The sequence below is a fragment of the Schistocerca piceifrons genome, chromosome 8 (genome assembly GCF_021461385.2).
Source record: "Schistocerca piceifrons isolate TAMUIC-IGC-003096 chromosome 8, iqSchPice1.1, whole genome shotgun sequence".
Taxonomy (NCBI): domain Eukaryota; kingdom Metazoa; phylum Arthropoda; class Insecta; order Orthoptera; family Acrididae; genus Schistocerca; species Schistocerca piceifrons.
In genome coordinates this window covers 12,488,553-12,560,641 of record NC_060145.1, presented here as the reverse complement: position 1 = coordinate 12,560,641, position 72,089 = coordinate 12,488,553, and the positions used below count along the sequence as shown (strand labels likewise).

The 72,089-nt window shown below is 42.5% G+C and overlaps 2 protein-coding genes across 4 annotated transcripts; one reads left to right on the top strand and one right to left on the bottom strand.

Moving 5' to 3' along the window:
* Nucleotides 1-20,873: 20,873 nt before the first annotated feature.
* LOC124711706 (protein GUCD1) lies at nt 20,874-68,569 on the bottom strand. Of its 3 annotated transcripts, none has more exons than XM_047241908.1 (6): nt 57,869-58,017; nt 47,671-47,830; nt 47,429-47,555; nt 47,108-47,327; nt 39,173-39,247; nt 20,883-21,204 (listed from the first exon to the last, which is right to left on the bottom strand). In XM_047241908.1, exons 1-6 carry the CDS (start codon nt 57,945-57,947, stop codon nt 21,110-21,112), a joined length of 756 nt encoding a protein of 251 aa, XP_047097864.1. In that variant the 5' UTR covers nt 57,948-58,017; the 3' UTR covers nt 20,883-21,109. The 3 variants fall into 3 exon arrangements, with proteins under 3 accessions (XP_047097866.1, XP_047097864.1, XP_047097865.1); XM_047241909.1 differs by lacking the exon at nt 57,869-58,017 and adding an exon at nt 68,233-68,569 and having other exon boundaries at nt 20,885-21,204; XM_047241910.1 differs by lacking the exon at nt 39,173-39,247 and having other exon boundaries at nt 20,874-21,204; nt 57,869-58,024.
* A 358-nt stretch (nt 68,570-68,927) lies between these two features.
* LOC124711565 (small nuclear ribonucleoprotein Sm D3) lies at nt 68,928-70,368 on the top strand. The gene is made up of 2 exons (XM_047241707.1): nt 68,928-69,372; nt 69,452-70,368. Exons 1-2 carry the CDS (start codon nt 69,057-69,059, stop codon nt 69,556-69,558), a joined length of 423 nt encoding a protein of 140 aa, XP_047097663.1. The 5' UTR covers nt 68,928-69,056; the 3' UTR covers nt 69,559-70,368.
* Nucleotides 70,369-72,089: the final 1,721 nt, after the last annotated feature.

The window sequence follows — 72,089 nt, the reverse complement described above, 5'->3', positions numbered from 1 at the left end:
TGAGCCACAGCGATACTGAGGAGGGTCCTCACGACAAAGGAGGTAAACATGCGTCAGCCATGTAAGGCCAATGCGGAGTCGGCAGAGGACAAGTGATTCCCTGCGACAGGACTGCGTGGAAGACTTCCACACATTCTTAGTCTCCTTAATGACGCACAGTTTGTTGTACGTACTGTTATGCCATTCCATCTCCCAAAGCCGAAAAACCCCGTGGCGTAAGATAGAATGCAGGTCAGTTTCGGAGATTCCCATCTCCAGAAGCAGTTTCCGCGCAGCCTGTTTGGCCAGCCTGTCGGCAAGCTCGTTGCATGGGATTCCGACATGTCCTGGGGTCCACACAAACACCACTGAATGACGGGATCATTGCAGGGCATAGATGGACTCCTGAGTAGACGCTACCAGAGGATGACGAGGATAGCACTAGTCGATAGCTTGTAGGCTGCTCAAGGAGTCAGTACATAGGAGAAAAGACATGGCCCTGGTACATGACGAGAATCGAGAGGAAGTGATAGCAGAGAGCCGCAGGATTAGCGGAGTCCTTAGGGCCATGCGAAACATTCAGAAGAATCTATGGCCTAGGTGTACACCATGGAGGTATACATGTACGGACCGCAAGGAGAGGTGGTAATGGGAAGGACTCCAGTTCAAACAGAAGGGACCGGAAGCGAACTGCAATCGTAAGCCCTGACCGGGACCATCGTTGGGAAAAGGAGATGTTAATTTGGATGTGCAGGAGAACTATGAACGTGTGCAACATAACTGGCAGGCAGTTGTGCACACCTAACCTTCAATGGAGGGACTCCAGCCTCCACCAGGACACTGGTTACCGGACTCATTCTAAAAGCTCCCATCGTTAGGCGAACACCACAGTTGTGCACTGGGTCGAGTAAACACAACACTGAGAGCCCTGCCAAACTGTAAACCAGACTCCCATAGTCAAGGTGGGATTGAACAAGGGCTCTGTAGAGTTGCAGCAGCGTAGAGTGATCTGCACCCCAGTTGGTGTTGCTCAGGCAGCGGAGGGCATTGAGGAGCTGCTAGCACTTCCGCTTAAGCTGGCAAAGGTTAGGTAGCCAAGCCAATCAGGCGTCGAAAAGCAGTCCTAAGAATCGACATGTCTCCACTACAGTGAGTGGATCGCCATTAAGGTAAAATTCTGGCTCTGGATGAATGGTGCAACGTCGACAGAAACGCACGACTTTGCAGCTGAAAACTACAAATCGTGGGCTAGAGCCCATGACTGCGCCTTGTGAATGGCTCCCTGTAGGCGACACTCAGCAACACCGTTACTGGAGGAGCAGTACAAAATGTAGAAGTCATCCGAAGAGAAAGAAGGTGAGACTGACAGGCCTACAGCTGCTGCTATACCTTTAATAGCCACAAAAATAGACACACACTCACAATATGGAGCCCTGGGGAACGCCATTCACCTGAATACGGGGGGGGGGGGGGGGGGGGGGGGGGGGGCTATGGGAGGCACTGACTTGGACATGGAAAGTATAGGACGACAGGAAGTTCTGGATAAAAATTAGGAGCGTGCCCCAGAGATCCCACTCATAAAATGTGGCACGGATATTATGTCGCCAGGTCATGTCTTATGCTGCACGTATGTCAAAAAAGATGGGAACCAGATGTTGACGTCTGGAAAAGACTGTTCGGATGGCAGACTCGAGAGACACAAGATTATCAGTGGTAGAGCGACTCTGGCAGAAGCCGCCCTGACATAGAGCCAGTAGGCCACGTGACTCCAGGACCCAACCCAACTAACGACACACTATATGTTCCAGCAGCTTACAAAGAAAGTTGGTGAGGTTGGTGGGCTTGTAGCTATCCGCGTCAAGCGAGTTTTGACCAGGTTTGAGCACCGGAATGATGGTGCTCTCCCACTGCGATGGAAAGACGCCGTCACACCAGATCCGGTTGAAGATGACGAGGAGACGTCACTCGCAGTCAGACGAGAGATGTTTAATCATCTGACTGTGGGTCCGATAGAGCCAAGGAGCTGTGTTGGGGCAATGTGCAAGGGCACTGAGGAGCTCCTTCTCTGTAAATGGGGCGTTATAGGGTTCACTGTGACGTGTAGTGAACGAGAGGACTTTCCTTCCCATCCACCGTTTGAGGGTACGAAAGGCTGCGGGGCAGTTCTCCGATGCACAGGCTCGAGCATAGTGCTCGGCAATCGCATTTGCATCGGTAGATAACACGCCATTGATGTTAATATCAGGGGCACCTGTTGTGGCCTGGTAGCCAAAAAGACATCTGATCTTCATCTAGACTTGGGAAGGTGACGAATGGCACCCAATGGTAGACACATACCTCTCCCAACACTCCTGTTTCCACCGTTTTATAAGCTGGCGAACGCGGGCGCGGAGCCGCTTAAAGGATATTAGGTGAGGGAAAGGTGCCGTCTATGTCGCTGTAGAGCTCGCCGACGCTCTTTAACTGCCTCAGCGACTTCCGGCGACCACCAAGGGGCTCTTTCTCTGGGGGCACCATAAAGAACGAGGGATCGCGTCTCCTGCCGCAGAACGTTCAAATGGCTCTGAGCACTATGGGACTTAACTTCTGTTAGACTTAGAACTACTTAAACCTAACTAACCTAAGGACATCACACACATCCAAGCCCGAGGCAGGATTCGAACCTGCAACTGTAGCAGTCCCGTGGATAGATGGGAGAAGGCCAGGACTGCAAACTCAGAGATCAATGACCGAATATGTGCCATGTGCCACACTGAAATGTGTGGGTGCACCTGTATTTAAGAGGCAGAGTTCGAGCTGAGATAGTAAATTTTCGACCTCCCTACCTTGGCCAGTAAGCATGGTGCCACCCCACAAGCGGTTATGCACGTTAAATTCTCCCAAAAGTAGGAAAGGTTTAGGGAGTTGATCAATCAGTGCAGCCAATACATTCAGGGGTACTGCACCATCTGGAGGAAGATATACGTTGCAGACAGTTATTATTGAATTGAAATGTTAGCAAACTGAACTGAATTTACGTTCCATTGTCAGGTTTTCTCTCAATGCTTTCCGGCAGATGCCGAGGAAGTAGACAGGCAAAGAGTCCGGGGTCAATGGCCGGCGTAGCGAAGACTTGGCACTTGCACGTTCTGGCCGCATCGAAGTATCTTCGGGGCAGCAGTCCACGGTGGATTGAAAGACACCTGTTTCCCTTTCTTTCGGCTATTTAACATGGCGGCTCCAATCTTCCTCTGCTGATTCCGGAGTGATGATTGGCAGCCATTGGCGATCCCTGACTGGTGAATGGTGATGTCATAGTGTGACCATCCGCACCAGAAAAAGGCTTGTGCACTTGTGTAGTTGGCGGCTGATTGAATGTTTGGCGGGAACGCCTCTACCACCAGCTGGCGGAACGTGCCGGCCCTAAGTTGCAGGCGCCGCTTAACTCTGCCGTGGTAGCCGACCATTGCATCTGTGTGGCTGTGCGCACCACAGCACCCTCCACCTCCCCAAACTTGTCCTCTAAAGGCTCCACAAAAAACTGAGTTTTCACTGACAAGAAAGATTCCCCATCAACTCTCGTACATAGGATGTACCGGGGTACATAAGCTTCGCTGCCATCCTTTGCGTGGCATTCCTCCCATGATGTGAGTGGGGAGAGGGAGGGGGGGATGATGTGGAGTTGTATTTCTTAGCATTGAAGATAGGCCTTGACCACTTAGAGACTGGTGGTGTATCAACTCCTTGGCATACATGGGGAGTTTACGGTGCAGGCATCAGCAGAGCGATCCCTGTGGTCAGGGGGCTAGAACCAACAGGGTACATAGCGGCCCCACCACAACGGACTGGCTACTGTGCTGGATATCAGGTGCAAATAAGTTAAGAAGTCCATTATTGTTGACAGGGCAGAAAGTGATACTGCACAAAGGATGGAGGAAAATGCACCCAGCAGGGTGACCTTGCCCAACAGCTGGAGAATGAGCACAAGTGCAGATCCACGTTGACGAAGGATGCGAGAGGCCTCAGCACATGATGGACACTACGCACCATGTAAGGCGCCCTTCCCGAGCTGGCTTGCTCTTTGGGAAAATTTTGAAAAATGGAGGTCAAACTGCACAGGGGATGATCACATAAAGGCCAAAATGTGTGAGACTCCTTTTAGTCACCTCATAGGACAGGCAGGAATACCTCGGGCCTATTCTAACCCCCAGACCCGCAGCGGGGGTTCCGTTTTGAACCATGAGCGCAACAGCCTCTGTTTCCTCAGAATCTTACGAATATCATTATTAAACCATAATGGGTCTTTTCCATCCCTTTTAAACTTCCTAGGCACATAATGCTCCAGACCAGAATCTTACAAATATCATTATTAAACCATAATGGGTCTTTTCCATCCCTTTTAAACTTCCTAGGCACATAATGCTCCAGACCACGATTTACAATCTGGTTAAATTTGCCCATTATTCCTCTGCGTCCAACTTACTGCAACGAAATGATGTCAATTCACTGTCTGAGATGCTAACAACTGCTTATCTGGTCTATCTAGCACAAACGCACTCATAGCCTTTTGACTGATTTATTAACTTCCGTAACCATAATTGCTATAATGACATCATCATCGCATTGATTTAGAATCTTAACTTTTTTACACCGCCAAGGGACGGTAGATCTTAGTATGTGACATACATCTGAATTTGATATGTCAACCTGTTCAAGAGAAAAAGGGGTCATAAAAGACAGACAGAAAAACAGACAAACAGAAATATGGCAAAAAATATTTTTTCATGTTAGACAATTACAAATTACCGATTTTCAGAAGTTTTCCTTTACCTTTACCGTGAAACCAGCTTCTTGCCGAATTTCATGATTCAAGGTCATATACCAGTTGATAAGTAAACACTGTTTGACCTTTTACAGCTGGCTGACTACCACCCAGTTATTAGTCAGGATGAATGGGCATAAGCAGAGGGTGTATACAAGCAACACACAATGTCCTGTTGCAGAGCATGCTTTATGACATGACAGTCAAGACCTCAGTGACTGTTTCACTACACGCGCCACCTGGACTCTTCCCCTAGACACCAGTTTCTCAGAACTCCACAGGTGGGAACTAGCACTACGAAATGTTCTTCGTTCTCGCCACCCCCTGGCCTTGATTTCCATCAATTCCTTCCGCCTCAGCATTTCTTCACAGTAACTACACCTTTCTTCATTCCACTTTAGTTTTCTACATCTTTCATTTTCTGACTTATCTATTTTTCGCCGTCCCCCCTCCCACCTTTGTTGCCTACAATGAAGTTAGCTTTTCACTCTTATTAACTTGTGTACGATGTTTTAGTAGCAATCTCTGTCTTATTACCCTGTCTTCCACCTTTAGGGTCTGAGATTTTCAAGTCTCGTCTGGTGCAGTCCTCAACAATCAGTCTTTCCTTCTCATCCCATCCAGTAAGTCTCCTCTGACTCGGGGTTCTGGGTGACTTTTCTAAACTGTTCCCCTTTCCCTAAACCTCTCCAGCCCTTTTCCCTCACCCCTCTTCCTTTCTCTTCAACTCTTCTGCCAGAGGGAGGCACTGGCTCCAAAAGTTTGTAAAAGTTAAATTCTTTTGTGTGGGTGATCCCTTGCCTCCACTTGGTGAGTAGACTTCTTTATCTACCCATTTCTATTACACCATCTGTAATTTAATAATTTTCTAACAAATTTAACACACTGACTGCCATGTGGGCACTGGCAGCCAAGTCAGAGTCTCACCCGTAAATGCCGTGTGCTGGTACAGCCTTGAGGTGAAACATTAATCACTGAGCATGTGACAGTCAATGTGTTAAATGAAAGAGAGAAACATAAGCAGCTGTGAATACTATGTTTTATATACAACTGCATAAAATAGACCACTTCTCAGTTTCCCAAACTGCAGCTGCCAGACTGTAGTCACATGGTGGCAATCAATGACTGGAAGACGCTAGTGATGACACAGGGTTGAAATAAATGTAACTTAGTGGCACACCAGCAGCTGATCCTACAGAAATGCGGTGATTTCTGTAAGCACCTTGGTGTCAACAATACTGTAGTTGCAGGTGGAAACCCAGCTTATATACCACTTGCCTCAATTCCCAGAGAAAGGATGGAATACAAATCCCAATAAATTGTATGTCTGTAAAGCTGTATTGTATCAGAATAGATTACACGTTCCATTGCTTAATTCCATGACATTTTTCAATGTAGCTGTAAATTTCAGCTTGGTACAACACTTTATTATGTAAGCTGTGAAACTTGATAAGCCACTCTGAAGTCCTGGTCAAAATGGTAGCACTGCTGGATTTGTACCCAAGAAAGAGTGGTGCATATACAGCAATGGCATACACGTCGATACTCATACAAGTGGAGAATAATCACACACCAGACAACTAGCAGCAATTAATACTAGCTGAAATTTGGGTCCACGTGACTTATTATCCACTGCCAAATTTTAAATATTACTCCCTATACAATTGCTTTGTACACGGCACCCCATACACAAACTTGCTTTGTGAGCACATTAAAAAAGCTCCAGTTTTTTCTGTTCCATTTACAAGTATGGTAACTAATCATCTTCCGGCCAGCAACCTCACAACAGCACTCACAGAGACTGCTGTACACTGCAAGTAGAATACATCATCCTCAAATAGCTGGTGGTTGTTGGGATGTTTAAGGGGGACTAAACAGCGAAGGTCATCAGTCCCCCATTCCAAAATCAGGCGAGCCCAAAATCGACGGAGCAGGTAAAAACCAAAGGGGGAGGAGACGTCCCCCCAGGCGCTAAAAGAACACAAATGCAGCAACAAACACTACAAACAAGAACAGGACAGAGGCACACCAGACAGAAAGAAACAGAAGAAAGGAAGATGGCCAGAGACTGGTTGACTGACCACGAGAACAAAAATGGGAAAGAGTCAACCATCTCACGGCACACCAGAACAGCAACAGACACAAGGACAAAAGACACAGAAAGGGAAAGGTGCAGGACCTCCCTAAATCGAACCATAAAACGGACTACCACGGATAAAATTTAAAACGTCATCAGCCATGGAGGCATCGTCAGATAAAACCAAAGCCAAAGTGCCCGGGAGATTAAAAGATTGCCGGAGTGTGTGCAGTCGAGGACACTCCAGCAAAATGTGGCCGACCGTCAGCCGGGACCCACACTGACACAAGGGGGGATCCTCCTGACGCAACAGATGGCCGTGCGTCAGGTAGGTATGGCCGATGCGCAGCCGACACAGGACTACCGAGTCCCTGCGAGAAGCCCGCAGGGAGGAACGCCACACATCGGTCGTCTCCTTGACAGCCCGCAGTTTATTCGGGGCTGTCATGCCACGCCACTCAGCAGCCCACATCCCACTCAGCTTACGGCGCAACACCAGCTGCTGGTCGCGAGCCGTAAGGCCGATCTCCAAAGCTGGGGCGTCTATCGCCCCTTTGGCCAGCCTGTCAACACGTTCGTTCCCCGGGATGCCAACGTGACCCGGCGTCCAAACAAAAACCACCGAACGACCAGAGTGGGTAATGGTGGAAACAGACTCCCGAATAGAGGACACCAGAGGAGAAGAGGGATAGCAGCGGTCGATGGCTTGGAGGCTGCTCAGGGAGTCACTGCAGATGACGACGGACGCATCTGAGCAGGAACGCATATGCTCAAGAGCTCGCAAGATGGCCACCAGCTCTGCAGTAAAAATACTGCTGCCAGCCGGCAAGGAGCGTTGCTCAACATGGGCAGCGTGAGCAAAAGCGTAGGCAGTGCGACCATCAACCAGGGAACCATCCGTGTAGACAGGCTCACAGCCCGGAAATGATTCGAGGAGCGCAAGAAAACGGCGACGGAGGGCCACAGGCGGAACCGAGTCCTTGGGTCCCTGTGCCAAGTCCAGACGGACGGACGGCCGGGACAAACACCAGGGAGGCGCAGGTGTACGGACCCGGAAGGGAGGCAGAAGAGGGAATGACCCCAGTTCTGACAGCAGGGACTGGACACGGACAGCTATGGAAAGCCCAGACCTAGGGCGCCGTTCGGGCAGATGGAGGACCATAGCAGGGAAAAGCAGGCGACGATTGGGATGATCTGGCGAGCAATGAACGTGGACAGCATAGTCGACAAGCAGACGATGGCGGCGAATCCGCAGTGGGGGAACCCCGGCCTCCACCAGTAGACTATCCACGGGGCTGGTGCGAAAAGCGCCAGTGGCAAGCCTAACCCCACAGTGGTGTATGGGGTCTAACAACTTTAACACCGAGGGGGACGCAGACCCATAGGCCAGGCTCCCATAATCAAGCCGGGACTGCACAAGGGCTCTGTACAACCGCAGCAGCGTGCAGCGATCTGCACCCCAAGACGTGTGGCTAAGGCAGCGGAGGGCGTTGAGGTGCCGCCAGCATTTTTGCTTCAGCTGAGTAACATGAGGAACCCATGTGAGCCGGGCATCAAACACGAGTCCCAAGAAGCGGCAAGTGTCCACCACTTCAAGCAGGTGGCCGTCGAGGTAAAGTGCAGGATGAGGGTGGACCGTCCGACGCCTGCAGAAGTGCATTACTCGAGTCTTGGCAGCAGAGAACTGAAAGCCATGAGTCAGTGCCCATGATGCTGCCTTGCGAACGGCGACTTGCAGCCTGCGTTCGGCGACTCCCGTAGTCGTGGAGCTAAATGAGATGCAGAAGTCGTTGGCATACAAAGAAGGAGACACCGACGACCCCACTGCTGCTGCCAGACCATTAATGGCCACTAAAAATAAGGAGACGCTCAACACCGAGCCCTGCGGGACCCCATTTTCCTGTATATAAGAGGAACTAGAGGTGGCACCGACTTGCACCCGGAAAGAGCGGCGCAATAAAAAGTTTTGAAGAAAAGCCGGGAGCCGACCACGAAGACCCCACCCATGCAACGTGGCGAGGATGTGATGCCTCCATGTGGTGTCATACGCCTTCCGCAGATCGAAAAATACAGCAACAAGATGCTGACGTCGGGCAAAAGCCGTACGGACAGCAGATTCCAGCCGCACCAAATTGTCCACTGCAGACCGGCCCCGACGGAAGCCACCCTGGGATGGAGCGAGGAGACCGCGCGACTCAAGGACCCAACACAAACGCCGCCCCACCATACGTTCGAGCAATTTGCACAAAACGTTGGTGAGGGTAATGGGACGATAGCTGTCCACCGCCAGTGGGTCCGCACCGGGTTTCAAGATGGGGACAATAACGCCCTCCCGCCATTGCGACGGGAACACGCCTTCGCTCCAAATGCGATTAAATATCGCGAGAATGTGTCTCTGGCAGTCCCTTGAGAGATGCTTCAGCATCTGCGCGTGGATGCAGTCTGGGCCTGGTGCTGTATCAGGGCAATCGGCGAGGGCAGCGAGGAATTCCCTCTCGCTGAAAGGAGCATTGTATGTTTCAGAACGACGCGTGTGGAAGGAGAACGGCGTCCGCTCGGCTCGCTCCTTTAGAGAGCGAAAGGCGAGGGGATAGGATGCAGTCGCAGAGCTCTGAGCAAAGTGCGCGGCTAGCCGTTCAGCAATGGCGGCAGCGTCCGTGCAGACAGCGCCGTCCAAGGAGAGCCCAGGGACACCCATTGGGGTCTGGGAGCCATAAATCCGCCGGATCCGGGACCACACATGCGAGGACGAGACACGGGAGCCCAGGGAGGAGACGTACCTCGCCCAGCACTCCTGCTTACGCCGTGCAATAAGACGACGGGCGAAGGCACGGAGCCTCTTAAAGGCGATGAGGGTCTCCAGAGACGGGTGCCGCCTATGACGCTGGAGAGCCCGCCTACGGTCGCGAATAGCCTCAGCAATCTCCGGCGACCACCAGGGGACAGCCTTCCGCCGAGGGAGGCCAGAGGAACGGGGGATGGCAGCCTCGGCCGCCGAAATGATGGACGTGGTGAAAACACGGACCACCTCGTCAATGTCACCCTGTGGGGGAGACGCAATGGTTACAGCGGAAGTAAAAGCTGGCCAGTCAGCCCTATGGAGAGCCCAGCGGGGCAAGCGCCCAGAAGAATGACACTGTGGCAGTGACAAATAGATGGGAAAATGGTCACTGCCACACAGGTCAGGATGCACCCTCCAGTGGAGGGATGGGATAAGTCCAGGGCTGCAAATAGAGAGATCGATGGCCGAGAACGAGCCATGGGCCACACTGAAATGCGTGGGAGCACCGGTGTTCAAGAGGCTAAGGTCGAGCTGAGCCAACACATGCTCCACGGCCCGACCACGATCGTCGGAGACAGTCCCACCCCATAGAGGATTGTGGGCATTGAAATCGCCCAGAAGCAGCAATGGTGGCGGGAGTTGAGCCAGCAGCGCAGCCAAGGCATGGCGGGGGAGCTCCCCATCCGGAGGAATGTAAACAGAGCAAACAGTAATAGCCGGCGAGAGCTCAACCCTGGCAGCAACTGCCTCTAAAGGCGTCTGAAGGGGTACTGGCGAGCTACAGACAGAGTGGTGAACAAAGAGGCAAACCCCACCTGACGCTCGTTGACAGGCAGCATGGTTCTTATAGTATCCCCGATAACCGCGAAGGGCGGGGGTCCGCAGTGCAGGAAACCAAGTTTCCTGCAGAGCAATGCAGAGAACAGGGGAATCACTCAGAAGCATCCGGAGCTCTGGCAGGTGGCGGAAATAACCGCCGCAGTTCCATTGGAGAATGGAAGCAGGAAGGGACTGGGAGGGCGTGAATGCGACTAAGAGGCAGACAGCGCTTCAGAGCCAACCGCCACCACTGGGGGAGAGTCAGCTGAGTCCATAGGAGAGGCCCCCAAGGGTTCCGTGAGGGCGAGATCTGCGGCAGAGGCGAGGATCTCCACCTCATCCCCGGAGCCAGGACTATGTACAGCAGGCGGTGCTGAAACCGCCGGAACGTCCTTCTTCTTGGACACATTCCGTTCCTTCTTCTCGCGTCTGCCCTTAGGGTGAGAGGGCTGGGAGAGCTTCTCTGAAGGAGCGTCGGAGGCTGACGACGACGCAGAAGCCCTACGACCAGCAGGTGGCGGAACCTTCAGCCACTGGCTGACATCTGGCTGGGAAGGAGAAGAAACGGAGGAAGGGAGAGCCCCGAGGGACCCCTTCCGCGAGAGAGGAACCGGCGGAGGCAACGCCGCCGGAGAAGGAGGGGGAGGAATCGAGCCTCCCGGTTGTGGAGCAGATGTCACTTCCGAAGTAAGCTTGGGGGGAGCGACAGAAGAGGGTTTGCCCCCAACTGCTAAGGGGGCAAGAGAGGAAGGCTTGCCCCCAGGCACGAGGGGGGCAGACAGAGATACATGGCCCCGAGGGCCCACTGAAGGCGGCACAGATGAAGCGACAACCGTCGCTCGTGCGGGCGACGATAACGTGGCTGCAGCATAAGATGTTCGAAGGGAAGCAGGATACAACCTTTCATATTTCTGTTTAGCCTCTCGATAAGTAAGCCGGTCCAGGGTCTTAAATTCCATGATCTTCCGCTCCTTATGAAGAACGGGGCAATCCGGCGAGCATGGAGAGTGGTGCTCCCCACAGTTAACACATACAGGCGGAGGTGCACATGGAGAATCAGGATGAGAGGGGCGTCCGCAATCTCGACATGTAGCGCTGGATGGGCAACGGGAGGACATATGCCCAAACTTCCAGCACTGGAAGCACCGCATCGGGGGAGGCACGTATGGCTTCACGTCGCAACGGTAAACCATCACCTTGACCTTCTCGGGCAAGACATCACCCTCAAAGGCCAAGATAAAGGCACCGGTGGCCACCCTGTTTGTCTTGGGTCCTCGATGGACACGACGGACAAAATGCACACCACGTCGTTCCAAGTCGGCTCTCAGCTCGTCATCGGATTGCAACAAGAGGTCACGATGGTAAATAATCCCCTGGACCATATTTAAGCTACTGTGGGGAGTGACGGTAACAGGGACGTCACCCAGCTTATCACACAAGAGCAACGCTCGTGACTGGGCTGGGGAGGACGTCTTGAGGAGGATGGACCCATTCCTCATTTTTGACAACCCCGCCACTTCCCCAAACTTATCCTCCAGATGTTCCACAAAAAACATAGGCTTCGTCGGAAGAAAGGAGTCACCATCAGTCCTGCTGCAGACAAGGTATTGCGGTACGTAAGGCTCCCGCTTGGCACTAGATCGGTGTCCCTCCCATGGCGCAGCCAACGAGGGGAACGTCTGAGGGTCATACTGCGCAGCATCGAAGTCGACTCTACCTCGCTTAGAGACGCTGGTGGCCGTGCGACCACCAGCTTGATGGGATTTATTGCGCTTCATTGCGCCACATCCGCCCAGATGCCACCTACTCCGAACGAGGGCTCTCCCCAAGGGCGCCACCCAGCCAAAGCAACGGGTACCTGGCCGATATCCCGTTGCCCGGAGTCCCCGTGCCCCAGACAAGATGGGCACATACTCCTTGGCATGCATGGGGAGGAAACAGCTCAGGCATCTGTAGTGCGATCCCTGCGTGGTCAGGGGGCTACCACCAAGAGGGTACATGACGACCCCACCACAACGGACTGGCTACCGTGCTGGATTTTAGGTGTTTAAAGGGTCCACAGTTGTCGTAGGCGCTAAGAAGAAGAGTGCGCACAAGGCGAGAAGGAGACCACCCAGAAGATGTTGGGCGTAGTCCCCCCCACACGACAATAGGTAACATGCAAGATGGTGGAGCATGATGGACCAATACAAAAACACCACGTAAGGTGTCCTTCCCCAAATGGCACGCACTGACGACGGAAATTTGGAAGAAAAAAGGAGGTCAAACCCAAGAGGGGACCATCACAGAAGGCCGAAACGTTTGAGACTCCTTTTAGTCGCCTCTTACGACAGGCAGGAATACCGCGGGCCTATTCTTACCCCCGAACCCGCAGGGGGGCTCAAATAGCAGATCAGGTTCTGATGAGGACATTCCCCAACTTCTGAGGCTGGTGGAGGGGGAGCCGGATGCAAAAGAGTACTGGGGAATATTTTTAACTGTCTTCCCAAATGCTTCCACTGCTTTAAACGGCTTACTGGACAACAGCTCTCTCTTCCAACTGTTTGACCAGGAGGTCCATGTGTCACACATCCATCTCCTCAGGACATACGTCCAAGGAAGAACATCCCAAATGTGAACTGAGGACTGGATCTCAAATAGCAATAACAATGCTGGATCAACACCAGGGACAGTGCTGAAGTTAAATGTTTACTTTCTTTCCAGTGCAGGTATTTTTTCTTCTTAAATGTTAAGTTCCAAATTCTAGTATCATACACAGTAAAAAGTCTGCACACAAAATCAGCTTCATTCTTTTCAGAGTGGTCCAAATGATGCATTTCCAAACCTTTTATGAGCAGCATTCATCAATCTGTCATAATTAGTTCAAATGGCTCTGAGCACTATGGGACTTAACATCTGAGGTCATCAGTCCCCTAGAACTTAGAACTACTTAAACCTAACTAAACTAAGGACGTCACACACATCCATGCCCAAGGCAGGATTCGAACCTGTGACCGTAGGAGTCACGCGGTTCCAGACTGAAGCGCCTAGAACCTCTCGGCCACAGTGGCCGGCTCATAATTAGTAATCCATGTAAAATTAAGTACGCCCTTGCTTCTAATATGTCTACAGTGTCAGCTTTTCCATATACCTCTAATCATCAGCCATCCGACATTATATTGAGCACACTGTTGCTTTCATCCATGTTTGTTGTTTAGGGACATACTTTGTGTGGACTATTTTCGAGAAAAGTACAGCCGTGTTTGAATTTCGTCATTCCATATCTGAAACCATATCTGCAAATCTATATTAATTTTGATTGTTGATTAATTGTATATAACATAAATATTTTAATGGCATGGTATTCCAGTTTATTTGCTTGAATGAAACACACAGAACAGAACTACTTTAATAAGTTTTTATCCAGCCAGAGCCTGATTGAGAATGGTACAGCCATTTTCCAATTTTGCAGACAACCAACAGTACACATACACAGGCTATAATTACAGTAGGGTGACCAGCCCCAAATGCATTTTAATGCTACTGTAGCGAGCGCCCCCCCCCCCCCCCCCGACGACGACACACACACACACACACACACACACACACACACACACACACACACATTTCCATCTAGTGCAATTGCTTAGTCAAATGTGACATCGGTTGTCAAAGTGTTTGTGCATCATGTAACTGAGGCAGGATTTGTGCACCAGGTTGATACACATCTAGTGGGATGTGGGAAACTGCCTAAAAAAAAACACACAGGCTGACCAGCACACTGTCCACGATGCTCACCGCCCCTTGTCCCAGAAGCAGACATTTTAATGAGTTCGGCTATCCGAGCAGGTACTTTAAAGACTTGTATAAACAGAACTATTCTACAGATGACGTTGGCATCTGACTTATATTAGTATGCAAGAAGGAGAAACACAACAAAAACACTGCTGTGTTGACATATCTGCATCAGGCATGTCCCTTGTAAGAAAAGACATCAGAGAGCAATTATGCACTTAAATGTTCTTTTTATTGTAACATTCAAAAAATAAAAATAAATCTTACTGACCACAAACTCCAATGGAAGCCATATGTCACAGCAGTTACCATGCCTTAATACATCTATATACAAGTTACTTATCTCTTTCTTTTTGGTGTGCCCCAGCTCCAGTTTAAGTAGACTTGTTCAGTGCCAATATAAAGAGCATAAGAGTGTGTCTGTGACAATGAAACCTACACCAACACTCTCTTAGCTGTGCTAAATGAGCCTCCAGTACAACTGTGTTTCAAGTACTTAAAGTGTAATTTTTTTTTTTAAAACAGTCACCCTTTACACAAGATCAGTACCTGCATGACACTTGTCCTTATATGAGCCTGTGCTTCATGTCCTAATATGAGCTCAAAAAAAGCATTTTCTTCTTGTTTTGGAATGTTCAAAAACTGATTCATTTATCAAAAGAAGTTTATCTGCATAAAGACCATTCTATAAAATTATGAAACAGTATTGATAGCTAATTCTTATCTTCAGGAGGTGAAATATTCAGTACTGTTGCTACACATTTATAAATTTACATGACACTATCCCAGTTTTCAAAACTAGCTTTCATCCTTGGAAAGATGAGAGGAAATAGAAATAACGCAATGAAGTTCCTCAAATCCTACATCTTTCCTCTTAGAGTATCCTGACTGCACTGATTCTAGCAAGCTTGTGATCATATATGGAGAAAAATCAAACTATTTCATTTACTGTGATTAAATTCCTATTCAAAATACAAAAATAGATGTATAAATAACTGAATTATTAGTCAGATAAGTCTGGAGCCCTGTAGTTGTGTTATCACATGTGTACGAAAATAGATGAAAACAATTTCATTCTCAACCACATATCTACTTAAGCATGCTCTAATGTTACATTTCCCTTTGGACAACATTATCAGCCCTTTCACATTTTCTTGCTTTGCTTGTCTGTTTCACTGTAGTTGCAAAGTGGTATTGTTGACTGGTAACTGTTCATTAAGAACTCATATAGTGCAGAAAACTATGTTATCTGTAGATATCAGGACTTCAAATATAGTAGTTAGTAGCAAATATTAATGTATATGAATTATGGGTAAATGAATTGCCCATTCACAATAATGAAAGCGAACAACAGCTCTTGTTAACTGTATGTGGAAGAACTATTTTATTGGAAGTGATAGTTCGTGCATACCTAGACAGAGAGAACAATTGCTGAAATGATCACTGATTTCCAGTGAGATGAGGAATTTAAAAATGTTGTATAACGCTGGGTAAAAATTAAAAACAATGATTACTAATCTCAGTTCAAATATAATTAGGCATCTCAAACAGAATGGCTTCCTCAGTGTCAACCAGCATGTATTCCAAAGACACTGGTCATGCAAAACCCAATTTGCAGCTATGTAATACACTGCCTCTGCTCCGATCATGGCACAGTTTTTTTCATATTGGTATGACCACCAGCTAGCTGTCCACTAGGATGAATGGCCACCACCAAATTGTGACCAAGAGCACAGTGGACCACCCTATGGGACAACATGCAGCTGAACATCACATTCTCCAGTTCAATGGCTGCTTCACAACATGGGCCATCTGGAGTCTCCCCTCCGCCATCAGCTTTTCTGAACTGTGCAGCTGTGAGTTACCCTTAAAATGCATTCTCCGCTCCCAAAATCATCCCAGCCTCGACCTACGGTAACTTACTTTCCCTACACGCTCTGCTCATTAGTTTCCACCCCCTCCATCCCACCACGTCCTTCTAATTCATGTCCCCTCACCCTCAAAGTGTGCTGCTCTCTGTCAACACACCCACCATTCTTTTTCCCTTCCCTGCTCTTTTCCTTTTCCAAGCCCCATACCTCAATCCCTCCGTCTCCCACAATCTCCCAATGCTGTGCGCCTGGCAGTCTTGTCCTGCCATCATCTAGTCCCTGTATGCTCGGCCGGGCTGGGCTGACTTCTCATCCGCCAACAGTACCCTGCTACCCCTCTACCTTCCCCACCCCATTCCAGACTGCTGCTTCACAACACAGCTGGATTCTGGCCAGAGCAGCTGAAAGTAGGGGTCACGTGTGTGTGTGTGTGTGTGTGTGTGTGTGTGTGTGTGTGTGGTGCACTTGCTCGCATGAATGTGTGTGCGTTTCCCTTCAGAAGAAGGCTCTGACCGAAAGCTCAGTGCGTAGCAGTCTTTCCAGCACGCCTGTCTGCAACTCGATGTGTTACCTTTACAGTGAGTAGCAATCCATCCTTTTCATAATATTGATATTCCAAGCTGGACTTCCCATTTTTCAAGCTACACTTTTCTCAGACGACATCCTAAAAGTTGTGGGTTGAGGCAACCAGGTAGAGACAGTATTTCTCAATTTCCGAAAAGCATTTGACTCGGTACTGAGGCAATGGTTATTAACAAAAGTACGGCCCTATGGGCAATCAAATCAAATTTGTGGCTGGATTGACTATTTCTCGGCAGAGAGGATACAGCATGTCTCTTATAAGTGTGTCACTGGTAGAGATAAAAGTAAATTCATGCATTCCCCAGGAAATTGTGTAGGAACTGTTACTGTTTATGTTATATATTTTTGACCTGTCAGACAATATTATTAGTGACCCTGTAATGACACCAAACGTTAACACACATTCAAAATGCCCATAAATCCAAGATGTTAATAAACAATACAATTTCCTTTGTTTTGTTTGTGAAGTTCTGAAATAATTCATTTTCAAGTATCTCAATATAAATGCCACTCTACTGTAAACGTAACAGTTAGTACCATCCGTTAGTGGTAAGGGGAACAACTTGTATAAATGCTTTTATTTTGTCACTGCAAATTGTAATTTCATTTTTTATTGTTTTTATGATATGTTTTCTTAAAGGCCTAAATAATATGCGCACAGGAGAATATGTAGTACAAAAATAATCCGTATGCAAGCATTATTGTTAATGTTTGAAAGAGAAATGTCCTGGGTATGCTAACAACTTGTTTGTTGCTGGAAGAGTCAATCAATCACAGTCTATTGCTAGCAATGAGTGTGTCAGTGTGCTTTGAATATAACTGCATGTGGTTGTTGTGTCCACAAGAAAACATGTGATGTATCGAGATGATGAACGAAGACATTTATCGGCACAGATTATTAACTGTAAACCTCCAAAACTTTCTAAAGCATACTTCTAAATGATTTTTTTGAACTTTTTTGACTTTCATCAATTAAAGTGATTTCAGTGAAGTTGCCTTTTATTGAATCATTATTTTAACCAGTCATAATGAAACAACATTAGTTGTTGCATTGAAATGAACATATAAACTTGCTTCACTATGAAAACTTTTCTACTGATATGTGAAATGGTTATTACATAAATACAATCCTGGAGGATGTTCAATCACCAACGATACCCATGTCAACCTTCCAGCTTTTTCCCTCCAATTTCAATTTCAAAACTGTGTACACCAAAGTAAAGTACTCCCACTATGTATGGTTACAAAATGTTCATCGTAATATTGGTGTCAGGAGTCTGATATGCTCACGGTCATTAATACTATTTACAAACAGTATCCCCACACCTTTTGCAGATGATGTCGTCATGTAGGATGAAGAAAGTTGCAGAAATATTTACTCACATTTCACAGTGGTGGAAAGATTGGCAGTTTACTTCAAACATTGAAAATTGTTTGATTGGTCACTTTATGAAAGCAGAATAGTAGTATCTTTTGTGACCAAAATTCAACGAATCATGTGTAACACAGCATGTGCTTGCCACACATGTGCACTTCTCCCATTCACTACTGTGGATGCCATGGCCAATGACCAGTCACTGAGGGAAGGTCCGGGGCTTTGTTCAGCCTGGTGATGTCGGAGTGGCCTTCTGTGAATCTCCTAATGGGTAGTGGTCTCGACATAAGGGATCAATCTCGAGAAAGACTAATTTTCCCATGGCAACCAGTGTTTTCTGACACACATTGAGACAAAACTTCTAAAAGTCCTACCAGGAGACAGCATTTTACAGAAACTATGTCAGTGGGAGCAGGAAATGACCAATGAAGATGCCTACACTCTGATCTTGATTGGCCAAAAGGATTACATGTTAAATAATTCTGCACAGCAGTCGGAGACAGTGAAGTTGGAGAGTCAGTCGGCATACCACGTGGTGACGAGTTGTGGGCCCTTTTGGGTGCAGCTCGTGTATTGAAGTGGTTATCATTTTGGAAATCGGGAGTTAAGTGCCCCACCCTGGTTGATGAGGTTATGTTTGCCGTATGGAGAGCCCACGAAGCATCGAAACAAGCATTGCTATAAGGCGGTGAGTAATTCTGCTCCGGTACTTTCCCGCTATTCTCAGTGAGTGTTGCAGTTCGGTGACTGTCGACGTGTGCGGTATAAAAAGGCCTCACAGAAGACTGTGAAACCACTAGTTCGCCAGAGGAGGTGTCAGAGGCATGCGACAGAATTGGCCAGGTTTACTAGCAGTCAATAAATAGTACTTGTTTTTGTGCAAATTTTAGTGTGGTGTTTTTGTGGGGCAATCTCCCTATCAGATGTGAAATACTTTCTTGTTTTAGTGTTGTGGAGATTACTGGCAAAGGCTGTTAAAGTCCAGTTACAGGTTGTGTACAAGGTGTTAGTGGTGTACATGTTCTTGTCCAGTTACAGGATATTGAAACATTCATGAGAGTAGCTAGCTACAGCATTTCAGTAGTCAGAAATTTAATCCTGACTCAAAGGTCAAAGCAGGGCTGGTGACCCTTACCAACTGGTGCAGTACGGACACTGTGCAGTGGATTAATCTGAGTTTGTCAATAAATGTTTCCAAACAAATCTGCACAGCAGTGTGACACGTAATTCGTCTTGTGTACCACTCAGCGTGAGTGCATGCAGATCACGGCGATGACAGCAAATGGGGCTCTATGCCACACCATGTGAGCACAGACAACAGGCAGGTAAGGGGCACTTTGGGTTTGACTATTTGTGAGAATATGAAATGGAATGACGACATGGGCTCAGTTGTAGTGAAAGCAGGTGGCGGACTTCGATTCACTGATAGTATAGTGAGAAAAAATGAAGACAGTCTACAAAGGAGGCTGCTTATAAAACACTCACGTGCCCCGTCACAGAACATTACTCGAGTGTGTGGAAGCCAAATGAGAGTAGCACAGGCACAAATGCTGGAAAACCTGAGCTGGAAGACTCTCGAACACAGGTGCCAGCTTTCTTGAAAATGCCTTCTTACAATTTAAGAACTACCATAGATCACTGCCATGAGCTGACAGTAAATATTGTATCCTGTACACCAAAGGAGAGAAAACATTAAATGCATGTCATCTTTAACTATCAAATAACACTATCTGTTGCATATGCTCACAAAAAATTCATAAAATAAGATGTCACATACTCACATATGACATTTAAAACATATTATATGGCAATATAGAACCTATGGTGTCAATTAGCGTAAGCACCGACATCAGTCACTGAAAATAAAAATACAACACGTGACATTGTTATGTTGACAGTTAAATATAAAATACATTTCAAATGTTCTCCCCTTTGATGTACATGTTCTCCCCTTTGATGTACAGGACATCTCATGATGGACTGAGACCTACAACAGGTTGTGACATGGAGCTCCTAGCAGTGAACTATGACATTTTAAAAAATTTTCAAGCTGTGGAGTGCCCACCTTCAAAAAATATATTCTTTTTCTGCTAAAAACCACTGTGAAGTGAAAAATTGGGGAATACACTAATATCCCCTTTGTAGCACCCCTTTGGGTATTGCAAAGATAACATTAGATTAATTACAGTGGCATAGAGACATTTAAGCACTCATTCATTTTACACTCCGCATATTAACAGAACAGGCGAAACCCGAATATGTGGAACATGTGAAGCACCTTCTGCCGATCACTTCACAATGGTTTGCAGATGCTGGATGCAGATGCACATCTAGGTATAAACACTCAAAACAAGCAAAGATGGACTCTGAACAGCAACTGGTAGATTTGAACAGAATTCCAGCTGTGCACGTAAACAAACTCACAGCATGCAGGTACCTGACTGCAATACCTCTAAACATGTCCACTGCACTTCGGGATTGACCAAACAGCAGGAGGGTGGTGGGAGGGGGGGAGGAGTACATATCTACATCAATGTGGACAAGGCATGCCAGCACACTTACACACGTCTGCAACATCGTAGGAAAAACGCCGTGCTCAATGATTAAGGAATTGTCCAGTAGTTGAATCACATGATTAAGGAAATCCACATTAAATTTATACCTTTCTATCAACCACACAATATAAATGATCGAATAAAGTGATAAGAATCTCTCTCTTAATCTGGTTTGTGGTCACTAAAATATCTCTTCTACGACTAAAGGAGTATCTACATAAAAAAAAATTGTGCCTGTTACTCAAAATCACTCTTTTCCTTCCACACACTCAATTTTTTAATTATTAAAATCCTTGTGTTTTGCCACAGAACTCGATAATTATACTATGCATGTATGCATTCAGCTAAATCGCAGAAATGATACAATCTTATATACAACAATAAACTGCAATTTTCAGTATAAAATCAGTCTCATTAGTTTCCTGGTGACATAAGGCACTCTGAGGGAAAATTATTTACAAGGGACAGTGTTTTCTTTTCAAAAATATAGGAGTTCATAAATTACTACTATATACAAGAATTGCGTCTTCATCTGTGCCGTAACTCAGCCTCGCATTGTTGAGAGACGTGAAAGGAATGGCACAAACACCTGAAACACACAAGTTCATGATGGTTTATACATGGCTAACACAGTATATGTTTTTCATTGTTATAGAAAGAAAGTTTTCAATTATATCTCTACCTTATGCCTGTAGACCACAAGATAAAAAGAAGTACATTCTGTTATATAAATAAACTTGCAAAATATTTTACAGAATGCCCAACAAGGAATAACTTAAGCCAATCTAGAAACTATTGTTTTTCACCAAAAAAATTTGACCTGACACTTTACTCTCTGTAAAACAAGATCCTTTTCTTTATGAACGTCACCAAGTAAATAGCAAAACAGACCATTTACAAGTTGTGAACGATGTTATGGAATGGAACAATTTTGAGAAAATTTGTCAGTTCAGTACAGATCATGTTTAAGCTAACAGTCACCAGAAAACAAGACAATATTAGTGTACTGTAACATTTGTGCGCCTCACTGCTACAGCTTCTGTTACATTTCATAGGGATAGTGGGGGGTTAGGAAGTGGAGCAACAGTCCTACAATAAGTTTCAGATCGTTGGACTGGAGGAATTACTAAGGAACACACATAAATTGAACACAGAAGTACTACCTTGGAAAGTAGCAACAATAAGGGTAAAATGAATTATAATATACACACTGAAAAAAATTATTGTGAATTAACAACTAACTCACAGAACCAGTTAATGAGTCTTGTATTTTTGGCAACTGAAAATGACTTCATGGATAGCAAAAGAAATAAATAGAAGAATAAACACAGTCTGAAGGGCTTTTGATAAGGCACACAGGGTTTTCAAATGAAGATTCGAATGTATCTGAAATGGAAAATTTACAATCACTATGAGTTACTAGTTTCAAATTAGAACAGTGAGAGGATGCTTTTAATGTAAAGACCATTCAAAAACTGAAGGCTTCTGAATGAGAAATGAAGAAATGCATGTTGGGAATTAGTGGGACAGACAGGACAACAAATAAATGGATTGGGGAAGGGGCTGGAGTGGAACATCTAATTATGGGTGTTACACAAAGGAAATGGAAGTGGGCTGGACATGCAGCCGGATGACAGCTTTCATAACTAACAGTTCCTTCATTGGGGAGGAGACAGGGATAGATCAAGCAACGTTAAAACAAAAGGTAACATGAGATTACCAAAAACTGAGCGATGATTCAGACTCGCACACCTGAATGAGGAAAAAGGTTAGAACAAGGTGAGAGACTGCTGTACAGGCACAAATGGGATGCTGAGACAATGCTCAGAAAATAACAGAAAAGACACAGCCAATAACTATACTGTAAAGAGTGCCAAAAAGCAGACAAGACTGCGAGGAAATATGAGGATATAGTTAAGTTAGAAAAGTTGTCAATAAGAGTAAAAAAGTGAGCACCAAATGTAGAGAGAAGATAGTTGGTCAAAGATTTAATCTGATAAACAGTGGAATGACAGATTAGATTAGAGATTAGATTGGATTAATACTAGTTCCATGGATCATGAATACGATATTTCATAATGATGTGGAACGAGTCAAATTTTCCAATACATGACATAATTAAGTTAATGTAACAACATAATTAAGTTAATATAACAACTTTTTATTTTTTGTTTTTTTTTTAATTTTTTTTTAATTTTTTTAGTAATTTTTTTTGTTTTTTTTTTCTTAATTTATATCTACAAATTCCTCTATGGAGTAGAAGGAGTTGTCATTCAGAAATTCTTTTAATTTCTTCTTAAATACTTGTTGGTTATCTGACAGACTTTTGATACTATTTGGTAAGTGACCAAAGACTTTAGTGGCAGTATAATTCACCCCTTTCTGTGCCAAAGTTAGATTTAATCTTGAATTAAACAACAACAAAAACAAAAAAAGTACAAAGCAACAGTTTGCCAAATGAAGGTAAAGTGGTCCACAAATGACATAAAAGATTCATTCAATAAGAAAAAAAGCTAACCAAACAGAGGAAAAGGTCAGCAAACAAAGAAAGGGGATGGTTAAACAGTTAAAAAAAGATTGCTCAGTGTAGACAAATATAAATGCACATGAAAAAAAAAATCACTGAAAATGTAAAAAGGTCACCAAATGACAAAAGAATATAAAGAGGTCATTGGTCAATGAAATAACATGCAAAAAATAGAAGTTTACTTGTTTGTATTGCTCTCCAGTGTAAAGCCACCACGTGCAGTCATTTAAGAAACACAACATTTCGACAGCATGCATTGCCATCATCTTCATTTCAAATGACACCTGTAAAATAGTCATCTTTGGTACATTGTACCTCCTTTTGTATTATTACTGACCCCCATCTCTTGCCCCTACCTTTCTACACACCAGGTAAGGTAAAGTGGTGGGGTAAACACAGTGGCCATATGCCGGGCACGAACTCTGGTCCCTCAGAGTTTCTGCCACCCCCACCATGCACGGAAGTTGCCCTTTGGCGATGTCTTGAGCTAGCTGAGTGTTGGGCCCCCACTACTGAGAGCGAAGCCACTGTCTCTAATGATCAGGCTGTCAGCCACTCATATTTCGACAGCCTCCTTTAGGACACAGTTCCAAAATGATGAGGTCTATCTGAGTATTTCTGTTTGTTCACATTTCACTGAGTTCCGTGTAGCTATGCAGCATCACACTACTGCAGATCTTATGGTTTGGCTGAGTTCAGTGTCTCTCCTGTGCTCCAGTTCTTCAACTGTCTACACAGTATGTCCTCTATACATCTTACCACAATTACACGGAATATGGTAGGTCCCAGTTTATGGTGCTCACAGTCATGTTTCCGTGTGCCCAATAGTGCACACATTTTCAGAGGAAAGCAGAAAACGCATTTAATGTTACGTCGGGGTAAGATTTTGCCGATTTTGTTCAGTAATTTGCCAGTAGTTCAATTGCCAATGCTTGTCAATACTTTTTGGTATATATCCTCCTTGACATGTTTTATTTGTTGGGCCTAAACCTTCTACCTGAAAGTATGTAAGGTTTGTGCATTTTCAACTTCTCGCGGCGTAATGAATAATCCATTAAATTTCGGGCATGCAGCCGCGCAAATAAAATTTCTTCTGCTGACATTTCGGCCGCGTTTCGTCCGGCCATCTTCAGAGCGAGTTCCAAGACTGACGACAAGGTGCCACTTCTGAACATCTGTATCATCTGCATCTGAAAGTAGCAGCTGTTTTATCTCCTGACTCCTGGGACTGGATCGATGGCACGAATTGGGCTAAGTCTGACTGGGTTCGCGAAGTGGCCACAAAAAGGCAGATTACCAAGTATAGCCGATTGGACCAGCCTTCTCAGGTGGACTCAGTTATTCGACGCCCTGTCATAAATTTGACAGGTAAGGAATTGGACGAAGCTACGTTGTCTGTCTTATGTAAAGGGCTAAATTTTGCCCCAACTCCAAAGACTTTGCCGATATCATCTTTCATTAGTGCCATTGAAGAAGCTGTCCGACCACTATCAGAGGATTCTGTGGAAGAAATCAGACGAGAATCCTGTCAAGCAATCACGAAGCATCGTCCACAAAGAAGCAACGTTTCCAAGGAAGAAAGACGCGCGATACGAAAGCTGCGTGAGGATACTGATACAGTCGTCCTGCGTGCTGATAAAGGTAATGCTACCGTCCTTTTGCCTCAGGAAGGCTACAAGGAAAAGATATGTGGTCTACTTAGTTCTGGTGCATACCGGAAGATTAACAAAGATCCTACTAACAAGGTGACAATAAGGACTGCTGCCTTGCTGAACGCTTCACCACTACCGAAGGAAGTCATAAGAAGTTTAAAAGTACGAGGTGCAGTACCACCAAGATTTTATGGTCTTCCTAAAGTTCACAAGTTGGGTAAGGATGAGCGTCTAGAGGACTTGTCTATGAGACCTATAACGAGCACTATTGGTTCACCAACATATTTTTCTGCCAAATATTTAGCTTCCTTATTAAAACCATTGGTAGGAAAATGTAGTCACCACATTCGTAATTCTATGGATTTTATTCAGAGACTTAGCAATGTCAGGCTAAATAGTATGGACGTTCTTGTTAGTTCTGACGTGGTATCATTATACACCAAGGTACCTCTAAAGGACTCTTTAGCTCTTATCAGCCAACATTTTGATAAGAACATCACGGCCTTATTTGAACATGTGCTTTTATCATCTTATTTTCAGTATAATGGTGAATTTTATGAGCAAATTGACGGCGTTGCCATGGGAAGCCCCCTCTCCCCTCTGGTAGCTAATTTATTCATGGAAGACTTCGAGGACAAGGCACTGGACTAAGTATGTTTTAAACCTACGGTCTTCTGGAGGTACGTGGACGACACATTCGTGGTATGGCCCCATGGTATGGATGAATTACATCGATTCCTTGAGCATCTGAATTCCATCCATGCCAGCATTAAATTTACTATGGAAATAGAAAAAGACGGCTGCCTCCCTTTTCTGGATGTTGTCGTTCGCCGTAAAAGTGATGGCACATTAGGACATGCCGTACATCGGAAACCAACGCACACAAATCTATACCTTCATGCCAGTAGCTGCCATCACCCTTCTCAGAGCACGGGTGTCCTTAAGACCTTAGTGCATCGGGCGCACTGTATATCCGATGAAGACAATTTACAAGGAGAGCTAACATACCTCAAGAGTATTTTTAAATCGAATGGATATTCTCCGCAACAAATTCGTAGAGCATTCGATGTAAAACCTAAAAAGAAGGTATGCGATGATGAAGAAGATAGTAATTTCTTCAGATCTAGGGCGTTTCTGCCTTATGTGGGTGCTCTTTCTTCAAAGATAGGCCGTATTCTTGAGAAACACTGTGTTAAGGTGATCTTCCGGCCCCCCATGAAGATTGCGGCTTTACTCGGCTCTGTGAAGGACGATTTACTGCTTCGTAAGGCGGGTGTGTACCAGATTCCTTGCGGAAATTGTGAGCAGTCATACATAGGTCAAACAACACGCACCGTTCATGAGAGGTGTGTGGAGCATCGAAGATACACACGCTTATTACAACCAGACAAGTCAGCTGTGGCTGAACATTGTATTGATACGGGTCATTCCATGAATTACAGTGATGTGAAGATTTTAACATCCACCTCTTCTTTTTGGGAATCTGTATTCAAGGAAGCCATAGAAATTCGATTAGCCAACAATTTAATAAACAGAGACAATGGTTTTAATCTGGACAAAGCATGGAATCCGGCTCTTGGAGTAATTAGATTGCAGAGAAGTCGTCACCGTGTTACCGCCGCCGATCAAACATCGATAAGCATATCGAATGTCCGTACGCCTTCGCCACAGGCGGCGCAGCATCTGTGACCCGCATGCGCAGTACCGCCGCGGTGGAGCATATAAGGCCGCGCGTGGCACCTTGTCGTCAGTCTTGGAACTCGCTCTGAAGATGGCCGGACGATACGCGGCCGAAATATCAGCAGAAGAAATTTTATTTGCGCGGCTGCATGCCCGAAATTTAATGGATTATGTAAGGTTTGTCTCTAGCCCTTGTCATTCTTCTTGAGTACCTCTTCGAGATGGCTGAGCTCCCTTGTCAGTCTTCTTTCAAACAATACTATGTGGACCCTGTGTACCAGCGAACATTACACACCCTCATGCTGAGGATGTAGATGGCAGCTGCTACAGGAGCCCAATGAAACATGAACATGTGAAAGTGCTATGACATACCTCATTGTTTTGGGACTGGTTTCTAAAGGAGGCTGTTAAAATACGAGTGGCCAATGTCCTTGTCAACAGAGGTAGTTGTTTTGTTCTCAGCATACTGCAGGACCCAGCACTCAGCCAGCTGAAGTCACATCATCAGCTGAGGATCACTTCTTTGCCCAATGGGAGTGACAGAAGCACTGAGCCACCAGAGTGTGCACCTGTGTTCGGCGACTGCATCCCCTCACCGCTACTCACCATGGCATACAGTCAGGTAGTGGAGGAAGAGGTGGAGAGCAATAAAAGTATAATAGGATTCATAATGTAGCACAGAACTTATTTTATAAGTATCACCTGAAGACCATGGCAAGATACACTGTCAAAATATTGTTTTCCATAAACGTCTACACCTGCCTGGACATCCAAGAGAAATACAGAAAGGTAATGGCCCAGGAAAGCTTAAGATCTCACACAAATAGTTTCCTTCTTTGTTTATTCATTCACTCAGCCATTTGACATGTTGCAGTTGGCATTTGTTGCATCATTACATGTACGCCTTGTCATTTTGGTATATGGAACAGATTACTGCATGACATGTAGATGATGTTTCAAGTGTTTTAGGTTCTTCTTTACAGTTTATGACTAATTTCCTTTATCAAAACTGAATGACAGATATTTCTGTTTTGTTGCTTTTGGGTGCATCATACTTTTAGGTCTACCTTACATAATCAGACAATTCATTTACGGGATAAAATGGACTTTTCTCCAATATTTCTCTGACTGTAAGCCTAAAGGTATTAATATTCTTTAATTGGCCGATATTGTTTGGGAGGCAATGCATCTACATACACTATGTGATCAAAAGTATCTGGACACCCCCAAAAACATACATTTTTCATATTAGGTGCATTGTGCTGCCACCTACTGCTAGGTACTCCATATCAGCGACCTCAGTAGTCATTATACCTCGTGAGAGAGCAGAATGGGGTGCTCCTTGGAACTCGCAGACTACAAACGTGATCAGGTGATTGCATGTCACTTGTGTCATACGTATGGACAAGAGATTTTCACACTCCTAAACACTGCTAGGTCCGCTGTTTCCGATGTGATAGTGAAGTGGAAAACTGAAAGGACATGTACAGCACAAAAGCGTACAGACCGACCTCGTCTCTTGACTGACAGAGACTGCCAACAGTTGAAGAGGATCATAATGTGTAATAGGCAGACATCTGTACAGACCATCACACAGGAATTCCAAACTGCATCAGGATCCACTGGAAGCATTATGACTGTTAGGCGGGAGATAAGAAAACTTGTATTTCATGGTCGAGCAGCTGCTCATAAGTCACACATCATGCTGGTAAATGCCAAACGACGCCTTGCTTGATGTAAGGAGCGTAAACATTGGACTTGGACTTCATGGTCCAGCAGTTGCTCATAAGCAACATATCGTGCCAGTAAATGCCAAACAACATCTCGCTTGGTGTAAGGAGCGTAAACATTGGATAATTGAACAGTGGAAAAATGTTGTGTGGAGTGATGAATCACGGTACACAATGTGGCGATCTGATGGTGGGGTATGGATATGATGATGCCCAGTGAATGTCATCTGCCAGCGTGTGCAGTGCCAACAGTAAAATTCGGAGGCAGTGGTGTTATGGTGTGGTCATGTGTTTCATGGAGGAGGCTTGCACCCCTTGTTGTTTTGTGTGGCACTAACACAGCACAGGCCTACATTGATGTTTTAAGTACCTTCTTGCTTCCCACGGTTGAAGAGAAATTCGGAGATGGCTGTTGTGGTTGGCAGGAGAGCCAACACCGTGTTACTAGAGGAGGCCGAAATGCACGCGTTTTAGCTCACGGAGGCTGGCTTGAGGTCTGGAACAGGGTAAGGAAATTAGAATTTACAAAAACGGATGTAGCTGGTGGAATACTTAACTTTAATCCATTAATGATGAACGTCGGTCTTGACGGTACATGATTCACAATATCAATAGTAACTGATAATGGCACCTTGCTAGGTCGTAGCAAATGACGTAGCTGAAGGCTATGCTAAACTATCGTCTCGGCAAATGAGAACGTAAGTAGGCAGTGAACCATCGCTAGCAAAGTCGGCTGTACAACTGGGCGAGTGCTAGGGAGTCTCTCTAGACTAGACCTGCCGTGTGGCGGCGCTCGGTCTGCAATCACTGACAGTGGCGACACGTGGGTCCGACGTATACTAACGGACCGCGGCCGATTTAAAGGCTACCACCTAGCAAGTGTGGTGTCTGGCGGTGACACCACAATGGCGCCGGCCGCGGTGGCTGTGCGGTTCTAGATGCTCCAGTCCGGAGCCGCGCTGCTGCTACGGTCGCAGGTTCGAATCCTGCCTCGGGCATGGGTGTGTGTGATGTCCTTAGGTTAGTTAGGTTTAAGTAGTTCTAAGTTCTAGGGGACTGATGACCACAGCAGTTGAGTCCCATAGTGCTCAGAGCCATTTGAACCATTTTGAACCACAATGGCAACTGCATCTTACAATACGATCGAGCACCTGTTCATAATGCACGGCCTGCGGCAGAGTGGTTACACGACAATAACATCCCTGTAATGGACTGGCCTGCACAGAGTTCTGACCTGAATCCTATAGAAGACCTTTGGAATGTTTTGAAATGCTGACTTCGTGCCAGGCCTCACTGACTGACATAGATATCTCTCCTCACTGCAGCACTCCGTGAAGAATGGGCTGCCATTCCCCAAGAAATCTTCCAGCACCTGACTGAACATGTGCCTCCAAGAGTAGAAGCTGTAATCAAACCTAACGGTGGTCCAACACCATGTTGAATTCCAGCATTACCGATAGAGGGCGCCAAGAACTTGTAAGTCATTTTCAGCCAGGTGTCCGGATACTTTTGATCACATAGTGTATGTACATCCTGATGTATGTTACACTTTTCTCATAACAACTCGTCCTGTACTGAATTACTGTTAGTTCCCAAAAGTTTCTTGTTTCATACCAACACACCTCCCCATTTTTCTGAAAGAATATTAGTGCGTACGGGAGGAGGGGGGGGGGGAGGGAGGTAGAGGGAGAGGGAGAGGGGGAGAGGGAGAGAGAGAGAGAGAGAGGGAGAGAGAGAGAGAGAGAGAGAGAGAGAGAGAGAGAGAGAGAGAAGCACTTGTCTGTATTATACGTACCTCCTTCATATTTTTTGAGCTTCCCCACAGTTCTATTTCTCATGACATAATGAACTGAAAGTGAGTAAGGACTTCAGTATCAACAATTCCAACAACTTCCATAATGCGTAGCAGACTTACTTCTGCTATTGATGTGCTGTGTCCATCTTAATTCATCACTGAAGTGGAGATACAGAAACTTTACACCCAGAATAGAATAGAAACTACTTGCTCAAATTTGTTCTTATTGATTTTTAGCACTTCCTTATTATGTTTGTGTAGTTTGTTTTTAAAGGTCATGATGTTTGTTTCTTTTGTAATTCAGTATCATTTTATTACTTGTAAGCCAATTATTTAACCTACATAAAACTCTTTCAGCTCCATGTGTTGCAGCTTCTACAGTAATCCTCTTAATTAAAATATTGGTATTATGCGCAAATAGTATGGATTTGTGTTGGATATTATCAGTAAGATTATTAATATAAATTTTAAAAAAATATTGCCCAAGAACATTTCCCATATCTCACTAGTATTTACTTCTCTTTTCATATAACATTTATATTTTCTGATACCTGTTCATTACATATGATTTTATCATTTGCATGCAGTGTCTCTCCTCCCACAGAATTTTTTTCTTTTCCCGAAGAATCTTATGATTAATTAAACTGAAAATGTGTGATAAGTGACAGATTACACCAATTGCTGATTCTTGCCTGTGAAGTGTATTTAGTACATAAGTAACAAGTTCTATTGTGGCTGAAGTATTGAACTTATTTTTTAGAATCCACATTGACTTCTGAATAGGATATTCTGTCACATAAATAAGTTTTTTAATCTGTTACACAAAATATGTTCAAAGATTTTTTGTATTACTGGCAGAATACTAACTGGTCTGTAGTTTTCAGGTACTGTAGAGGCACATTTAATGTGGCTTGGGACACCCTAGCAAGTTTAAAACGCTTGGTATACAGACTTCCTGTGCGGCTTGATTAATCATGTTGGTCAGTGGTTTCAATAATAAATTTAGATGATAGTTTGATAATTCAATTTGAGATACCATACAAGTCCTGGGCCTTGGTGACTATCGACTATCCAGGATTCTTGTTACTTCTTCCCCACTTTTTGAAACTAGATAGGAAAATATTTAAACCAATTGTTGGAATATATCCTTTGTTAGAATTTTGCGCGCACTTATAAATAGTCATTAAATGCTTTAGATACAGTCTTTCATGCTATTATTTTTAAATTTAGCCTGTCCTTCTGAATTCATAATAATCGACACTGTTTTCGCCTTGCCTGAGTTGATAATGACCTGGTCCACAGCAGTTTCTCTTAACACATTTTATAACGCTGGTGTAGATTTTTTCATAATCCATATAGTATCATTTAAAATGTAAGCAATTAGTTTTATATTTACTGCTTCTGTACAGTACTTTAAGCCTTTTGTTCAAAACACTGATGCCCTCCGTAACCCATTTGTTTTGTCTTTCTTGATTTGTTAAACATTTACTGTATTTTTGATGGGGAATGCCTTTTTAATAAATTCACAATATCTGGTTATGAAGAAGAACAACTGTTTGCATTACCTTTGCCACAATAGATTTCAGTATCACCTTCATTAGCAAGATCATGGTTGACAGCAAATAGTTTATAAAGCATTTGTTGCTAATTAATAACCAGCTTCCTAGGCTTTAAATTTTGTTCTCTGAGTCCAGGCTTATAATTTTAACCTTGTAGGTGGTGCAACAACAGTCGCGTGTATTCATCTCGGGTATTAATAACCACTTCAGGTGTATTTTGGTCCTTTCTATTACTGTGCCACTACTGGTTTCATGGCATTGAAGCCACTTCTTCAGATGACATATGATTAAAACATTAGAGTGGAAAACCTCGGAATCTTTTATCCCAACATTCGTTGTCTGTCAAATCCACTATACTGGATTTTGGCAGTTTTTAATCCATGACATACAGTCTTTTAGCAGTTTTGTACTTGGCAGACAACGAATGTTAGAATAAAAGATCCCGAGCTTTTCCGCTCTTAATGTTTTGATACTATGTCATCTGAAGATGTGACTTTAACGCTACGAAATTGGAAGTGGTACAGTAATAAAAAGGACCAAAATACAGCTGAAGCGATTAGTAATACCTGAGAAAGACAATTTTAAGCTCCTGTTACAGCACGGTTATCTGCCCATACGGCCTGTACATTGGTGACAACACAGCCTATAGCAGTTGCACAGTTTGCAGTAACTCTAGTACAATCGTGGACTGTATTATGCAAATTGTATGAGATAAGCAGTGAACAATGATCCTCTTTCAATTCGGATACTTTATGGTAATCAATATTTAAATTACCACACCATATTACTTTCAATTATCTTCACAAGTGCTAACCTACTTTAATACGCAGTCAATTTTCTTTTTGAAAATGTCTTACGATTAATGTCAAGTGACTGGTAAATGTTAATGACGATGATATATCTTGTATCATAAAATAAAATTTCAATCAATGAACATGCAAAGTCTTATTCGACACTGAATTTTGCTATTGTTCACCATGTTTATAAGCCATTTTTGCACATATGTAAGCTGACCTGCAAAAGTGTGATGCTAATGACCAATTTTGTACCAGTAATCTCCAAATTCTTTGAAGAATCAAGATCCCATGTATAAAACAGCTTCAAACTTCTTATTATAAATGAGTTAATGTGTTAAATACTTGATAGTCTGCATGTTAAGTGAGAAAAAATTTGGAGAAATTTTGAAATCATGTTTAAAGTTTGTGGGCAGTCACTAAGAGCCCTCATTATCAAACACTAGATGGATACAGTCTGGGTAATTTGTGCTCTGTTTTAAGCAAAAGCTATTTTTCTCAATGTTTACGATGTATCTCCCGAACCATGTTTCGTACAATGGCACAAATTTTGCCGGTACATTCGGTGGTGTATGTGGATTACCATCTGCAAAATGTGTTATGAATAGAGTCCAAAACTAATAAATTAAAACACGTGTGTGATGGTCGGAAGCCACTAAGCGCTCTCATTTTCAGGAAGCCGTTAGTTGTGCTGCCTATACAGTTTCTAACTTTTAGATTTTGACAGTGTTTAATAAAGCACTTTATTGGATGATTGCTTTCATCGGGGCTATGCTCTCATCATCAGATCTTATACTTCTGATCTTTTTTTTTTTTTTTTTCACTGATGGATAATATGTTGTAAAAATTCAAAAGCATAAGATCCAAGCTCTGTCAAAACTGGTCATCCCATAAAATGCTTTTTTAGCAATCTTGACTTGTGAAGTTTTCTTCAGTTACCATCAGTCAATAATACTATGAAATGCTGAAAATCAAATTTTTGCTGTCCCTGGAAGCCATTAGATAGGCAACCTGCGACTGTGAACATGTGCCACAGGTTAGCTGTTTAATAGTATAGATGGTACACAGAGGTATTTCCTATTTGTGAAGCCAGTGTCCAGTAAAATACACTGGTGTTAGGCTGTCTCCAACACTCAACACTCCTTTTAGACTTGAAAGTTCACCCTTACAGAATGGATATTTTGGTGCATCAGTGACAGTTCTCTTTTGGTGTCAAGTTCTCTATGCCTACAAGTGCAGGATCTGTCTGATGCCTGACAATCTTCTCGGAAGAGTGTAGAGGCGACCGGATAATGAGGCAAGCTCGAGGCACACAGCGCCACAGGTCTCGCCGCAAAGCCGGTCAGTCACCTTTCGAGCCTCCGGTGCATGCTGATCTCGGTACTGGTTTGAAGGCCGTGCAGTATCGGGATCTCCGTCTGGATTATAGGAAACATTTCAGTGACAATGTCATCTTTCATGATAACAATGCACGAACACTCTGCTCCTCACCTTGCAAACACCTTTTTCTGGGAAGCTGGGAGCGACTTAATGGCATAGTCTACATTGTTTCCTGACATGAACTGTATTGAGTGAGCTTGGGGCAAGTTGAATCTGACTGAGTGTCGTCACAGGAATCCTCATTGCACACTTAGTGACCTCAGGAGTGTTACTGTCCAAATGTGGGGGGCAACTCAAGCGGTGGCATCGTGACCACCTCGTGGACGGTGTGTCTGGGAGGGTCTGAGTGTGTCACGGTGATGGGGTAGTGTCACGAGGAGCCGAGTGGTAACCCCGGCAGCAGGTTTCATTTAAAAGGTGTGCAAAATTGTGCTCTCACAGACAGGTTTTATCTCGGTTATTGTTGTTTTGTTTTTATTGCAGACTAAGTTTCACCCTCGAATCCCCCAATTCTAAGCCCACATACATTTGCAGATACGTGTCTTTCAGAAGCCAAACCACTTTTACTGTTTGGCTATTCACTTCCATTGTTGAACATTTTGCTCTCTCTGTTCCGTGATAAATTTTTCCTCCTTTCTAGACCAGTTTTTCTTGTACGACTACTGTTGCTCTGCATTTAGTGATCTTCTCCCATTTCGTTGCTTGTAAGTGCGTATTTTCTGTCCCTCCCTTTTTAAGTTTTGACATGATAGTGCAGTTAGAGTTCGTGAATCAAAATTTAAGGAAAAAGATTCTGACTTGTTTCAAAAAATATTGTATCTTCAGACAACTGCTTAAATGGTAATTCAGTATACAGTATTCCAAATAAATTAAGCACAATTGCTGCAGAAAAGATTGAACATAGGAATCAATGTAAACAGTTTAGTTTTTGTCTTCTCGTCAATAGTCACGGCAAAAAAACTAGTGAAAAAACTGGATAATTTGGCTACGAAGTATCCGGCACAGTAAAACCTGGCACAAAATTGAGACGTATTGTCGAAAACTGTGAATACCTCTTTGGCGACCTGCAACAAAGTGTTGTTGTTGTTGTTGTTGTTGTTGTGGTCTTCAGTCGTGAAAATCGTTTCATGCAGCTCTCCATGCTACTCTATCCTGTGGCAGCTTCTTTATCTCCCAGTACCTACTGCAGCCTACATCCTTCTGTATCTGTTTAGTGTATTCATCTCTTGGTCTCCCTCTACGATTTTTACCCACTGCCCTCCAATACTAAATTGGTGATTCCTTGATGCCTCAGAACATGTCCTACCATCCGATCCCTTCTTCTAGTCAAGTTGTGCCACAAACTTCTCTTGTCCCCAATCCTACTCAGTACCTCCTCATTAGTTATATGATCTACCCATCTAATCTTCAGCATTCTTCTGTAGCACCACATTTTGAAAGCTTCTATTCTCTTCTTGTCCAAACTAGTTACCGTCCATGTTCCACTTCCATACATGGCTACACTCCATACAAATACTTTCAGAAACCACTTCCTGACACTTAAATCTATACTCGATGTTAACAAATTTCTCTTCTTCAGAAATGCTTTCCTTGTCATTGCCAGTCTACATTTTATATCCTCTCTACTTTGACCATCATCACTTATTTTGCTCCCCAAATAGCAAAACTCCTTTACTACTTTAAGTGTCTCATTTCTTAATCTAATCCCCTCAGCATCACCCGACTTAATTCGACTACATTCCATTATCATCGTTTTGCTTTTGTTGATGTTCACCTTATATCCTCCTTTCAAGACACTGTCCATTCCGTTCAACTGCTCTTCTAAGTCCTTTGTTGTCTCTGACAGAATTACAATGTCATCGGCGAACCTCAAAGTTTTTATTTCTTCTCCATGAATTTTAATACCTACTCCGAATTTTTCTTTTGTTTCCTTTACTGCTTGCTCAATATACAGATTGAATACCATCAGGGATAGGCTACAACCCTGTCTCACTCCCTTCCCAACCACTGCTTCCCTTTCATGCCCCTCGACTCTTATAACTGCCGTCTGGTCTGTGTACAAATTGTGAATAGCCTTTCGCTCCCTGTATTTTACCCCTTGCCACCTTTAGAATTTGAAAGAGAGTATTCCAGTCAACCTAGTCAAAAGCTTTCTCTAAGTCTACAAATGCTAGAAATGTAGGTTTGCCTTTCCTTAATCTATTTTCGAAGATAAGTCATAGGGTCAGTATTGCCTCACATGTTCCAATATTTCTATGGAATCCAAACTGATCTATTCCGAGATCGGCTTCTACCAGTTTTTCCATTTGTCTGTAAAGAATTCGCATTAGCATTTTGCATCTGTGACTTATTAAGCACCTGTCAGCACCTGCTTTCTTTGGGATTGGAATTATTATATTCTTCTTGAAGTCTGAGAGTATTTCGCCTGTCTCATACATCTTGCTCACTAGATGGTAGAGTTTTGTTAGGCCTGGCTCTCCAAAGGCTGTCAGTAGTTCTAATGGAATGTTGTCTACTCCCGGCCGGGGCCTTGTTTCGACTCAGGTCTTTCAGTGCTCTATCAAACTCTTCATGCGGTATCATATCTCCCATTTCATCTTCATCTACCTCCTCTTCCATTTCCATAATATTGTCCTCAAGTACATCGCCCTTGTATAGACCCTCTATATACTACTTCCACCTTACTGCTTTCCCTTCTTTGCTTAGGACAGTTTCCATCTGAGCTCTTGATATTCATAGAAGTGGTTCTCTTTTCTCCAAAGGTCTCATTAATTTTCCTGTAGGCAGTATCTATCTTACCCCTAGTGAGATAAGCCTCTACATCCTTACATTTTTCCTCTAGCCATCCCTGCTTAACCATGTTGCACTTTCTGTCAATCTCATTTTTGAGACGTTTGTATTCCTTTTTGCTGCTTCTTTTTCTGCATTTTTATATTTTCCCCTTTCATCAATTAAATTCAATATTTCTTCTGTTACCCAAGGATTTCTACTAGCCCTTGTCTTTTTACCTACTTGGTCCTCTGCTGCCTTCACTACTTCATCTCTCAAAGCTACCCATTTTTCTTCTACTGTATTTCTTTCCCCCATTCCTGTCAATTGTTCCCTTATGCTCTCCCTGAAACTCTGTACAACCTCTGGTCCTTTCAGTTTATCCAGGTCCCATCTCCTTAAGTTCCCACCATTTTGCAGTTTCTTCAGTTTTAATCTACAGTTCATAACCAATAGATTGTGGTCAGAGTCCACATCTGCCCCTGGAAATGTCTTACAATTTAAAACCTGGTTCCTAAATCTCTGTCTTACCATTATATAATCCATCTGAAACCTGTCAGTATCTCCAGGCTTCTTCCATGTTTACAACCTTCTTTTATGATTCTTGAACCAAGTGCTAGCTATGATTAAGTTGTGCTCTGTGCAAAATTCTACCAGGCAGCTTCCTCTTTCATTTCTTAGCCCCAATCCATATTCACCTACTACGCTTCCTTCTCTCCCTTTTCCTACTCTCGAATTCCAGTCACCCATGACTAGTAAATTTTCGTCTCCCTTCACTATCTGAATAATTTCTTTTATTTCATCATACATTTCTTCAATTTCTTCGTCATCTGCATAGCTAGTTGGCATATAAACTTGTACTACTGTAGTAGGCGTGGACTTCGTTTCTATCTTGGCCACAATAAGACGTTCACTATGCTGTTTGTAGTAGCTGACCTGCACTTCTATTTTTTTATTCATTATTAAACCTACTCCTGCATTACCCCTATTTGATTTTGTATTTATAACCCTGTATTCGCCTGACCAAAAGTCTTGTTCCTCCTGCCACCGAACTTCACTTATTCCTACTATATGTAACTTTAACCTATCCATTCCCCTTTTTAAATTTTCTAACCTACCTGCTCGATTAAGGGATCTGACATTCCACGCTCCGATCCGTAGAACGCCAGTTTTCTTTCTCCTGATAATGACGTCCTCTTGAGTAGTCCCCGCCCAGAGATCTGAATGGGGGACTATTTTACCTCCGGAATATTTTACCCAAGAGGACGCCATCATCATTTAACCATACAGTAAAGCTGCATGCCCTCGGGAATAAAAACAAAGTGATTGTTTACTAATTACAGGCCACAGAAATAATGTTTACTCCAGCAAAGCAGTGGAAGCGAGAAGAGTTTGAAGAGAGACTCGACGAGCCAAAACACGTAAACGGTACTGTATCTACTGTTCCACGTAGATATGAGCTAATGAAAAAAATCTTGCATGAATGAAGAAATTGGGAAAGCAGACCAATTCATAAAATTACTAAATTGTATCCAAACATGACACTCACTCAATTAAGACTGTACTGAAAGATGAAATTTTACACAGAACGGACTTCCTCTTAATAATGCAGGAAAAGCTCCGTTTGGTGCCAAATTTATGCGTTCACATGAAGAATAAGCTATCCGTTATCCTGATCACATCTGAAGCTGAAAATACTGATGAGAGAAGGAATAATTTGAGATGGCAGCAATAGCTAACACAGGAGGAAGTGGTTCACATTACAAAAGCACCCTCACATGTCACTGCAGCCGTCAGTAATGACTCTGATGTCAGTAAAACCACAGTCACAGCAGCCGAGAGGAAGGATGCTGCTGCTACTCATACATGAATCAGAAACAAGAAAGTGAGCAACCAGAATGATGGCATTTGATGGACAACTGGGTGAAAATTAGGAAGCAGATCTCGAACACTTTGTATCTCACGATTTTGGTCGGATGTTCAGATGACATCACCATGTCGTACGCCAATTCGGAGGGTCGCTTCCCTTGCCGAGGACTCTCCTTGCCGCACAGTGGTGACAAGTGCATGCAGGCTGAGTTCAGTTCGACTCCCTGAGGCATATTGACCAACTGAGCAACATGACCTAAAGCATCCTACTCATGGCTGGGAACACAGAGTACTCTGCTGAGCAGCATCGAGAATGCAGCTTTACCTCCACTACACAGATGATTACCTGTAGCGATTACCTGTGGTCAAAAGAGTACTGAAGAAGAGGTTTCTGATTAAAAAATCCGTTCGAGTCCCGAGGGTTGTGTAGAACTTTCTTGAGCCATTTGCAATGCCACTAACTGAAGACTAGGTGAAGCTGGTATCTTTCGAGAACAGAGTGCCCTTCGTAAGTGTGCATCACAAACGAGAAGAGGTGAATGAATGGACTGATGGAATGAACACTGTGATAAATTTTTGTTGTTCTGGTTTCCCTGTTTTCTATTAGGAGCACATCAAGCTATGTACACACTATACCAACAGGCGGCATTCAAAGAAGGGAGACTATTATGTTAGTCCAAACTGTAACATCTGATGTTCTTGTCTCTGGCAAGAACTGAAACAGAGGTGAGCTTCTCTCTCTCTCTCTCTCTCTCTCTCTCTCTGACATTTACAGTGACAAATGATTTGACAAAGTACTTACGATCTTTGTAAGTTGGATTGCGGTAGTAAAACAGCTGTTTAAGCAGGTTGTAGCCTACGAGTACAATATAATGACCTGGAAATAAATAAAAATTCCTTATGTCTTCTAAAAATTATGTACAAAAATTTAAACAAAACTACTTTAAATTCTTCAATTTGTGAGCAACTTGTGAAATAGCTGTGAAAACAGTTTTTGGACAGCTTGCATTTCATATAGTATTACGTGAATATTACAACTACGTTTGGAAATACTTCCCAAAAGTTAAACCTAAGACCGCTGTCAATATACTGAACTATTAGCACAAATTCTTTACATTTACATCTTCTATTTTATGCAAACCGCAAATGCATAGAGATGTAAAATTAATTTCCCAGTCTAATTAATCTACTGTTACTGAGACATTCAAACTTGAAATAAAACAACAATCATTTTGATAGTATTTTTATAAATTAAAGCAGTATGTTTTACATTGTATGGTCAACAGTTCCACCTATTTTTAATTTTCCTGCATGATGATAATAATAATAATAATAATAATAATATTAATAAATAGCTACAGTATGCCAGTCATAAACCAATGTATCGCCTTACAAGTTTCGAGTGTAGGGAGAATGAAATCATCAGACAAAAACAGGTTACAGCTGGCATCCATTTATGGTGCTGATGAAACCATTTCTCATTTCTGGAGCATAAGAAGGCGAAAGCCAGCATTTCAACAACAAGAAAAGTGAAATCTGAGAGAATCAGATGCTTCTGTTCAACTTAGCACACAAGCAGTACATACCATAAAATAGTACTAGGTACTGTATATACTTATATCATTCATTAGTTTTCAGTCAGCATATTTCCACTGTCAGGTTTCTGTGACTTTGCAGCTTTCCGATAACTGACTTGAAACAGTAGCTTGTCTGCATAAAGTTTTGTTTTAAGTTTGGAAAAGGCATTGCAGAAACACATCAAATGCTGAAGTAAGTTTTTAGAGACAATGACAAAAACTTGCGACTGGAATAAGTTTTTCGAAAACAGGAAAACTAATGGCCGACTGGAATTTTTGCCATCATCATCGACCGGCATCAAACAGAAAATGTTCAGAAAGTGAGATACCTGATTATGCAAGATTCTAAACACACCATCTGAGACATCTGTGACACCTCGGGAATGTTCTGGAACGTGTGAACATAATCAGTCAGACATTTTGAACACAAAAAGGACTATAGCAAAGCTCATACCACAACTGCATCGAGACAATCAGAGGCACCGTCACGTGGACAGTGGTAGGCAACTGAAATGACTTTCTTTCAGAGGGTATCACTGGCCAAAACTAAGCAACAATTGTCGCACCGGAAGAGTCCCCTTACTTCGGCTGTCCACTGTCCACTGTGAGGCCGAGTGCCGCCGGATGGCAATGTGGGCGCGCAAAGTGGTGTGTGCAGTATCGTAGCAGAGCGGAAAGAGCAACAGGGAATCGTTCCAGGGCCGCAAATGGAGAAATCTGAGACATAAGCAACTTTACCAAAGGACAGGTTTTTATGGCCCACCACCTGGGGACGAGCACCTAGGAAATGGCGTAGCTGGTCAAGTACTCGAGTGCTGCTGTCGTGGATGTGTGAAAGACAGTGAGAAGGCAACAAGAAACTGAGTGTCCACACTTCGTCACACGACGTGAAGGCTGGAGGCTCACCACCTCTGTAAAGCAGCATACGCACTGACCGGTCTGTTGGAGATCTGAGACAGAGTGCAATGCCGGTGCAGTCACAAGCCCATCGTCTAGCGCACACTGGCGAATGCACAGCTCTGCGGCAGAAAACCCCTACCGGTGTTCCCGTGTCGGCCGGACGACACCGTCAATTACGGTCGTAGTGGGCAGGGGATTGTTCGGACGGGACGGTGGATGCACAGAAATCTGTTGCTCGGTAAGACAAATCTCATTTGCTGTTACACAGGATTGGCTGTAGCGTTCGGATACACGGCTGCTCGAAGACACACCGCACCACAGATGCACATCCTGCATCGCAGGTGCGGGCAGGTGGGAGGCAGCAGTGTTATGCTGTGAGGGACATTCACCTGGGCTTCTGGAGGACCTGTGGTAGTAATCGAAGGCATCACTGCAACTACAGACTACACAAACATTATTGCAGTACAGTATGTCATTCTATTTAGAACCATTTTTTGTGAGTTCTGTATCTTTGCTCATTTGCAGAGTTAGATTCGAGAGATGCCTGCACACTGAGTTCAAAAATCGTTGTTATCTTTTTTGTTCTACTAGCTGACAACTGTAAATTATATAAAAACTAATGGCCATTTTAAAAGCCCGCTTCTGCATTACAGTTTGTCAAAACTATCACATATCTTGCTCCTTGATCAAATATTATACTGCACAAACATATTATATCAGCTGGCTGGAAATTAAAGTACATAAACAGACCATTACATTCGATCAATTTACAAACCTACTGCACAAGTCATATTCAGAGATTAATAATTTTTAGTTAAAGCCTAGAGTAGGAAGGACCTTGCCATATGCCATCAGTCACCAGACAAGAATTAGTATTGTACTGCATACTGACATTTAAGTAAGGGGCATAGTTACCACTACTTTTGTAGCCATACATTCATAATGTTTCCTGGCAAAAAAATTAGTGGACCACTTGCATCCATTCATCACTCTATGCTTGATGTGTTCCTTGAATGCGACAGCAGCTTCCAGCAGGATAACTGTCACTGTCATAAGATCAGACTTGCACTAGTCATTTGACGAGCTCAAAAGTGAACTCACGCCGGTGCCTTGCCCACCGAATCAGCCTGAACTGAACCTGATGAAGTACGAATTTTGTCACCAAATGGAAGAACTTGACAGAGGAGGTCTGAAGCAAGGCCTGAATAACACTCGTAACGACACCAAAATGATCTACAATCAATTCATAAAAAAGAAACAGTACAAATTGCCAACTAGGTAATAACAGCAGTTGATGAATCTTGTATTCAGAGCAGCTGAAGACAAGGAAAGAGTGGGCAGAAAAAGAAATAAACAAAAGAGTAAAAATGGCCTCGAGTACTTATAAATAGAAATCTCAAAAACTAACATTCAGATGTTTACAGTCAACGTGTGTATTACAAGTTTCGAATTAAGAGTGTGTGATATATGCTTTTAATGTGAAAGTCATTCAAAAATTGAGGGTCGGTCAGTGAGTAATGGAGAGCTGAAACTTGGGATTACTGGTAGAGGCAGCAATCTCTTACCATTTAACAAAAAACATAAATTTATTATCACTTGCAGAAGCTAAATCTGATAGTCATTTACAAAGGTTTCCCTTTTTTCTGGACAATTTTTCCATACAAAAATTTCTACTTACATACTTGTATACTAGAAGAATGGAAAAATTGGCAGAGAGCACCATAAAAAAAAAGATTGATTTGGTGTCCTGACAAATGTAGGAACAAGTAAGGTAATATTTACTCCAAGACTTGTCTAAGAAGGTGAAAGGCAAACCTATGTTTATAGCATTTGTAGATTTAGAGAAAGCTTTTGACAATGCTGATTGGAATACACTCTTTGAAATTCTGAAGGCATCAGGGATAAAATACAGGTAACAAATAATTATTCACAACTTGTACAGAAACCAGACTGCAGTTGAAATAGTCAAAGAACATGAAAGGGAGGCAGTAGTCAAGAAGGGAATGAGATAGGCTATGACCCTATCTCCTATGTTATTCAACTTGTATAATGAACGAACTGTGATGGAATGCAAACAGAAATTTGGAAATGGAATTAAAATTCATGGAGAAGAAAGAGTTGAAGTGTTCCTAAAAAGCAATAGAGCACACTTAATACTAACACAGAAAGCATGTGAAAACCAAAAATTGTAGGGCAGAGAGAATTTTGGGAAAAATTTAAGGGTATTAGGATAAGTTAATGGGAAATGGAGGTCACATATTTGTCACAGTAGACACGAGATTTAAATCCATCAAGATAGAAATCAAATGTGCACTTGTGATTATTTGGTGACACTCAGTATCGAGGGTGGGCATAAATTTATATATGGATATGCATTACCTCAGATGTAACCAAAAACTTTAGAGAAAACCTTAGTTCACTAGTCTTCAGTGTAGCCTTGAATTGAATTTAAATGTCGACAATAATAAGTTCAGACAAGAAGAGAGTAGAAGCTCTTGAAATGTGGAGCTACAGAAGATTGCTGAAGATAAGATGGGCATTGCTAACTAATGAGTAGGTACTGAACGGATGAAAAAGAAATTTATTGCATAACCTTACTACAAATAAATAAAAAAAGGATGGTGTGCTGACAGGACACATACTGAGACATCAAAGAATCTTCAGTTTGGTAATGGAGGGAAGTGTGAGGGGTAAAACTTGCAGCTGTCGACACAGGACTGACGAAGATATGATGGGCATTGCTAACTAATGAGTAGGTACTGAACGGATGAAAAAGAAATTTATCGCATAACCTTATTACAAATAAATAAAAAAAGGAAGGTGTGCTGATAGGACACATACTGAGACATCAAAGAATCTTCAGTTTGGTAATGGAGGGAAGTGTGAGGTGTAAAACTTGCAGCTGTCGACACAGGACTGACGAAGCCTTAGGGAGTTCAAATGGATGCAGGCTGCAGACACAATGAGACTTGCACATGACAGACAAAAGTGGAGGGTTGTATCAAACCAGTCTTGGTACTGAAGACCACAAAAATAATGAATTAATTATGTAGTGCAAAACTGTGCATACTACTGTTACTAAATATTTTTAACAGTCATATTAAACTATCTGTAAATGGACTGCACATAGTATTGTTTAAACATGTTGTAGGAATCTGGTCTGTAACAAGTTATTAGGATAGGTCATAGAAATGGTCTGTGGAATGCATGACTGACTAAAATAAATAAAACTAAAAATGGAAATATATCATCACATGAATTCTACACAATACTTTGATCCACCCATCACCTCAAACCGAGAAGTATTATGAATCATCTGACACAAAACCGAGAAGTATTACAAATCATCTGACACAGCTGAAGACTTACAGTTTTATATTATCGAGTGAGTAACCATGTGGAACATTTTCCTTTAAGCTACTGTCATCGTAGACAACTTTTCACGGACCTTCACTTTCCATATCGCCTACAATGTAATTAAACCATCTCTCTAACACGGTATAGCTTTCCCATTTCTTGCTTGGCGATGCAAATAACTTTCTATTAGTCACCAACCACGGCGTATTGTCTTCCATGTTTAATGGCCTATGTCAGTGTTTTTCAACCCATGTCACAATACACACACCACCTCATTTCTGAAGGAATGATCAATAAACAATTTAAGACACACTGAGCATTGTTAGCCACCCCGTGTGGAAGAAGCCTCACGACTTGCACTATTTTGATTGGGATTAACTCGTGCTACAATGTTGATCTCTAGCACACTAGTGTAGAAGGTATCAAAAACCCAGCTAAGTGCAAAATCTGTGCATTCTGTACATTTATTTATATAAATAACCCAACACAATTTTTCCTTTGTGTGAAAAAACTTACAAAAGACAGGCCTGATTTGAAATCTTCACGTCTAATACTTTGCTGTTTGTGCCCTTTTCCTATTACCTCTCACTGATTCAGTCAAGGCTTTTGTGTATTGCAATAAATTGTATATTTTTAGATATTAAGTGATACAAAGAATTCATGTTACACAGTTAGCTGCCAATTACATTTGTGCTTCATACAAATCTTGACAGACCTATCATTCCTGCCTGGTTTCGGTATGCATTTACAGGAACGGAGATATATTTCTGTACATTTTTGCAAGCTTATGCATATAATTTGGAGCACATTTCGTACAAAATCAATCATTATCAACTACAGTTGTGTCTTCTGCAAATGTTATCAATAATGTCTTGTTCAAAAAATCATTTAACCATACTGCAGCATATCTACTAATATGGTTATTGCAATATTTTCACTTTTCTCATTTCACTGACATACTTCGTACAAGAAAGTTTTTGAAAGATTACAACTGCAATGTAATATTCTCTCTTACAAAGTTAACTGCTGTCACGCAAGATGGAGCATTGTACATATTACTACTGTATTTTGTGTGTTTTTCTGATATTTGTTATTTTTTATTAATTTATGTGGGACATACTTTCTTTTATCTCCAATTTCTCTCTGTCTTTTTTCCTTAATGGGGTGAATTTGATTTTGATTTTGACCAAATAATGATCTGAACCTGATGTCTGTTCCTCTCAGCACTTTAACATTTCGAATTTCTTTATGAAAAAATTTGTCCATGCAGACACGATCTAGCTGGCACTCTCCTCTTGTCCAGTCAGGATGTATCCATGTCATAAGATTCCTTTGTTTTCTTTTCAAATATGTAGATTTAGTTGAGAAGACTGTACCAGCCAGTCCTGACAGAACAATACAAGAGGCCAAAATCAGGAAAGACACACGTATGGCAGCCAAGGCTGCTCCTCATCAGCACTGATATCTAATTTGTGTAATTAAGAGCCAATAAGGGAAGTAAACAACTACCTCAATGAGGATATCTGTATCGATGGAAACTTTGACTGGGAGAACTGCAGGACACTACACCTACATTTCGAGGGCTGCCACTCCTTTCGCACCACGACCTATATTGACAGCCTCTCACAACTACCCCACAGATCTTATTCACGAACAAATCTCCCACGCAGTATCCTTTGCTCACTCTCTGACTAATACAGTCCTTAGTTCCAAAAACTGAGAAGCCTCCCCCTCATCACTCAGTACCACTGACATCTTCAAACTCAATACTTCATTCTGCCAAGGTTACGACTTTCTCAAGTTAAGCCCTAAAATGATACCCTCTTTCTCTGATATCTTCCCTGCACCACCTACTGTCACTTTCCGTCACACTCCTTAGCTCTGTAACTTTCTAGTCAAACCTTTATGACATTCCCAAACCATTATCCCTACCTCGAGGTTCCTACTTATGTAACCATCTCCAGAATATGATGTGCCTCGTGCAGCCATGCACCACTACCTACTCCAGCCTCACCACTGTCAAATCCAGGTACACAGTTGCTGAATGTGCTCTTCAGCACGACTCAAGGGAAATGAATGCCTGCTATGCCACACATGCTATCTGGCATCTCCAACCTGATAATCTGAACATGGGAATGTACCAATGTGCCATCTGGGATCTACTCACTTTGTGTGGAACACAGCTGTGCGGGGTTGCAAAATGTGAACAAATGAAGTGACTAGAAGCACTAGAATGCGGTGTTACATAAGACTGTGGAAGATCAGGTGATCTGTTTTAGGAATGAAGTCATCCTGCATTGAGTGAACAAGAAAAAAAAAATGCCTGACAAAGAACACAAAAGAACATAACTAAATGAAGACTTAATATGGCCAGTCACAAATTATGAAACAGCCACTGCCGAAAACTGTAGCTGAACAGACAGTGAATGGAAAGAATTGCAAGTACAGGCCCAGATGCCCTAAGTAAGAAAAGAATTGCAGGATCGAGTGTGTGAGGCAGTTCAGTGACAAAGCAGGCTGGAGTGAAGACAACAGTTGGCAAACACCAAGAGTGGAGAGACGAGCTGCAGCAGACAGGTATTATACATCAATGATTGAAATGACAACAACGTATAACTGTCTTATCTCACAAATTCAATTCAATATTAAACTAGTTTTTAGTGTAAATCACTACCAAAGATAAACTAAAAATTCTCAATTTACAAATCATACGAATCATGTCTCTGTGAGGAGTTTTGCCATTATACATTACCCATTTGACACTATAAAAAAAAAAACTAGTTTCTAACGGAAAGAAAATAACTAATTGCAGGAATTAAATTATAATACAAACTGAAACATTTATATGAAAATACGAAAAGATCATATATGCTTTCTCATAAATTTGTTAATTTAACACTAACCTGCATATGCTGTAGGCCAAGGAAGGCAGCTCAGTAATTCATTTGTAAACTTCCTACATTTACAGTTGGTGCAAGTAAGGAGGCTTGCATTTGTCAGTAATATCACTGGCCCAAATTGAAATATGTGATTGATAAGATCACTGCACGTTAAAGATGTTTTCTTTATATCTATCCCGTACTCCTCAGCATCGGCAAACTTTTTGTTTACCCTCTCTTCATCCTGCAAGCAGTCACCACTTGATAAACTGATGAGCACTTTTTGAAAACAATACACACTTAAAATCCACTAACAAAAATTTATCTAATTATATGATTACTCACATTTTTAATAACCTTTTCATAAAATGCTTGTCCCTTATACTCTGGATGTACACCCATAGTAACTGTGCAGAACAAGTGTTTCACATTATACCGCCTCAGCAAGTAACATAGATCTATAGTCCATGTGCTGTAACCATAACAGTAAGGTACTATCTATTCTTAAAACTCATTAAAAAATAATTTTAAATGAAAGAATGAGATAGTTAAAATGAATCTTGTTCTATACTAGTATAGGAACACACCTCTTGTTGAAATCTTCTTCCTTGCATATTTCATTAAAATTTGCAAGAAAATGCTGATATCCATCACAAGGCAAAACCATTAACACACATGACACTCCACAATCCCAATAGAACCTCTGTCGTTGATGCACCACTTTCCGTTCAAAAACAGGTGGAAGACCTATAAGAAATACTGATCTTCAGGATTCTATGTTGGGAATGATAAAACATGTTGCCGAAATGACAATCGCCCACAGAACAAGATAAATCACTATTGAACTGAATGGAGGGGCTGTAAATGATCAGTCACAGGGAGCAAATTATATAATATTCATTTCTTAAATACAGTAGAAAGCATGGAGATAAATGGTTCAAGAGAAAAATCACAGCAGTATGTTGAAAAATTAACTCTCATAAAATTCAGTCATATGAATGGATCACCAACTTCTCATTCCAAAATTAAGTATAAATTCTCTCAAAAATAAGAGCTCATCTGGTTTCCCTGGTGTTTCAAACAGAGATGAGGTTTGTTCCTACACAATAAAACTGTACCAACCTGTTTCACTGTTGTTGTTTTTTTTTACAAAATTTTTGAGAAAGGGATGTACTCTAGAATAGTATCTCACACCCGTACAAAGTCCCAATTTTTACACAGTCCAATCTAGCCACTGTCATGATTGATGATTATGATGATGATGATGAAATGATGAGGACAACACAAACACCAGTCCCCAGGCAGAGAAAGTCCCCCAACCCAGCCAGGAATCAAACCCAGGACGACAATTTCAGTTTCAGACAGATTGCTTTACCGAGAATGCCATTTACATGTCCACACACCAGATATTACAAAGCATTAAATAATAAAATAGCACCGGTTGGTATTTCCTGCGAACTATCTAAGGCATTTGACTGAATGAATCACAGTATTCATCTAGATAAATTGAAGTTTTATGGGATTGCTGGTATAGCCAAGCAACCAATAACGTCATATCTAAACAAAACAGTGCAGGAAGTTGTACTTTGTAATTCAACCGGTATAGTCTGGGGATATAATTCTGAGTGTGGAGAAAACATGTACAGGATTCTCCAAAGCTCAATTTTAGGTCCACTATTGTTCCATATATATGTAAACAATCTTCTGTCTACTATACAACAAGCAGAATTAGTTCTTTTTGAAGATGATACTAGTATTTTAGTCAATCCAAGCATACATACAGAAACAGAAGAAATCATAAACAAAGTTCTTAAAAGTATTGTTGACTGGTTTTCTATGGGTTGTCTTGCCCTCAATTTTAAAAAGACACAACATATTCAGTTCTGTACATCTAGGGCTACTATACCAACGATAAGTGTAATACATTGTGAGGAAATACTAAATATGGTAGAAACTTCAAAATTCTTAGGCGTTCATACTAAAAGCACATTTTTGAACTCCTAAAACAACTTAATTCAGCCACATCTGCATTTAGAAATATTGCAAATCTTGGGGAGAGGGAAAACTACACACAGGAAGCAGCTAAGCGGGTAGCGGAGGCTGTGTGGAGGAGATTCAGGGGGTTTTTAGGTTAGAGGGTCTCAGGAACCTACAGAAAGCACATCAGTCTAAAAGGGTGAAGGGCAAACAGAGGAAAGTGGAGATAGAATCAAACAGTATTGTAGTTGTAAATTTTGATAGCTGTGTTGGAAAAAGAACAGAGCTCCAAGTACTAATACATTGAAGCACCAAAGAAACTGGTAAAGACATGCATATTCAAATACAGGGATATTATGTAAACAGGCAGAATACTGTGCTGTGGTCAGCAACACCTTTATAAGACAACAAGTGTCTGACGCAGTTACTGCTGCTACAATGGCACCTTATCAAGATATAAGTGAGTTTGAACACGGTGTTATAGTCGGTGCATGAGCGATCAGACACGGCATCTCAGAGGTAGCGATTAAGTGGCAGTTTTCTCATATGACCATTTCACAAGTGTATCATGAATATCAGGAATCCGGTAAAACATCAAATCTCTGACATCGCTGCTCCAGAAAAAGAGCCTGCAAGAACGGGATCAATGACAACTGAAGAGAATGGTTCAATGTGACAGAAGTGCAACCCTTCCACAAACTGCTGCAGATTCCAATGCTGGGCCATCAACAAGTGCCAGCTTGCTAACCAGCCAACGAAACATCATTGGAGCCGAAGGCCCACCTGTGTACCCTTGATGACTGCACAACACAAAGCTTTACACTTCACCTGGGCCCATCAACACCGACATTGGACTGTTGATGACTGGAAACATGTTGCCTGGTTGGAAGTGCCTCGTTTCAAAATGTACTGAGCAGATGGAAGTGTATGAGTATGGAGGCAACCTCATGAATACATGGACCCTCATGTCAGCAGGGGACTGTTTAAGCTGGTGAAGGCTCTGTAATGGTGTGGGGCGTATGCAATTGGGAGTGATATCGGATGCCTGATACATTTAGATATGACTCTGACAGGTGACACATACGTAAGCATCCTGTCTGATCACCTGCATCCATTCACATCCATTGTGCATTCTGATGGACTTGGGCAATTCCAGCAGGACAATGTGACACCCCCACACATCTAGAATTGCTACAGAGTGGCTCCAGGATCACTCTTCTGAGATTAAACACTTCCACTGGTCACCAAACTCCCCTGACATGAACATTATTGAGCATATCTGGCATGCCTTGCAACGTGCTGTTCCAAGAGATCTCCACCACCCCCTAGTACTCTTACGGATTTATGGACAGCCCTGCAGGATTCATGGTGTCAATTCCCTCCAGCACTACTTCAGACATTAGTCGAGTCCATGCCACGTCATGTTGCAGCACTACTGTGTGCTCGCAGGGGCCCCACATGACATTAGGCAGGTGTACCAGTTTCTTTGGCTCTTCAATGTAAAAAGCACTGGATGTGATGTAAAAAGCATTGTTATAAGTACAGAAAGCTCGCTAAAGCCAGAAATAAGTTTAGCCGAAATTTTTACAAAGGACCTAACTGTGTTCAGAAAGAATAGATTAAATATAGTTGGTGGTGGAGCATTTATTGCTGTCAGAAGTAGTTTATCTTGCACTGAAACTGAAGTAGATAATTCCTGCGAGTTAGTATGGGTAGAGTTACACTTGACAACCAGAATAAATCATAATTGGTTCCTCTTACCAATCCCCTGACTCAGTTGAACAGTTGCTGAACAGTTCAAAGTAAACTTGAATCTCATTTCAAGTATGTAACCCAATCATACATTTGTAGTTGGTGACAACTTCAATCTACCCTTGCTATGTTGGCAAAAATATATGTTTAAAGTTGGAGGTAGGTACAAAACATCATCTGAAATCATTTTGAATGCATTCTCAGAAAATTATTTCAAACAATTAATTCAAGAGTCCATTCGAATTGTAAATGATTGTGGAATTTTACTTGACCTCTTAGCAATAAATAATCCTGGGCAATCACGACAGATACAGAGATTAGTGACCATAAGGTTTTTGTAGAGAGACTGAATACCATAACTCGTCAAAAATAAGTGCAAAATCCACAGATTTTAAAAAGCAGTACAAGTTCGGTTGAGGCCTTCCAAAGATACAGTTTCCACTCCTTCCAATGTGAACATGTAAATGCAGACCAGATGTGGTTTAAATTCAAAGAAACGGTACTGACAGCTATTGAGACACATACATCAAATAAATTAATGAGAGATGGTACTGATCCCACATGGTGCATTAAACAGACCAGAACACTGTTGTAGAAGCAATAAAAAAAGCACGCCAAACTTAAAAGAATACAAAACCCTCAAGACTAGTGAAGTTTTACAGAAGTTCGCAATGTAGTGTGAACTTCAAAGTGAGATGCTTTTAATAGGTTAGGTTAGGTTAGTGTATTTTAACGTCCCGTCGACAACGAGGTCATTAGAGACGGAGCACAAGCTCAGGTTAGGGAAGGATGGGGAAGGAAATCGGCCGTGCCCTTTCAAAGGGACCATCCTGCCATTTGCCTGAAACGATTTAGGGAAATCACGGAAAACCTAAATCAGGATGGCTGGAGACAGGATTGAACCATCATCCTCCTGAATGCGAGTCCAGATGCTTTTAATACTTTCCACAGTAAAACTGTCTCAAAATATGGCAGAAAAACCAAAAAGATTCTGGTCACATGTGACGTACTCCAGCCGAAAGACACACTCAGTGCCTCAAGTGCGCCCTAAAAATGGTTCTTAGGGGTTGTGGGAGGACTGGGGGTGTGAAGTGAAATGGTGTAGGAGATCTCTTTGCAGACTAGGTCTGGGGAATAGTGCCTGTCTGTGAAGGCCTTGGTGAGACCCTCAGCATACTGAGCAGGGGAGCTCTTGTCGCTGTACATATGACGTCCCCAGGTGGCCAGGCTGGATGGGAGGGATTTTTTTGGTGTGAAAGGGTTGACAGCTGTCAAAATGCAGATACTGTTGGTGGCTGGTGAGTCTAATGTGGACAGAGGTGCAGGTGGAGCGATTACAGAGGACGAGGTCATGTGTCTAGGGGGGTGGCCTGCTGGGTTGAGGAGGACCAGGAGAAGCTAATGGGAGAGAAGGTACTGAGATTTTGATGGAATGAAGATAGGGTATCTTGGCCCTAGTCCACATCATGAAGATATCATCAAAGAACCTGAACCAGGCTAAGGGTTTGGCGTTTTGGGAGGCTAGAAAGGTCTTCTCTAGATGGCCCATAAACAGGCTGGCATAAGAGGGTGCCATCCAGGTCCCATGGCTGTGCTGCAGATTTGTTTTTATACCTTCCATTCAAAGGAGAAGTTGTTGTGGGTTATGAAATTAGTAAGGTTTATGAGGAATGAGGTAGTGGCTTTGGAGTCTGAAGGGCATTGGCAAAGGCAGTGTTTAATAGCGGTAAGACCATGGGCATGAGGGACAAGTAGGTATCCAGGAGGTAAAGAGGTGAGGATAGTGGAGAGTCAATGAAGAAAGTTGTTGGTGTCTTTCATGTGGGAGGCTAGATTAAAAACAATTGGTTGGAGGAGTTTTTCAATAAGGGCCAAAACTCTCTCAGTAGGGGCACAACAGCCAACCACAATGGGGCGTGCAGGATTGCTGGGTTTGTGGATTCTGGGGAGCATGTAGAAGATCGGTGTGCGGGTGTCATAGGGGTGAGGAGGGAAATGGATTCAGGGGAGAGGTTCTGGGAAAGGCCTAAGGCTTTAAGCAGGGACTGGAGGTTATTTTGGACTTCTGGGATAGTATCACTCTGGCAGAGTGGAGGAATCAGATAACTGGTGGACGCCGTCTGCCATGTAGTCAATATGATCATAACAACAGTGTTGGAGACATTGTCTGCAGGCAGGATGATTAGGTCAGGATTTGTTTTGAGGCTGTGTATGGCTATCCTTTCTTCTGCTGAAAGGTTTGTACTTTCAGGATGGGACCTGAGGAAGGACGGTGAGGCTAAGTTGGAGGCGAGGAATTCCTGAAAGGTGACCAGCAGGTGGTTAGATGGGAGGGAGGATCACAGCTGAGTGGTCGTACAAAATGGGAGAGGCAGAGTTCAATGTTGGAATTAGATTGGTTTTCGTTGGAGGGATTGGCGACAAAGAAGTGCTTCCATTGCTGGGCCAGGAGAAGGAGAGTACGTCCAATGACAAGTTGAGAATGGTTAAATTTGGGTGTAGGGCTAAGGGTGAGGCCTTTGGATAGAACTAAAATTTCTGTGCATCTGATGGAACAGTAGATATCCTCGATGTACCAAAGAAGCTTAAACCACTTAATTAAGGTAAGACCTCTGGTCCTAATTGTATACCAGGCAGGTTCCTCTCAGACTATCCTGATACAATGGCTCCATATTTAGCAATCATATGCAACTGATCACTCATTGAAAGTTTCATTTGTAAAGTCTGGAACATTGCACAAGTCACACCAATACCCAAGAAAGTAAACAGGAGTAATCCGCTACATTACAGACACATATCACTAACATTGATTTGCTGTAGGATTTTGGAACATACACTGTGTTTGAACATTACAAGTTATCTTGAAGAAAACAATTTATTGACAAACATCCAACAAAGATTCAGAAAATATCAATCTTTTGAAACACAACTATCTCTTTATTCTCTGGAAGAAGTGAGTGCTACTGACAAGGGACGTCAAGTTGATTCCTTATTTTTAGATTTCAGAAGGCTTTTGAAACCCTATCTCAAAAGCAACTCCTAATCAAATTGCATGCATATGGACAATCATCTTAGTTGTGTGACTGGATTCATGATTTCATCAGAAATGTGCAGTTCATAGTAATTGATGGAAAGTCATCGAGTAAAACAGAAGTATTATCTGGTGTTCCCCCAAGGAAGTGTTATGGGCCCTCTACTATTCCTGAGCTACATAAACTATTTAGGAGACAATATGAGTACCATTCTTAGATTGTACACAGATGATGCTTTCATTTGCAGTCCTATAAAGTCATCAGATGATCAAAACAAATTGCTTAATGATTTAGACAAGATATATGTGTATGGGGGCAAAAAGTGGCAATAGACTGTAAACAATGAAAAGTGTGAAGTCATCCACATGAGTACCACAAGGAATCCACTAAATTTCGGTTACACAGTTAATCACACAAATCTAAAGACTGCAAATTCAACTAGATACTTAGGGATTATAGTAACGAATAGCTTAAGCTGGGGTAACCACATAAATAACGTTGCCAGTAAAGCAAACCCAAGACTAGCAGAACACTGAAAAAATGCAACAGGTCTACAAAAGAGATTGCCTACATACACTATGCTTGTACATTCTCTTCTGAAGAACTGCTGTGTGGTGTGGGATCTGCATCAGATAGGATTGACGTAGATCATTGAAACAGTTCAAAGGTGGGTGGCTTGTTTTATACTAGGGCAGAAAGTGTCATGGGCATATGTGACCTGAGGTTGCAGTCATTAAAACAAAGGTGTTATTCATTGCGACAGGATATCAAAATGCTGCAACAAAGATTTTTCATCGCTTACCCAGTGACATGAGATGTCTGACAGAAACCACAGTAAAATTTGAAAACAAACTGAGAAAATTCCTTCAAGAAGAATTTCTATTATTATAATGTGTAGAATGTGATCCGTAGATCTCACTTTTTTTCGTTTGTAATATAAACTTAGAAATGTTCAGAATGTAACCAAATGTGCAAATTAATTTGCAATATGAATGTAAAATGACTCAATGCATAACATTAGACTCTACCGTGCGAGATGATCCATGGAACATGTAACTAAGCAACTAACTAAATAACTAAATCTTACAAATTGTTGAGTGTAGTAGACAATATTTCTTCAACATCAAGTATTAGCATATTTCTAAAGAATGAATGAATGAATGAATGAAAATGGATCAAACAATAACTGATGCGACATCTTGAAAGGGTACCATATACTCAATATATTTACACTCAGGCCTACAGTGACCTGGAACAGTGCTGTTTACTACAGTTTTAAAGCTTCAAAAGAAATCTGTTACGAGTACTTTGAAAATATCCCAAAGACAATTATACAGTGGTAAATTAAAAGACTTAAAAATATTAACTGTCATGGCAACATACACTATCGAGCAAAAGTATCCTGTCACCTGTCAGAGAATGTCATTAGTGGCTGTGTCCACCCTTTGCATTTACAACGGCTTGAACACTATTGGGGACACTTTTGACAAGGAGTCCAAATGTCCTTGGAGGAACGGTAGCCTAGTTTTCCTCAGTAGCTAAAAACAGAGAAGGTAATGATGTCGAACGCTCAGGTCCGGAGTGAAGTCAACGTTCTGTCTCTTCCCAAAGGTGCTCCTTCCAGTTCAGGTCAGAACACCAGGCAGACGAGACTATTTTGAGAACATTACTGTCCAAAACCCACTGCCTCACAGATGATGCTCCACGACAGGCTGTACTGTCACGGCAATACAATAATCGTGTTCTTTGCTGCATGCGGTCCAGTGGTGTCACTCTCTCCACCCCTCAAGAGCTGCCCAGCTCCGATTACAGAAACAATTCGCTTATGAGGAGCTGCTCAACAGTCATATTCCACTCTTTTTTAACATACTACCAACAGTCAGTATGTGAGGTCTACCTGGTCTCTGTTTAGCTTTAGTTGTACCTTTGCATTTCCACTTCACAATCACAGCACAGACAGTCAACTCGGGAAGCTTTATGAGGGTTGAAGTGTTCCTGACAGATTTTTTACTCAGGTGACATCCAGTGACTAGTCACCGAGCTCTCCTGACGGGTCCCTTCTGCCGTCGCTGTTTCTCTACCGACAGCACGATACTCTCCGCCTCCTTTTGTGTGCTGGTGGGTTCGCATCTTGTGAAATCTAGAGGACAATTCCACATAATGCAGGGATGTCTGACATTTTTAAGCTGACAGTGTATCCTATTCTTGAAGCTACACAGAACAGCCTTCTTCAACACAGAATTATGTGCTCATAAAAACTGCAAGCAGGAATAATAGCCACATACACATCAAATGCTCAAAACTACTGGAGAATGATCTAATAAATGCAGCAAGCACTCTTTCATTTGCACATAACATTCTGTAAATGTCGCTGCCGAGTAGGACGACTGGCATCGAGGAGCGAGTCAGGTTATACATTGACATGTAGAAGCTGCTACTGCAGGTAACTTCTGCAACTAGATGTTATGAATAGTGCCTACCCTTCAAACCAGTTATTATGGGACTTATTTCTGGCTTACTTTGCATATATAAGGGGATAAAGCAGGCAGTTTGACAAGAAAGTGACTGCTGTTCCTCTTATGCTGCTCGGCTGCTATTTGTATCTACTATTTGATACAACAACAAGCTCCTGGCAAAAAATAGTAAGAAAGTGATGTCAGTTCTCAAAAATAAATGGAAACACTGCCTGATTTTTGTTTGCTGCTAGAGCATTATGGTAAATATTGCGCAAGCGCACACGCAAGTTACTGACACACAGCTCTGGTTTGTTCCCCACAAGAAAATTTACAACAAGAATACAAGAACATAGCAATTGATAATTTATTTTTAACTCTTGTTGTCTTTTTAAAAAATAGGTGTGGACCACTTAATAAAGGACTGGGCAGCTTACAGGCGTACAGCTGGTTCACAGTGCCCTGCAGGCATAATATTTCAACAGTCAGATACATCACCACTGTCAGGCACACTGATGAACGGTTTTGTCAGCGATCCTGATGACGGCAAAATGTCTGATAGTTAAAATATTGTTCCTGTACCTAGCTCAATCAACTAATACACTATGATGAACAGAAGAATCACAGTCGATATATGGTTTGGTTGACCATGATGATTAAATTTTGGCTATAAAGTGTCCCCACCAGCTAAGTTTAGCTAAGGAAAGGAAAGGCAGAGCTTCATAGAATCATAAATTCTGACTCAATTACACTATTCTGAGGTACTCTAAGTTCTACACAATACCATCAATAAAGAAAAACAAATGTAATATGTACAAAAATGCGAGAGTCCAAGAATAGAGCAATGAAAATTTGGAGCATTGTTAGGCATTAAATGAATAAACTTGGTAAGGCAAAAAATGTCCAACTTACAGATGACAATAGTTACAAGACGTGTCAGATTCAAATCACTAGCTACCAAATTCAATTACTTCTTCCTAACACTAGTAGAAAAAAATGGGGCAAAAATGGGGCACTGAAACCAGATTTATTAGATTTGCGAACACCATCAAAAGGAGAGACTGATACTCACCACACAGAGGAGGCACTAAGTCGAAGATAGGTGTGAAGGAAAAGATTGCTAAACATTTCAGCTTTCTTTCACACACACACACACACACACACACACACACACACACACACACACACACACACACACACACAGTCACTGTCTCCGGGCACTGAGGTCCGACTCTAGACTGCGACTGTGGAAGTCTGCAGAAACATGGCGGAGACAGGATAGGGCAGCTAGGTGCAGTGTCGAGAAGCTGAGGGAGAGGGAAGAGGAGACTTGTAGGTGCATTAGTATGATAGAAAGCTTTTGGAGTGGAAGCAGGAAACATTGTAACTGATTAGACGAGAGGTATTAGTGAAAGCTGAGGCCAGGGGGTTACGGGAACAAAAAATATGCTACAGGGAGAGACCCCACCTGTGCAGTTCAGAAGAGCTGGTGTTTGTAGGAAGAATCCAGAAGGCACAGGAAGTGAAAAAGTCATTAAAGTAAAGCAGAGTACATTGAGTGACATGCTCACCTACTGGGTGGTCCAGCTGTCTCTTGTCCATAGTTGGGCAGTGGCCATTCATGCAGACAGACAGCTTGCTAGTTATCATAGCCCTGTCAAAAGCAGAACAGCATTTGAAGCTTTGTTGGTAGATCAGATGGCTGCTTTTGTCTCCCTGCCTTTGATTGGGTAGGAGATGCCTGTTACAGGACTCCAGATGCCTGGAGTGGAAGGATGCATGGGACAGGTCTTGCATCTGGGTCTATTGCAGAGATGTGAGTTGTGAGGCAAGGGGTTGGGAGCAGGAGTGGAGCAGGGGTGGAAAAGGATACTGCATAGGTTCAGTGGCCAGCAGAGTACCACTGTGGGAGGAATGTGGAGGGTATCCATCATTTCGAAGCTCGACGAGAGGTAGTCAAAACTCTGGCAGTCAATGTGATTCAGTCACTTCAGTCCTCGGTGGTACTTAGTCATAAAGGGAGGGCTCTTTAGTGGTCGGACAGTGGGTGTGTGGGACATTGTAAGTGACTGGAGAGAGAAGGCATGGGAGATCTATTTCTAGACGAGGTTGGGAGGGTAATTTTGGTCTGTGAAGACCTCAGTGGGACCCTTGACATATTTGGAGAGGGGTTACTCATCACTAGAGATGTGATGACCATGGGTGGTTAGGCTGTAACTTCTTGATATGGAATGGGTGGCAGCTGTTGAAGTGGAAGTACTGTTGGTGGTTGGTAGCTTGGATGTGGATAGGGGTAGTGATGTAGCAATCTTTGAGGTGCAGTTCAACATTGAGAAAGGTGGCTTGTTGCTTTGAGGAGGATCAGGTGAAACATATGGGGGACAAGGCATTGTAAGTTGTGGAGAAAGTGTTTCAACTACCTCTCATCGTGCCTTTAAATGAGGAATATCCTCCCTACCCTCCCACCGTGGCATTCCACTGCCCACTAAATCTATGTCACATCGTTTTCCATCCCTATTCCACCCCTGATCCCTACCCTTGCCTCTTAGCTCATATCCCTGCAGCAGACCCAGATGCAAGACCTGTCCCATGCATCCTCCCACTCCAGTCCTGTCACAGGCGTCTCCTGCCCAATCAAAGGCAGGGCCAACTGTGAAAGTAGCCATCTAATCTACCACAGAAGCTTCCTGCTTTCTATGTAGATGTGACAACTAACAAACTGTCTATTTGCATGAATCGCCACCACCAAATTGTGGACAAGAGACAGCTGGACAACCCAGTAGCTGAATATGCCACCCAACACATTGTGCTTTACTTTAACGACTTTTTCACATGCTGCACCTTCTGGATTCTTCCCAAAAACACCAGCTCTTCTGAACCACACAGGTGAGGTCTGCCCTTACAACATATTCTTTGTTCCCATAACCCCCCTGCCCTCAACTTTCACTGGTACCTCTCCTCCACTCGCCTACAACATTCCCTGCTCCCACTCCATGCACTTACCAGTCTTTCCCCTCCATCCCCTCTCAGCCTCCCAACACTGCAACTAGCAACCCTACCTTGTCTGCACCACATCCATGCACACTCCCACAGGAGCAAAGCTTCTTCCCCCACCCCTGCCCTGCTACCCTTCTCCCCCCCTCCCTGTCCCTCCCATCTTACTCCCACCACCCAACCCAGATTCCTGCTCATGTCAGACACAGTTGTAATCTGGAGTCATGCCCCCAACACCACGAGACAGTGGCACGCTTGTATGAGTTGGGCTTGTGTGAAAGTGTGTGTCTTCTATTTGGAATGAGTACTTCTTTGTCCAAAAGTTTAAATGTTTAGCAGTCTTTTTCCTTCATTCCTTTGTGTGATTCAAAGTTATGCGTGCCACATACCATATTCACAACAATCATTATGATGTGTAGAATGTCAACTGAAGAGACACAACAGACTAAAAAAAGAAAATGAAAGAGGGCAGGAGCATGTAGAGGAGCTATCGCTCAATTTTAAAAGAATAATTGACAATGCACTGGATAGATATGTACACAGTAGAACAGTTCATAATGGGAAGACACCTCCATGGTATACAGTCATGGTAAAGAAACTTCTAAAGAAACATAGACTACCACATAATAGGTGTAAAACAAAGTATAGGGCTATAGATAAAGAGATGCTGAATGAAATACATCTCACTATCAAGAGAGTAATGTGTAAAGCTTTCATTGACTACCATAGCAGAATAATGTCAAGTGATATTTCACAAAATCCAAAGAAATTATGGTCACATGTAAAGGCTGTTAGTGCCACCAAAGTTATTGTCCTGCCCCTAGCAGACAGGTGTGTGTGTGTGTGTGTGTGAGTGTGAGTGTGTGTGTGTGTGTGTGTGTGTGTGTGTGTGTGTGTGTGTGCGCGCGCGCGCGCGCGCGCGACAGTAACTGAAACTGAGGGTAGCAAAGCATAAGCTGAAATGCTTAACTCCATTTTTCAAATATTCCTTTACAAAGGAAAACCCAGGAGAGTTGCTCCATTTAATTCTCATACCACCAAAAAGATGAATGAAATAAGTATTAGCGCCAGCGGTATTTAGAAGCAGTTGAGATTGTTAAAACTGAACAAAGCTGCACGGCCCAATGGAAGCCCTGTCAGTTTCTATACTGAATTTGTGGCCAAGTTAGCCCCTCTTCTAACTGTAAACTATTGTAGATCCCTTGAACAGAAAATTGTGTCCAATTCTTGGAAAAAAGCACAGGTCACACCCATTTATAAAAAGGGACACAGAAGTGATCCACAAAACTACCGTCCCATATTGTTGACATCAAATTGTCGCACAATCTTATAACATACTCTGAGCTCAAAAATAATGAGGTATCTCAAATAGAATGACTTTCTTCATGCCAACCAGCACGGATTTCAAAAACATCAATCATGCGAAACCCAACTGTCACTTTTCTCACATGACATACTGAAAGCTTCGTATCAAGGCAATCATGTACATGCAGTATTTCATGATTTTTGAAAGACATTTCACTCAGTGCCACACTTACACTTATTGTCAATAGTATGATCAAATGGGGCATCAAGTGAAATTGTGACTAGAACAAGGACTATTTGGTAGGGAGGACGCAGCATGTTATTTTGGATAGAGAGTCATCGTCAGATGCAGAAGTAACTTTCTGTGTGTCCTAGGGAAGTGTATAGGGAACTTTGCTGTTCATGTTGTACATTAATGATCTTGCAGACGTATTAATAATAACCTCAGGCTTTTTGCAGGTAACACTGTTATCTGTAATGACGTACTATCTGAAAGAAACTGCATAAATATTCTGCCAGATCTTAAGATTTCGAAGTGGTGCCAAGATGGCAACTTGCTTTAAATGTTCATAAATGTAAAATAGTACACTTCACAACACGAAAAGAAAAAAAGAAAAAAAATTGTAGTGTCCTTGACTAGAATACCAATGAATCACTGTTGGAATTGCCCATCTCATACAAATACCTGTGTGCAACACGTTGTAGGGATATGAAATAAGATGATCACATAGGCTCAGTTGTGGGTAAAGCACATGGTAGATTTCAGTTGATTGGTAGAATACTGGGGAAGTGCAATCAGTCAACAAATGAGATTGCTTAGAAATCCCTCATGCAATCCATTCTAGAAGTAACTACGTAGGCTTTCCCGGCGTAATAAGTCTTGAAAGTCTTTTCGGGTTTGCTGCCGGATCCTAAAATCAACTTGACTCGATATTTCGGCGATCCAACTGTTCGCCATCTTCAGGGAATGCTGCTTCTGCTGATGAGTCCCCCTGAGAACTGACGCAAGATTGCAATTCGACGTCCTATATAGGCCACCGTTCAGTACACGGCGCATGCGCCGCCCATCACGGTTTCTGCCTTCCAAAATGGGGAGGTGGCGCGGCCCTTAGTGAAACACTGCTGGCAACGATATATCGCAATCAAGGTCGCACCGAAGAACATTCAGTTTTGATGCGAGATAATACAGGATTCCACGTTTTGCTGAGAGGAAACCCATTGTCTCTGTTGATTAAATTATCAGTCAACCTAATTTCAATCGCCTCTTTATGGACACTGTTCCAAAAACCGGAAATGTTGGCAATTACAACAGTTTCCTCAAATTTCATTTTGTGTCTCTCATTCAGACAGTGTTCTGCTACGGCCGATTTTTCCGGCTGTTGTAGCCTCGTGTGACGGCGATGTTCCACACACCTGTCATTCACTGTGCGAATAGAACGACCAACGTAAGCTTTCCCACATTGACACGGGATTTTGTACACCCCGGGTTTTTGCGATATATCGTTGCCAGCAGTGTTTCACTAAGGGCGGCGCCACCTCCCTGTTTTGGAAGTCAGAAACCGTAATGGGCGGCGCATGCGCCATGTACTGAACGGTGGCCTATATAGGACGTCGAATTGCAATCTTGCGTCAGTTCTCAGCGGGACTCATCAGCAGAAGCAGCATTCCCTGAAGATGGCGAACAGTTGGATCGCCGAAATATCGAGTCAAGTTGATTTTAGGATCCGGCTGCAAACCCGAAAAGACTTTCAAGACTTATTACGCCGGGAAAGCCTACGTAGTTACATCAAGTACCTCTACGGGGAGGAGATGGTGAAGCTTGTACAGAAGTTAGATAAACTTCGGAGGAAGAAAGGAAAGCTGTTGAGTACACTCGCCTTCTTGCTGAGATGCCATGACGAAGGTATTATTCCTAATTTCGCCAGATTTATTCATTTTATTAACAGTAAGAGAGCTAATAGGATTAAGGAACGTGCAAGCCAAGCACTTTTAAGAGAACGCATTCGTTTTACTCGTAGACAGCTGGATATTGTTTCCAAAGATTTATTTTATTTACATTTGAACTTGTCATCGCAGTTTTCAAGGGATGTTTGGCAGTGGGTTGATGAATCCACGTGGGCGCTATCAGATTGGACACATAGGAGCGCCGTTACCAGACAATCCTCGAAATTTGAACGGCTTCTTTCTCGTTCTACAGCATTAGAAGTGGATAAACGTCGGCGTACTGTGATTAATCTCTCTAACAAGGCGTTGGATGGGCCCACAGTGTCGATATTGGAGAAAGGTTTAAATTTTTCGCCCACTCCCAAGAGACTTCCTATCACAGAGTTCATTTGCTCTGTAGAACAAGCAGTACACAGCCTACCCGTGGATCAAGCAGAGGAAATAAGGCAAGAAGTGTCGCACACATTACGTCGGGCTCGACCACCGCGGGATAACATCTCTTCCGCAGAGAGGGCAGCCATTCGTTCCCTTAAGAATGATGACGAAGTAGTAATTTTACCAGCTGACAAGCTTCTTTTCACATAAAGACTGTAAATAAGTCTGACACACCCCAGATTATGAACTCGACTTCAGAAGACGGCCAGGCCGGGCGCGGACGGCGGAGGGAACACCAGCGACCAGAGAGGGACAATGTAGCCGCGTCTGGCGGGCGTGGACCTCAGACGGAACACACGACGCGGCGCGGACCGATTAGGGAGCGCCCAGCACGAAACAGAAGTGGAAATCATAGTAACAGTCAGGAGATAGAGTACCCAACATCTCAGACTGTGTCTGACACACCTCAAATGATAACCACATCCGTTGAGGACGGCCAGAACAGGCGCTGACTGCAGTCGGAACATCTGCGACTGGAGGGGTCCGTTGAAGCCGAGTCTGGTAGGCGCGGACCACAGATGGAACACTCGACCCGGCGCAGACCGATTAGGGAATGCCCAGCTCCTCCCAGGCATAAATATTGGACTCGATCGACCCAAGGACCAGTCTCAGGTAGCACCTGAAGAAGACAGCGAGGCACGCTGTTGAAATATCGTGCGAGAACGACGCGAACATCCGGCTGGATTCCCGAATATCCAAGATGTCAACAGATCGCCGGGAAAGCATGAAGAGTTACAAGAAACTACAGGTTCAACTACAGCTTCCTTTTGTTTCTTTCATATCCTGTTCACCTGAGAATTTAGGGAATAAAGCTTCTTTTTTGGGTGGTATTATTCCACATACCTTGAACACATTTCAGAGATTCATCTTGTTGTTATGCCCCAGACAATTTATGAGTTCATTAAGAAAGGATGGAAACATTATGTTTGGTACAATTGAGAACTGTGGCTTCCTCATTTTGAAATCAGTTGGTGTTTTCCTCTAGTGAGTCTTCAAGGGATTGGGGAGAAAAGAAAAAAGAAAAAAAAACCGCATCCGAAGGTTGTGTTAAATGAGTTGTGTTGGCTGGGATACACACAAACTTTATCATTTTCTTCACATACCTGAAGAACCTCACTTGTGAAATGTGAACCTAGTTTGTCCCTTGTAATTATCTTTGTCGCAGGCAGATTTTTAGCACTTTTCTAAACCAATTTGTAAATTCTGCACTGTCAAGCTCACTATATAGAGTTCAGTTGTAGTGTGTTCCACTTGTACAACACTGTTCGTTGCAGCAGTGTGCACACTTTGTCCACCCAGAGTCCAAGTATCATATAAATGGAATGTGAAAAAGACCTAGTGAATAGTACAGTGGAACGTATCCTCTGCCATGCACTTCACAGTGGCTTGCAGAGTATAGATGTAGATATGGATGTCAGAGGCTTGACCAGGAAGATGTTCACTTACTGTTTTGAATGTTTGTGTATTTTCAATACATACTTAACATTACAAAACTCCGTATTTAATGTTACCCTACTTGTTTTATTCCTGTGGTGTCACTTGTTAACATTACACACCTACTTGCTGAGGTGTGGTTCTGTCCCTACAAGGGGGATGCCTGTAAATACCTAAATATTTTAATTTTGCCAGTGGAATTTTATTATCTGTGCTCTCAAAGGCTTTAAAGACCAAATATGTCTGCTTGTGTCTGTATGTGTGGATGGATATGTGCGTGTGTGCGAGTGTATACCTGTCCTTTTTTCCCCCTAAGGTAAGTCTTTCCGCTCCGGGGATTGGAATGACTCCTTACCCTCTCCCTTAAAACCCACTTCCTTTCGTTTTCCCCTCTCCTTCCCTCTTTCCTGATGAGGCAACAGTTTGTTGCGAAAGCTTGAATTTTGTGTGTATGTTTGTGTTTGTTTGTGTGTCTATCGACCTGCCAGCGCTTTCGTTCGGTAAGTCACCTCATCTTTGTTTTTATGTGTAATTAATGTTCTTCATAACTGACTGTTAGTGTACTTGACAGATGTACCCTGGTGCTACTGGTTCTGCTGCTTAATGTAAAATTTGATTCATTCCATGTCCCTGAAGTTCTCACGCATTGTGGCATTTCAGAAACATGATGTGTGAATAAATGTACAGTTGCACTTTTGTTTTGGTCTGTACCACAGAGAAATATTTAATTATGTTCACTTTTATGTTACATTTGTATGTTGCGTGTGTATTCATAAAGAGTGAAATGTTCATTTTTACTAAATGTATGCCACCATTATCCGTTAATCTGAAAATGGGTTGCATCTGATCATGACCACAAACACTTCATTTACAAGCCCTACATAGATTCCATAAACTTAACTCACTGTATGAATTTTGATGTTGAATTTCATTATGATCCGTGTACTATGATTTTAATTTGTTTATGGTGGATAGTGGGGGTATGGCCCACTATTTTTATAATTTATTTTTTCATAAGATAATCCCCCCATGAACCGTGGACCTTCCCATTGGTAGGGAGGCTTGCGTGACTCAGCGATACAGATAGCCGTACCGTAGGTGCGACCACAACGGAGGGGTATCTGTTGAGAGGCCAGACAAACGTGTGGTTCCTGAAGAGGGCAGCAGTCTTTTCAGTAGTTGCAGGGGCAACAGTCTGGATGATTCAGTGATCTGGCCTTGTAACATCAAACAAAACGACCTTGCTGTGCTGGTACTGCGAACGGCTGAAAGCAAGGGGAATTACAGCCGTAATTATTCCTGAAGGCATGCAGCTCTACTGTATGGTTAAATGATGATGGTATCCTCTTGGGTAAAATATTCCGGAGGTAAATACTCCCCCATTCAGATCTCCATGCAGGGACTACTCAGTAGGACATTATTGTCAGGAGAAACAAAACTGGTGTTCTATGGATCAGAGCATGGAATGTCAAGTTCTTAATCAGGCACATAGGATAGAGAATTTAAAAAGGGAAATGAATAGGTTAAAGATAGATACAGTGGGAATTAGTGAAGTTCAGTAGCAGAAGGAACAGGACTTCTCATCAGGTGAATACAGGGTTATGAATACAAAATCAAATAGGGGTAATTCAGGAGTAGGTTTAATAATGAGTAAAAAGATAGGAAGGCATGTAAGCTACTATGAAAAGCACAGTAAATACATTACTGTACCCAAGATAGACACAAAGCCCACAACCACCACAGTAGTACAACTAGCTCCGCAGATGAGCAGATTGAGAAAATGTATGATGAGATAAAAAAAATTATTGAGATAGTTAAGGGAGCCAAAAATTTAACAGTCATGGAGGCCTGGAATTCGATAGTAGGAAAAGGAAGAGAAGGAAACATAGTAGGTGAATATGGACTGGGCGAAGGAATGAAAGAGGAAGTGACCTTCGAGAATTTTGCACATAGCATAATTTAATCATAGCTAACACTTGGTTTAAGAATCAGGAGAGGAGGTTGTGTACGTGGAAGATACCTGGAGACACTGGGCGGTTTCAGTCTGCTTATATAATGGTTAGACAGAGATTTAGGAACCAGATTTTAAATTGTAAGACATTTCTATGGGCAGATGTGGACTCTGGCCACAATTTATTGGTTATGAACTGCAGATTAAAACCGAAAAAACTGCAAAGAGGCAGGAATTTAAGGAGATAGGACCTGGATAAACTGAAAGAACCACAGGCTGTAGAGGGTTTCAGTTTGAGCTTCAAGGTACGAACTGACAAGAATGGAGGGAAGGAATACACTAGAAGAACAATGGATAGCTTTGACAGATGAAATAGTAAAGGTAGCAGAGGATCAAGTAGGTAAAAAGACAAGGGCTTGTAGACGTCCTTGGGTAACACAAGAGATACTGAATTTAATCAATGAAAGGAGAAAATTTAAAAATGTAATAAATAAAGCAGGCAAAAGGGAATACAAATGTCTAAGAAATGAGATCAGCAGGAAGTGCAAAATGGCTAAGCAGGAACGGGTAGAGGACAAATGTAAGGATGTAGAAGCATATATCACTAGGGTAAGATAGATACTGCCAACAGGAAAATTAAAGAGACCTTTGGAGAGAAGACAACCACCTGTATGAATATAAAGAGTTCATATGGAAAGCCAGTCTTAATCAAAGAGGGGAAAGCAGAAAGGTGGAAGGCGTCTAGATAGGGGAGATGTACTTGACGGTAATATTATGGAAATGGAAGAGGACTTAGACAAAATAAGAAGAGAGATATGATTCTGTGAGATGAATTTGACAAAGCACTGAAAGACCTAAGTTGAAACAAGGCTCTGGGAGTAGATAACATTCTGTTAGGGCTACTGACAGCCTTGGGAGAGCCATCAATGACAAAACTGTTCCATGTGGTGAGGAAGATGTATGAGACAGGCAAAATACCCTCTGACTTCAAGAAGAATATAATAATCACAATTCCAAAGAAAGTAGGTGCTGACAGGTGTGAAAATTACTGAACTATCAGTTTAATAAGTTATGGTTGCAGAATACTCATATGAATTCTTTACAGCAGAATGGAAAAAATGGTAGAAGATCAATTTTGGTTCCAGAGAAATATACGAACATGCAAGGCAATACTGGCCCTGCAACTTCTCATAGAAGATAGGTTAAGGAAAGGCAAACGTACATTTATAGTATTTGTAGACTTAGAGAAAGATTTTGACAATGTTGCCTGGAATATTCTCTTTCAAACCCCACAGATGGCAGGGGAAAAATACAGGGAGTGAAAGGCTATTTACAATTTGTATAGATACCAGATGGCCATTATAAGAGTCAGGTGGCACGAAAGGGAAGCAGTGGTTGAGAAAGGAATGAGACAGGGTTGCAGCCTATCCCCAATGTTATTCAATATATCTATTGAGCAAGAAGAGAAGGATAAAAGCTTTGAGGTTTGCCAATGACATTGTAATTCTGTCAGAGACATCAAAGGACTTGGGAGAGCAAGTGAACAGAATGGACAGTGTCTTCAAAGGAGGATATAAGATGAACACCAACAAAATGAAAATGAGGATAACGCCTGCGCGGCGTTGGAATAAAATTTTTACTATGGTAAAACTGCAAATTTATCACACTGTATTCAGGTTTTGACATACGTTACCGGTACTCAAATTTATAGTATGCCTATAATACCACTCATTGCGTTTTCCATAAAAAGATTTTCATAATGTAGAGGCAAATAACACTACTCAAAACGGTCCAAGGACCGAGAGAAACTTGAACATAATCTCAATTATGATATATGGTGAAAATTATTTTAGCTTGACTGATAAATCTAACCTTTTATTCTGTCATTGGCAACACTTTCCATTTCAACCACTGGCTGTCAACGACGAACTCGAGCATACTACTCAGATATCAAGCAAAAGTTTATCGCTTAGTAATCTTGTTTACGTTGCACAAGCGCGAGTTTTGTACGTCTGTATAGGGCTCATGTCCACAAATCCTTTCACAAATAACTTTTCGTTACTCATTCAATTAGAAAACATGCCACTTCAAATAATCACGTGTTTTCCCTAAATATGAAAACAACACGTAAAATGTTCAGCGCGCGGGGTTGACACACAAACATTAAAGTCAGATGACAAGACAACGTGATTAGTACGCAACAACACATAAAAAGTAAACATGCCGCTGTTCGATTGTTTACAGCTCTCTTTCTTTAAATATTTGTTTCCGAAATCTCAAATATTTTCCTTATTTTAAAACCTGTTCGATGTGCATATATTCATTTTTAAATCTGCCTAACTATATTTCGTTTTCGTGTCAACAGAGTTTTCGCCAGTGAATATATAACGTCGTATCTACGTAGATACTTCCATTTAAGTACGAAATTCGTCATCTGTTTTCTTAAATTAATTACAGTATATCGATTACAAAAAAGTATAGAACATATAGAAAAGAATTCCGTATTTCGAACATATTTATCTGCTTTTTTTTTGTTGCAAAGTTGGCTATTGCCGGAAGTAGACATTTTGTCCGTTGGTACGGCTTGCCGGCGTCGAAATAGGTAGCAGGGTTTGTGTTGTATGTTTGTGCGAGGTTCAGTTTGTTAACAAGTCAATAACGTATCGTGCAGTGAAGTCTCGATTTATTACGTGAAAATGTCCATTGGTGTTCCTATAAAAGTTCTGCACGAAGCAGAAGGTCATATTGTAACATGTGAAACGAATACTGGTGAAGTTTACCGAGGGAAGTTGATTGAAGCGGAAGACAATATGAATTGCCAGATGACAAATATAACAGTAACATACAGAGATGGCAGAGTTGCCCAACTAGAAAATGTCTACATTAGAGGATCAAAAATTAGATTTTTGATATTGCCAGATATGTTAAAGAACGCTCCGATGTTTAAAAGACAAGGTAACAAAGGGACTGGAGGTGCTGGGAGAGGAAAATCGGCGATTTTGCGAGCTCAGGGTGAGTAAATTGTATTCCGCATTTTAAGTCATTACTGCGCGTGGTTTCGAAAGTACGTGATCACAATTCCATGTTTCAGCTGCTCGTGGAAGAGGACGCGGGACACGTGGAAGGGGTGCATCATCATGGGGTGGTGGTGGTTCTGGTGGAGGCGGTGGCTCAAGCGGCAGGCGAGATAGACCATGAGGCACTCGTAATAACACAGGAGTGCCCTGGTAGAAACATACCACATGTGTTACAGCGGTCGTGGAACTTTCCGCAATATTGTGTCATTAAAGTTGACTCTCTTTGTACGTTTCTATTAGTCACTATTGTAACTGTTGCTTCAATGTTTCTATGCATAGGTATAGTGTTAAGCGTGTGTGTATGTGTGTGTGTTTTCCAATATAAGGTAGTGATTAATTTGTGTAATTCACTATTCAGTGTGCGTTAAAGAGGGCACTGCCGTGAAAAAAATGCGAATCTTCCTTGTTTATCTGTATTCCGATGACTTCCCTTAAGGGCTATGTATTTCACACAGTTACTTAAAAATAATTTTGTTTTGAGGTGTTCTAATCTTTTTTTTTTTTTTCGTTACAAAAGGAAAAACCACAAAGTTTAGTGACACTTGTACATTTGAGTTGTGGAGGTCAGTTTTCAATTAGTAGAAGTACTTGTAGCAGTTTTCATTCAATGACCCACTCTACACAAATACATTCTTAAAATTTTGTATCAAAAATCAATTTTGTGATTTTACTGTGTGTGATGAATATTATGTATGCCACACATTATGTCCATTGTTATACATAAAATGCTGTAACATGATTTTGGCCTGTTGCTTTTGTCTATTCTGTATACAGTTTGATTTGCAGTATCTCTAATTATTGAACTGCTGACAGTTTATTGTGCCAGTGGTTGTCGCTCCTGTTGGTCTTATGAATTTATCTTGCTGTTTTAATTTGTATGATAAAAATATGTAAAATATAAAGTACAAACATTGAACTATGCTACAGATAATTCTGTTACCACAATCTTTATTTGGCAGACACATGTTGGGTCCACCAATTCTCAATCATATCATCACTTTCTGACATAACGTAGACCTCAGGCAATGCTACGGATCTGTCTCACCACTGATGGTAGGGGGAGGCAGATTTCATGCACCAGCCATTACTATATATGCTGTGAATGAGTGAAAATGAATTCTTAAGGGTGTTCAAAATGTACTCCTGTGAATAGTTTTCCATTCCAAACAAACTAGAAAATTTTCATTGTGTGGCAGCTTATATTACATTTGTTTCAGTTTTTGATAAATGTTGTGTAATGTTAGTACAACACATCTATTTTTGTTTTTATCTCATTCCACTACCTAGATTAGCCTTGTATCATGCTATATTTGTTGCCATGTAACATTTTTTTGTATATATTTAATAAAATTGCAGCCAAATAGCCATATACAGTTACTTTGCTAAACATTTTACTTTTACATTTTTGCATATTCATTTATCAATTTCACTCTTTTACTGCACAGTTCTATGTGATATCGTTCACAGGCTTCGTTACAGTTCACATAACACATGTTGTGGTTGGGTTGTGATAAGTTTTGTTTTTGCAGATTAGATGATGAAAGCCGTGAATAGAAAGTCTAGTTAAGACACGTCACTGTTCGAAGTTTGGCGCTCTCCATGAGCGGTTCATCATTGCTTCAGTGCCATAGAACTCGGGGCCATATTTTTTCTTGTTTGTCCTCCATGATCTTCAGTTGCATTCTGGAAGTGCTGGTGTGGCATCATAGGCCTATATTGAAGTTTGATGTCTTCAATTAGGAATGTCTCTCTCGCTAGCAGGTACACTAGTTTAGATCTTGTTGTCTTTGAGAGACCTAGTGCTCTTTTTAGATAAGTCGATTTTACCTTTTCTAGTGTTTCTAGATTTTTTTCTGTTGGGTGGTCCCGTATAACCTCCATCCCATAGGCCAGGATTGGCAAGATTTTTGTGTTGAATAATTTCATGGTTGTTTCTAGACTGAGTGGGCGAATGTTTCTGATGTCCAGTATCGCTATTATTGCTTGGGCTGCACATTCTGTTGTATGTTTTGTGAAGCATTTGGCTGTTGGTTGCAATGTCACCCGTAGGTATTTAAAGTCTGAGATTTTTATTTTTTGTCCTCTGATGCTGATTTACACATTCTTGGGTGTTTTGCCTCCTTTTCTGAAAATTACTGTTTCTGTCTGTGTTATGTTTGTGTAGTTTGTGTTCAGTGCACCATTTGTCTAGTTTCTCAATAATTATGCATATACATATACATCTTCATTTTCTCCAATTTGGAGTACTTCTTCAGTGGCAAGAATGTACAGCAAAGGGCTCATTGGGTCACCCTGTAAGACCACTCGATTGCAGAACGGGGTTTGAAAAAGAGAGGTTGTGTGATATTGTGATAAAGTTGTATTTGAGGATTGACTTGATTATTCTTGCCCATACACTGTCTTCTCCCATTGTGTTTTCCAGTTTTCGGACTATGAGATTTCTTTCCAGTAAGTCAAAGGCTTTGGTAATGTCTATGAACACTGTGTAGAACATTTGTTTCTTTTGTAGCGCTTTGTCAATGTTGTTTAGAAGAAGACTTACTGCCGTAAGTGTTGATCTTCCAGATCTGAAACCCATTTGTTGTTCCGGGAGATGACTGTCCACAGAGGTTTGGATTTTTTGTGTAATTATCTTTGAAAACATCTTGAATT

Bases quoted from the DNA above. Each gene is read 5' to 3' on its own strand.
- LOC124711706 (XM_047241908.1), bottom strand. From the start codon at position 57,947: ATGATAACTAGCAAGCTGTCTGTCTGCATGAATGGCCACTGCCCAACT. The intron at 47,328-47,428 runs GTGAGTAATCAT...GACTGCTTGCAG, and splicing joins ATGAAAAGGTTATTAAAAAT to GATGAAGAGAGGGTAAACAA. The intron at 39,248-47,107 runs GTTAGTGTTAAA...ATTTATTTCCAG, and splicing joins TTGGCCTACAGCATATGCAG to GTCATTATATTGTACTCGTA.
- LOC124711565 (XM_047241707.1), top strand. From the start codon at position 69,057: ATGTCCATTGGTGTTCCTATAAAAGTTCTGCACGAAGCAGAAGGTCAT. The intron at 69,373-69,451 runs GTGAGTAAATTG...TCCATGTTTCAG, and splicing joins GGCGATTTTGCGAGCTCAGG to CTGCTCGTGGAAGAGGACGC.